The following is a 72,089-nucleotide window of genomic DNA, read 5'->3' on the forward strand; positions in this document are numbered from 1 at the left end:
AGTTAAAACTACTGTGAAGATGAGAGCATACTTCAATTTGCATGTAGCTTCAGAGATGGAGAGCTGGCTTTGTTTCTTTTGTGTTTTGTTTTTTTTTAATTCAACTTAATCTGAAATTAACATCTCCATTGAGATGAATGGGATAGCATTTCTAGATCTTTGTTGTTGTTACATGAAAGTATGTTAATTTCATGGCTAATTATATTTTCATTTACTCACTGCATAGATTCATTTTTTCTGCATTTAATCACATATCAGCTGTTGCCTTGTATTTAATTCCTATACTTCCTTTACAATACATGAGAATTGTGCTGTAGAGTTCAGTGTTTATTGGCAGAAAGCTATATTGGACTACACAATTTTTAAGCATAAGAAAAACAATATGTGGTGTCTTTTATTAATGACCTGCATGGTGGAGGAGACATAGGTGACAGTAAGCAAGGAAGGGTGCAAGCACACTGGAGGACAGGACTGGGTGTCAAAATGTTACTATATTCAAAAAAATAGTTTGAATAAAATGGGTTGCAGTTTAATAAGGACAAGTACAAGTAGAAATGATCAGAAACGTTTAAATGTACAAATCCCAGGTGTGGAGCTATTGACTAGCTAAGAGTGCTGCACAGAAGAGTTTCATGCGATCTGATGGATTAGAAACTGCTCGAGAATTAATACCATCCAAGCAAAAAGCAGGAAGCATGTAAGGATTGTTTATATAGGCCATCATCTGGAAGCCAAGTGGGGTGGTTGGTTGTTCTCTGTGTTAGTGAGGTCTTATCTAAGGAAAGTGGCCTAGGATTCGATGTCATGATCAAGGTGGATATAAAGCAACAGAAAGAGTCTAGAGATCAGTGAGAATAGTCAGAAATCTAGAAAACATGACTCACAAGCCAAAATTAAATTAACTGTGACTGTTATAATGTACTTGCTTAGGTTTTTCTTTGTACAGTGTAATGTCTTCAGATTCATTAAAATCTGTCACACGAATTCATCACTTAATCATGTTACTTTATGCCCTGGCATCTATAATATGTAGAAGTATCCGAATTCATAACTTTCTCTGTTAGCTCACTGTCTCTGTTAGGTTGCTTCATTTTTTGTATTTACAGCTGCTTCTCCTCTGGCATGTGGCTCCAGTCTGTCATGCTGCTGTTTTCTTGTCTTTTGTAAGTCAGCCAGCTTTGCTAATACTTTCAATATCAATGTCAAGCTGCATGGCTTTACAAACACAGAAAAGCCACAGGGATGTGACCATCTAAATGTTCAGCGGAGAGCCAAGACTTTTTTTTTTCCCCCTAAAACATGCTGAAAAGAACCCCACAGATCAAGCTGGAGAGCTGTTTCTTTATTCAGCTCCGCCTCACTCAACGTTTTGCTCTAGCTTTACACAATCTGGATATAAAGCTCCTAGATGTGTAGTTCCTGATCTTCACTAAAGTTAGTGAAACAAAAAAAGTTGTACTTTGAAGTATGACAGTGGAACCTGGTAATTTAGTCAGAATGGAGATTTTTCTCTGCCCTTCTTTGTGCAGAAGTCGATAAAGTAAATAAATGCATCCAAACCTACTAATAATTATTTAGTCTTTATTTATCTGAAATGTCTTTTGAAAATATATTAAGTCATTACATGTTTTATATTATTTACCTCCTAGTTGTTATGATCCCAGAAGTGCAGATGTCTCAAATTGAATAGTGTTTCCCCTTGAGCTCTTGTAAAATCTATTTTATAGTAGATTGTTTATTTCAGACACTAAATACTGTATTTTGAAGTTCAGCTTAAAATGTCCTTTTTCTTTCTTGGATGTTCTTTCTTTTTTATTTGTGTTACATAGGTCTTCAGTAATATTAAGTGGCAATGACAGTCCTAGATTAAGTGTGCATTGTTCAGAGCATAAAACTTTGTCAGTTTTAATTTTACTGCCTTTTTGTTTCACTGAAACATGTTTTTTGCTGAACTTGCAAGGGGATGAGCAAGGGTTATCCTACTTCATTTACGTAATAGAGCAGTCAAAGTACAAACACCCGAGAAAGAAAAATACTTATTTTTATTATCTCCTTTTACTAACAAATCATTTGTGTTTGCCATCTTCTGTTGACAGCCACCTCTGAACTCTGTCTTTCGAGAGAGACTGACCAGAATGACATGTACTGTTCCTAGTCCCTCTGAACCATTGGTTTACCAAAAGATATTAAAATCGTACTGGCATTTTTTCTCACTGCATTTGCATCCTGACGGTGTGCTTGCCTTTGTCCACTACTGTGCATCAAGCTGGTTTTCATTGAGACTTTGGAGTGTTTCACAAAGAATCCTAAGGGTAGGTCTTTCCAAGAAGTCTGAGGGATCTAGGTATCCATCTCTAATTTGAAATTCAAATTTCAAACGAATTAGTAACTGAAGCTCTCTTAGGCTCTTTTGAAGCTCTCAGTCTCTGTCTTTTCCTGGAGAGATGCATGGTGCAAGGTTCTGAATTAACCACATGCTAAAGATTTACTGCACATTCCTAGCCTGAGCTTGTGTATTAATCCACATTGAATCTTTGTGTTTTACTCAGAAACTAGTAGTGAATACTTTGTCAAAAGGTCAAGTAAACTATGTTGACCGGTTCTTCTTCCTATGCTATTTAGCTTACGTGGTCAATGGAATCTAAAAGCCATGTAAAAATTTTTCTCAGAAAAAAAAGAATATGCATTGGATTACATGCGAGGGGAAGTGTAATCTAAATAAATTTATTTGATTTTATCACATCGTGGGTCCCTTCAATTTTCTTAATTTTTTCAACGTAATTTCTCCAATTTTATATCAATTACTATGACTTTTTTTAGTATTGTTCATAGCTTTAAAATAGTTGTTTTTCAACATGGGAGCTGATATTGCTTGATAGTTTGTCAACTCTATAATCTAAAATCCTTGCAAAACACCTGGATATATTTCTAAACATGCATGGTGATTTGACATTTCCTTTATGTTCAGCTGTAGCAATGCAACTCACCATTACAATCATGAGGAATCCGTTTTATGGTTACCTTCACCTTTGTGTCACCTGGGCATTCAAGGTATTTGGATTTGCCTTTGTAGTATCACTGCAAGGTGAGAAACACAATTCTGAAGAGCACAAGGTGAGAAAGAGAGGGGAATATTTCATAACTTTACTACACAGTAAATTATTGTATTACTGACTTCTATAGGACTAAAATTAGATCGTTGTAAATTCTCCTGAAAAATTTCACCCTCAAGGCTTGTGTTCAAGGGGAAGTTACTGTAAGAAGGCTGAGCTGTGTATTTTAGAACACATTGGCTGCTGAGCCCTGATTTCCCATGTGAATAATCTCAGAGTTTGAGGAGTTGCTCTACTTGGAGAACATGTAACCAACTGTAAATTCAAACTCCATCTCACTGTTATGGAATCACTATGCAAGGTATGTTTGCTCCAGCCTCCCACAGGTAGATGTGGAAACTGAATTCCAGTTCATTCAGTCTCTACACCAGTCACAATCACGATACCATCCTTACCACTTTTGCCTTCTGGCCAACCCACACCATAGTACAATTTAAGTTTTTTTGTAAAGTTTGATGTGTTGTATCAAATCTAAGTTTTTCTGTGCTTGAACAGCTGTTCATGTTTCCAGCATATACACTTGTATCTGTTTGAAATGAAGTTCTATAATCTACATTTATTAGCACCAGGTGCATAGCTCATGAACCCAAGTAATTTAAGTTCTTGAATCTGACTACATTATTTTCTATTACTGCCTGTTCTTTAATTCTCTGTGGGCTGTGTATGTGTGTGTATTTGCACAAGTATAGAACCTAACTCTGGTCATTAGAATGATTAATAATGTGGGTTTGCCCACAGATGCTTAGTTTTTTGCTTTTTTAACTTCCATTGCTCTCTCCACTCCTTTCCTCTTTCACTACCAGCTTTGTGGTGCTTTTAGTAGAAGTTGGTTACATGTTGTAATTTAAAATACTTCATGTCCAATTTTTCTTGCATACTTAAGAACATTGCAGATCCGTAATGTTTTATGAAATAGGTTGGACTTCATGATTTATTTCTCTTGCTACTTTTAAATATGACTGAAATTTCATTTCTGAAACCTTCTCAGACTGTGAATGACAATTATATGAGTATTTAAAAAAAAAAAAGTCAGGGGAAATGGCTTTATTTTATTAATGTTTTTGATGTGCTACTCTCTAATTTTTATATAGTTTGGTAAGCTCCATACTATAGGAATTGAGATTCTTTCGTGTTCAATAATTGAACCTCTTATTTCTCACACACTTGACACTTCAGTGTTGTTTGATTGTAACATCTTGATTCTGATCTCGAAAATTTGCTCTGAACTGTTTGTTATCTATAAAATCTGAGTTAGTGACTTTTTCTTTTGACTGCAATTCCCTTTAAGGCATCAGTAGGTGTGACAGCTTTCCAAGTACATCCATGTCAGACTTTCCCCCCTGGACAGAAAGGTTCTGGAAAAAATTTAACCTGCTCTTAATATTAACATTCTTTCTCTTTACTTGAAATGTATTTAAATTGATAGATGCAGTAAAGAATAAGTGGGTGGAAATATTTTAGCTAAGAAATGTCAAACTACAAATCTGAGATGAAAATTCAGCATTAAAAATACAAAATAATGTACACAATTTATAGTTTCTAGATGAAATACTGTCCTCCCTTGAGAGAAAAAGCTCTTATCATTGCTTTAAAACAGAGTTGGCATCAATAACCAGTAGCCTACATTGCTTACTTGCATTCCCCATTTTAGCATGCTATAAACAGAAATAACTATTCCATATTTTATAGTCACAAATTTAATTTAAAATCCAGATTTATTTTCCACTGTGGACACATATTTAAGGTAAGAGGACTAATCTTTTCATAATCAGAAAAAATGCTTTTTTGCCACAAAGTTAAACATGATGTTGCTTTAAACAGAAGTATACATTTTTCAAAAACTGGACTGGGAGGAAGTAGTTTAATGACTGTGCTTTCCAAACTACATAATTTTGCTCAGAAGAAAAAGAATATGCATTGGATTATATGGGAGGGGAAGTGTAATCTAAATAAATTTATTTGCTTTTATCACATCATGGTTCCCTTCAATTTTCTTAATTTTTTCAATGTAATTTCTCCAAATTTATATCAATCACTATGACTTTTTTTAGTATTGTTCATAGCTTTAAAATAGTTATTTTTCAACATGGGAGCTGATATTGCTTGATAGTTTGTCAATGTGTAGTACAATGACCAAAATGTGAAATACTAAAAGCTGAGGGCAGGAGGACGTAAATCTGGGATTTCAGCAGAGATCCTCTTTCCCTACCTAAATTTTATGTTAATCTTTTTTAATTCTTGTGTGTTTGTGAGGGGTTTTTTAAATTTAAAGTTCTTGTGAAATGGTGCAAGGTTTGGCCACATGTCATCAGCTGCAAATAGGTAGTCTGAAAATGTTTGCCAGAGAAATGTTTCCTCCATCTTGCTGAGTTGGAAAATGGTATCAGTGTCTGAGAGCAGGCAACCTTCAGTGAAGTTTTCAGCCATCCTAGAGATACAAAAGCTTCAGATGCTTAACATCTTTAACGCTACACCACCATTTACATAGGGAATTAAGATTTTCTAGTCTTACATTCAGCCCTATCCAACTCCATTTCGTTAATGGAGCAAAGTACTGTTCTTAGTGAGTGAATAAAAGCAGAATGTCTTTCTGATTTTTACGTGCTTTTCAGCAGTCTGATTTGAAAGTGCTGGTTTGGTTCTTCACTTTGTTTTTTTCTATGAATCCCACTAGACTTGCAAATTAACTGGTATTCAGGTGTTGACATTTGTTCTTCAAAAGGTTTAAAGTAACTTCTAATCTACTGCTGAAGGATGCCACAGAAAACCTGCTGAAAATACTTTGTTAACACTCTGGAAAAAACTCGGAATGCAGTAAAAATGGAAAAAAATTATGTACTCAAAAGTAAAATGTACAGTGAGATGATTATTTTTTTTTAATTGCACCAAGCATAGGGCCTGTTGAGTGTGCTTGTAGGGTCAGAGAAACAAGGATCAGGTTGTACAAGATGTGTATTTTACGTTTAAAACTGTCACATAAAAATACTTACATCCTTGCTTTATACAACAGCGCTCTCATGGTGATGGGGAACATGTGAAAGAGAACTGAGGACTGATCCTCAACTTTTTAAAATTGCCTGAGGAAAAAATTCAATGGACTAGAACAGTATTGAAAGTGTGCGTTGTAAGCTATATACTAAGGAAAAAAAATTATTGTGGCCAGACAATGGCAATCATTGATCACAAAATCAATCAGCTCCTCCTACAGAAAGTAAAGGTCTTTTGCCAGTCTGGAACTGAAAGAACAAAATGTTGTGCTTTATTTTTTTGGCTCTTTTATTTGGGAGGGAAGGAGACTGAAAGGGAGAGGGAGAATGCAAGATAATGGAAGTAGCTTTTGCCTTTATACCATGTTAAAGTGTTGGTCCTCGGAGAAATGTCCAGTTGTTGTGGCAATATAAGACCAGTATGCTGCCATACTGTATCTTTTGGAGTAGCTGAAATTAGGGGGGTTCACAGTCAAAGCACATGTGCTGTACAACCTACACATTGCTAATGGAATGACTCTGAACATTCTCACACTTTATTGCTTTAATAAATATGCAGTTATATATGAAAATATATCAGACCCCCTCCCTATCTCTGCCTCTTTCTCTTCTCTTACAGGAATTTCTAGCACTTTGCCAACTACCAAAATACTGATAACACCATTCAGACTTAAGGATAAAAATATTAAAAGGTTATTATAGGCTATCTGGCTACAACAGATGTTTTCCAAGTTGATGCTATAATTTTAAAAGTAATTTTTACCATCATAGCCAGGAAACACAATATTTAAATCTGGGAAGGAATCTTACCATGCTCTAGTTCAGTCTCTGACCACATCTATTGTGGCTCCTCCTAGTCAGAGTTTCTAACATGACAAGCCCTTACCATTTGTCACAAGTCTCACAGATTTGAAGTCTTAAAGTCCAGATCCTGAATGTATGTGATAGCTCCTAAATATGATTTTACCTTAAAGACCTAGGTGAAAATAGACAGACAGAGCTTGAAGGCTCCAAAGAATTGCTGTAGGCACTCTCAGCCATCAAAGAGCCTTTCTCAGCAGTTGGAACTGATTTGAAGTGAAGCAGCATTAAAGGAATAGTGCAGAAGGCTTATTTGGGTGCAAAGTAGCACTGAGCTATGGGGGAGAAGTGATGCTGTATGGCGGGGAACATGTTCTGCTTGAATTAACCATGCTTTTTGATGCAGCGGTACTGCAGGTATTTTTACCCTGGCTTTTCAGGTTTAGAGCACAACCGTGGTATTTTTGTGGGGAGACCTTAAGCTTGTAGATGCAGAGAGTTTTTGCATAGGGAAGATGTCATATAACTGTTTTGACTGGGGAAAGAAGAGAAGGAGTTGTTTTGTTTTCCAATGAAGTTTAAGAGACTTTGATATATGTTTGTAATCTTTAGAACTTTGACTTTGGTTGGACTACTAACATGCCTACAGGTTCAGGCTGTACATCCATTTGAAAGATTGAGACTGCAGAGAAGCTCTTCTAAGTTCTGCCTTTTCTAAGTGCAAAAGACAGTCAGATAGGATGCCTACTAAATCTCAGAAATCCTGGAGATAAACATAAGAAGTGTTTGGTATTAGCTGTCCGCTCTCTGGCTTTTCAGCGTGGTGAGTATTCTTTTACTGTATTTTAACACATCACTTTGGCAGTGGGAACAGGTCTCGTAAGGAGCAAAGGATTTGATTTCTACTTTTTCTCTGATATCCAGATAATCAATTTTTACTTCCTGTGTTTTCAGACTGTCATCTTTGACTCTCTGTTTTAGCCTGAGGAGCAGTGCTAAAGAGGCATGAGTTTGGCAAACTGGGCTGTTTTCTGTGTTGCACTCTGGTTAGTAGGCAGTTTCGACTGTGTCCTCAGTTGCTTTCATTGCTGTGTCTCTGCAGCTGCCTATTGGTTTGAACATGCGTGTAACCCAAATTGGCTATATGTTGAAGACATTGAGTTTTTGTTCAAATAGAGTATTACATATTTGTTTCTTTTCTAATGTGTTTGCCTGTTCTGTATTATGGTATTATATTTACCTTCTTTGTTAGCAAGGATTTACTCACCAGTCTGAGTTTTCCCTTTTTACTACTTTCTGTATTAACCAGATTTTAGGATTGCTAGGCAGTTGCTTCCATTGGTCTCTGACTTCAAGTTCTGCATGTTTATTTACTTTGAGGAAAGGTAGGCTATGAAGCTTTTTTGGTATAATTTTGAATTTTCTGATGCCCAAAATCTCTTAGCCTACCTAAACTCAGTGTGGACTGGATCTGTTTCTTAGTTTTTCAAAACCTATTATTTCATCAAATGTTCATACTCAGGTTTTTTTTGTCTCTGATCCTGATTTTGATCTTCTCTCTCATCAGGGCCTATGCCAATACCCACAATTTCAAAATTAGATTTTCAGCCTTAAATCAATTGTCTAGATAATTTATGTTTCCAGCTTTTGCATTCCCTTACATCATCTGTTTAATAGTCATTAAAAAAAAAATAAGCTCCTGAGCTGGTTTTTTGTTTTTCTCTGCAGTATTTTTCACAATCCTCAGTTAACTAAAAAAATATTTAAAATATCAAATACTTAAGAACAAGCTGTAATCAGAAAAATAAATATGTCCTTTGGTTGCATGCAGTAATGAAGTCCTTCTTAAACATTGTTCAATCATCCTTTAAAAGGCCAGAGCATTTCAATTCTGGTGGGCCTTCCAGATGCTTTGTTTTATTGTGGGTGAATTCTCAGCTCACTTCATGCCAGTGCTTTTCCGTATAATCCTAAACCAAGAAGTTGGCTCCTCCTCTTAGTGTCTGAATTTGACATTAGAAGGTCTCCAATCTCCTGACTGTTGGATAGTAGGACTTATTACCAAGGGAAAGATCAGTTTATTTTGTGCCTTGTATAATGGGGATATACAGCAACTATACGGGATCCAATACAGCAATTCTTATCAGTCAGCATCATATAACTACTTCCCAGAGTCTGATGCCAGAGCCATGGAAGGGTTCTCCAAAAAGATATTACAAACAGAGGGTAAGATACTAAGCTTGGCTCAGCAGTCTTGGATGAAGTGCCTAACTGTAGGAGAGCATTCAAGGTGGGGACAAAGGAGCCTCCTTGCCTGCAAGTCTTCTGCTTTGTGGCGTCTCTACCCGGTCAGCTCCTCACGTCCCTCCTGGCTGTCTTAGCTCCCCATGCAGCTGCCCATGTCTGCTGAGCTCTGCCTAGAGGGTTCTCACCTTGCCTTGGGGCAGTGCTGAAAACATAAGGTATAGTGTTGTCGAGTTCTGCCCAGAAGATCTCTCCCATTAGATCCTGTCTTCACTTTTTGGAGTACTGAAGTTGTAATGCTTTGGAATCCCCACCAGTTCAGATTAGCAGGTTGTGAGTTTTTTGTTGTTTGTGTTTGTTTGTGGGATTTTTTTTCGTTGTTGTTTTGGGGGGGTGGGGAGGATCTTTGTTTTGTTTTTAATATCAGGAAACTGAGCTCTTTACAAGAAAGCATAACAGGTTCTAGGGTCACCTGTTTGGCATGGATGTCCAGTAGGAATTTTAGGAATTTGCTATGGTTTACAACAGAGAGCTAACCTGTCCTCGTCCCTATCGAATACTTCTGCTGCCGTCTCAGACCCTCTGAGGAACCTTTTCCTTTGAAAGGCGGTTCTCTCATAAATTCTCTGCAGCAAATTCTAATTTTAGTTCCTAAACATCAGTGAGGATTAAGTTGTTCTTTGTGACAATGAGTGTAGGCAAATGAATAATATTCAATTAATTATAGCAGAGGTAGGTAGAGAGGTTGAAGGTTTGCCTTAGCAAGATCTGTAGAAATAAACACAAAAGCTAGTTATCAGGCACACATCGTTACATCTTGCACCTTTATAATTACAGTTACTGCTTATTTGACTGAAGACCTGGCATGGCGTCTTTGTTACTTCAAATTATATTAGTTCTGATGCATCATTAACAATTAGAGGTGTAAGTTTAATTCAACAAAATGATAATGCGATTCCATTTGAAATATGCCAATGTGATATATAGAGTGATTAGACATATGAAAATGGCCTTGTCATCTTTATTAGTCTGACAACTATCTATGCTTTATATCTTAATAGGAACTTTTTGTTTTTCAATGTCTATTTAGAGGTATACTTAGAATGTACCCAGCTTTATGGACTAAACATATTACGGGCCTTTATGAAATTGTTATTTAGTAACCTTTACGTGGATAGTTTGAGTATGGTATTTTTCAAGGTACCACAAAATATAAATATGTAGGTTATGGATGTAGAAGGTTTATTTAGCTCAGAAGTATATTAGTGTATTTATACCATATATATTACTGTATATTTGGTACTGTTACATATTTGCAGTCATATTATCATCAGGCAATTTTCTATCTTGAGTTATCAGAAAGGGGAATTAGAAAATAAAATGCTAGCCTTAGGGAAGCAAACTTTTTTCAAAACTCCTATCTGTTAATATCGCCTGCCAATGATTTAATGTGTTTATGCTAACCTTTCTTAGCTTTCCTTTTTATCCATTATAGTCTGTGTACCTGGTAGAAGGGAAGCCTGCAGCCAGTTGCCATTACTTTGCACCTCCTATCTTTACTCGCCAAATAGCTATTTTCTCTTTTATTTCATTTTATTCCTGTAAGGTAGTAACTGTTGGCTGTTATAAAACTGCAATCTCATTAGAAAAGGTTCATTCAAATAAATTCACTGCTGATATTAGGACTTCAAAATGTTAATGTGTTTGCCTTTCTTTGGAGTAACGTATGTTTTTATACTGATGCTTAAAGAGACACCTTTCATTTCCAGAAGAGTTGTTATGACAGCAAGACAGCATTTTGGGACAGTTTGTGGGATCATGTGTTTCTCGGTAGTGCCTCATTTAAGAATTCTTCGTATGTCTCCCTATTAAAAATATGTCCACAGCTTGAGTAAAATGAAAGTGAACAGAATTCTTAAGTGCATAAAGAATGTTAATGTTCTTTATCAGCAATATGAACTGCTGTGACGCTTGCTTAACTCTGGGATCTGTGGTCCTTTTGTACTTTCTTAGTCCTCTACTCCTTGTATAACCAGAGACCAGCAGAGCTGTGTTGATGCTCTGTTACAAAACTCTGTTTTATTCACACTCAGTCTTTCTTGCTTTCTCCAGTTTGCATCAGACATTTTCCACCATTACATGTGGGAGGTATTAAATAATCTCCATGTCCAATCTGTGCATAGTCTTGCAAACAGAGTAACCTCTCCTAACAGATTTTTACAAAGCCCAGTAATGACATAATGGGAATGTTGTTTAGTTATTTAGTATTTAGTTATTACACTTAATCTGGCAATGGAGTGTAGAGCAAATGCATAGCAGATAGGTCTGAAGATAAAGGGTTATCATGTGCTGGGATAACTGTCATTTCACACACAGTCTTTAATTTCATGGAATAGTTAATTTGGGATTCCTCAGAATCAGACCTCACTGAAACTTTTTAGGACACAGGTCTAAACGTATTCAATTCCACCTATCTCTAATTAACCTAATGCTAGCATAAACGTAATTTCACTGCTTGTAATAAAACTAAGGTCTACTCATAATTGTTTCTATGTAGCAAACTTTAAAAAAATACTTTTCACACTCAGAAATGTGCTCTCATTGTCTTCTGAACTCAGTCTAGGCATATCTGACCTGTGTGGATAGAAGTAGTGGAATTCTGTTTCCTTTCACTTCATATGAAAGACGATACTTTTTTGTTCAACCCTTGGATATGTGCCATTATTTCATTAACGACTCTATAAAGCAGAATTAAGGTGTTATGAAGAGGACTTTTGATGGTTGTATTACTTCTAATATTTAATGCTTAGAATTAATAGAATTAGTCATTGCTTTGTTGGATTTGAATATAGATATTGGATGTTATTAAGCAATGTGTCCCACATGCACTGGCTTATTCATTTGCCCGTTTTTCAAAAATGTATAAGCCATACTGAGAGCAGATTTGCATTTATTATACTATGTAAGTAGTTCGACTTTTGCCAAAGAAAAAAAAAAAAACAGCCTAATTTCAGATCTTTGAAAACTTCTAGAACTGTGTTGTTGTTGTTACTTAGAATTATTTATTTGTACATAGATACTTTACACTGGCATAACTGTCACCACAATATGATTTTCTTTTAAAAAAACTACTGAAACAGTTTACCTTATATAGCCTTTGCTTGTGAATACAGTTTGGCTGCTATAGCCTTTTTATATTGTCAGCATTAGAGGTGTTCCTAAGTGTAGAGATATAATTGAACTGTTTATATGCCAGCAAGCTTTGACATGCTTAAATTGTACTCTTCATGGCTAATCTTAGTGTTGAGTTCATATCTAATAGGAATAAACAGGAAAAGCAGTACACTTTTAAAATCCAAATATATTTTTAAAAATCAAGACAAATATTGATGTTTTGTTATACTAGTTCTGACCACCTCCCCTTGTTGTAGTTTTTAGTAGCGAACAGGAATATTTCTGCACAAATACTTTGAAACAACAAAATCGTGGGTTTGTTCTTTGTTTCCATTTGGGGGGCAGGCGAGGAGGAAGAAAGTGCCTTATTCCACAAAATACTTGAATCTTATGCTCAAGCGTTGAGGAATCAGTTCAGCATGTAACCCAAGTGTAAGTTACCATAACAGATGAAATGGCACAAAGTTGTAATTGGAAGGGGAATTGGAAACCCTGAGGTTTTTATTCTTTCTTGGACTACTAACCTCTTATATGACCTTAAGCAGATCACATAAACCCTGACTTTCCAAAGCATTTGCCCTCCTGAACTGGATGTATAGGTTGGTCAGTTGCAATTTCCTGTAAGGTGAAAATGGTGCCTTAATAGGGTGTGGACAGTACATTAACACAAAGTGCTCTGAAATTCTCCAATGAAAAGCATTACAGGCAGTGGAAAATATTATTATGAATTAATAATATTATAAATCAGTAATAATAATATAGTTAGGTTTGCCCTATGATCTTGTGTTTACCCCAAAGCAAGATAAATCATAAGCCGCTTAGAAGTTTTTTTTACAATAGAGTGCAGCCATTAAGGGTCTTTAGAACATTTCTGCAATATTAAAATGACTTTTCAGCCACCATATTAGTTTCTTCGGTGTAGTCTAAGGTTTTAGAAAAGTAAAACAAACAGGCAAAGATATTATTTACTTAATTAGTCCTCTCTGCAGCATGAATTTCTTTCTGAGCTTCATTTCTGCTTACTAAGTATCATATCTGTTGCTGTTCCTTGTGTTACTAAGCAACACCAACACTGCCAAATAATAGGGAAAAAAAAACATGTAATAAGACACTATAATTCTGTTCATGTATCATGGGGTTAATTTCTTAGGAATACCCTGAGAGTGTGCAGTGCGGAAATGTAAAATATACTGTTTTCATTATAAAAAGCACTTCACATATTCTAAAAATGTGCATTTAATTGCATAAAGGCAGAAAAGCAACACAAAAATTATTCAAATAACATTCCAATTATATTCGATAAATCATCTTTAAAGCCTTTACATTTATATAGCAATTATAACCTAACCACAGGATCTAACATCTTAGAGCTTCATCAAAATCAATCAAATATCTTAGACTGACACTGGAATGTTGTTCTGATGGAATTGCTCCCAAAGGCAATTTTGATCTGTTTAGGCACCAGTTTTACAGCACATTCTGAATTTGATTATTTCTGATAGTATTTCCTGGGTAAGGTTTTGTTCTAGCAGTGACTGTAAGAAATTTCTACTATATAAAGCAACTAATTAATTGCAAACTGGTTAAACTAACATATTTCTTTTTAAAAATGCTACTAACATTTTGGTCCATAAAAAATGCAGAATCTCTTCTGTTAATTGCTTTCTAAGTGTGTTTCAGAGAGAACTGGTGATTTCAGATGGTAAATCAAACAGACTGTCACTGACATCACATGTAAGCCTGAAAATCATTTGGAAGACCAATCTTTCCTTGGTTCTAAGTATGAATTACTCATTCAGCTTCCAGGCTTCTTTGAATAACAATATTCGCACCTGATTCTTCGGTGCATGAAACCAGATAACTATCAGTTAATTAGGGATAAAACAATATTAGTGTGTTGGGTTTTTTTTAAATAAAAGACAATTGTGAATCTGAGCATTTTGGGGTTAATACTTGCTATCTATCTGTGAGTGTAGAGCTCATTCAGGCTAACGAGTCGTTCCCTAGATATCCAAGAAGCTGGATTGGGTTTTAATAAGATTTGGAAAATAGATTTAATGAATCTGCTACATTGCCTAGACTGCTATTATCAAAAATGTTCTTATGTTAAATGTTTAAATCTGTAAAGTAAGCCTCAAAGTAAACAATTTTTAAATAGAAACATGACAAATGGGAAGTGGATGTGTTCTCTAAGGTTGTTTCTAAGAGGTGAAGTACTGTGACCAATATATTCAAAAAAAGAAAGAAACTGACAGTGGAACTGAAGAAGGAGCTAAAGTTGTAGTATTTCTGAGACTACTTGAAAATATGAAGCATAATTCAAATGGATTACAAAAATAGTTATTGTTTTTAAAATGACTGCTGCTTTACTGTATGAAATAGCTTGTTTCTGTACTCCGTGCTGAAAACGAGTTAAGGATATATCTATTCTACAAATCTTAAAAGATCAAAATTGCTCAGAAATAGGATGGAGTCAAATAATCCTCTAAATTAGGATTTTTCCTGTAAGATTTTCAGACACAGAAACAGGAAATCCAAACATAATAGTTCTAGTGCAGGTGTTAAATTGATGTGAATTTTTTTAGTCACTGCTGTTGTGGTGGCAGATCTGCTAGCAATCGTCTGTTTCATATAATGTATACAAGAATTACCCAAGAGATTTTGAATGCTAGCAGCCCAGTTACAGTGACATTTTCTTTCACTTACATGTGCACAGGCACATACGTGCAAGCCTAAAGATTTTTTTCAAATTTTTCAGGAGCCTAAAGATTTTTTTCAAATTTTTCAGAATTTTCAAGAGATTTAACATTCACCAATTGGTTAAAATGGTCATATGCTATGTGGATTAAGAAAATGATAGTATCAGGCTCCAAACAGGTTTGTCTCCCTGCAAAAGCTTTTAGGTGCCTAGAAAGCAGCTGGGTATGTCTGATAGGGATCTTTGGAGGCACTGCAGAATGTTATCTGAAGATTTGATCCTGCCAAGATTTTCCCAACACTTAAGTGATTATGCTTCACAACACCTGGATAGTTGCAAAAATTCCACCTTATTCATTATTTCCACACTGATCCAGCTCAGACACTTCATTCTTGCTTTGCCACAATATTGGTTTTCTGCTTTAAAGGTCTCAGATTACAAAATTTTGCCTATACCTGTGCTTTGTTTTCTGTGTCTAAGTAACTGGAGCTTTTTTGTATGGTACATAGCTCACTGGAAACCAAATGATTGCACCCCCATCCAGTGCTTTTAGATTAGGATATACTATTCTAGAAGAGAATTTGAGGAAAGGCATTTACATTCAAAAATGCTTTGGAATTATTATTAATACAATATTTTGTACTGTATATATGGCAAGAGAAGTATATGGTATATATGAAAAAGAACTAGGGAAATCAAAGCAAGCAAATAATGATCAGGAATTTAAAATCAGATAAACAATTATAAGGTTATGCTTAGGGGAAATAAAAGCTGTTGAAGGGTTAGTATCTATCATTGGTCACCTATGGTTAAGGAAATAAACGTGGGGGTTTTTTTGCTCTTCTGAAGTAAAGTCAGGGAAAACAAATAATTTTGTTGTGATCACAGATGAGATTTGCGAATTGAATTGTGAGCTGAATTTCCAACTTGTGATGTGTTTAGAAATACTGATTTGTCTTATTTTATTTTGTAGATGCTTCAGAAATTTGCTGTGTGTTTACCACAAGTCCTGCCAGCCAACTTGAGAGGGGACTTACCTGTTCTTTCATTAGTCGAGCATAACATTATCTTGAACTAATTATTCCTCTCCACATGGCCTTCCTACTAGTGTCAGCTTATCTTCTGCTGACTCATGCTCAGGGTGCTCCTGTTGAGAATGGGGCACTGTTGGAAACACTGAAGTCACAAGTAGGATTATTCAGCAATAAAAGTGAACACTACTCGGCACAGGTGAGACCTCCTGGCACAAACCGACAAATACCTCAGACAATCATCATAGGAGTTCGCAAAGGAGGGACAAGGGCTTTGCTGGAAATGTTGGATATTCACCCTAATATTGTGGTAGCAGCTACGGAAGTTCACTTCTTTGACTGGGATGAAAATTATGTGAAAGGAATAGACTGGTATAGAAGTCTGATGCCATTTTCTTATGGAAATCAAATTACAATTGAGAAAACACCAGGCTATTTTACATCACCACAGGCTCCAAAAAGAATTCATGACATGAATAGCTCCATTAAACTGCTGCTTATTCTAAGAGATCCCACTGAGAGAGTTATATCTGACTATACCCAAGTGTATTACAACAGAGTAGAAAACCACAAGCCTGTTCAGCTCTTTGAAGATATTGTTATTAAGAATGGAGCACTTAATACCAAATACAAAGCTATTCAGAGAAGTCTATATGATGTCCATATGGAAAAGTGGCTTAAGCATTTCAGTTTGGATCAGATTCACATAGTGGATGGCAATACTTTAATCAAGGACCCTCTTCCTGAATTACAGAAAGTTGAAAGATTTCTAAATCTTCCTTCACGAATTATGTCTTCTAATTTTTATTTTAACCAAACCAAGGGATTCTACTGCATTAGAAGTGATGGAAGGGAGAGATGTTTACATGAATCCAAAGGGCGTCCCCATCCTCTTGTTAACAACACTGTTTTAGAGCAACTGTATTCGTACTTCAGAGAGCACAATGCAAAATTTTACAGAATGGTTAATCATTCCTTCGACTGGCATTGATGCATTTGTAATCAATGATGTTTCTTAAAAAGGGCCTGAAACAAACTCTTTCAAACATGTATTTCTAAACTGTAGGGATTCATGTTATGAGAACATAACATACTGGTTATATGCTTCACTGGAATAACACATCTGTTACTTCACTGAAATGGTACCATTTCTGTTGGGAAAAAGAAGTTTCATGTATTTGAGTGATTACTATGAGTCATATTCTGATCTTCTTTCTCTCATCATGCAAATACATTAACTTTAGCGGACTTATTTCAGATATGTCTCTGTTACAAGATTTGTGCTGTTTTGAAAAAAATGACTGCTTCTAATAGTGTAAAAACTGTAAATATTTGAAATGGTGTTATTCTAACTGTTCTGTATTTTTTTGTTGTTAGTATTTTTTATATCACACACAATGATAGTGGCATTGATTTCTAGAATTTTTCATACAGTAAGTTAAATTGTATGTTAAAACAGGGGCTTACATAGTGGCTCCAATAAATAATTTATCCTCTGTTAATATGCCAAGGTTCTTAATTGATTAATAATAAAAAGAATCTATTTCACCTATGATTTTGAAAAGGTGAACTAGAAGCTCTGTGTATCATTAGTATTAAACCATGCTCTTACTATCTCGGGTTTACCAAAAAAATTTCTCCAAACAAAGTAAGAATATGAACTGTTTGAAGAAGCTTTAAGTCAGAGTTCTGAATGTAAAGAAATTAAAATATCCCAGGCTGTTCTTCTGTACAGTTAAAGGGGGAGTGGAGGGGAAAAAATTATTAATATCAGCAACTGTACAAATAGTTAATTAGTTGCTCTTGAATGGGCAAGCTCTTCATTAGTACTACCATGTTAGTCATGGTTGTATTCTGTGACTAGTTATTCTGTTGCTTTCCTGGCTTCAGTTTACATATCTCCATTGGCACATTGATTCTTGTTGAAAAAAAAAAAAAATTGCTTGTCCTCCAAAGCATGCAGTATTTTTATTTTGTTATTTCTAATGCAGACCATGGGATGTTCTCAACATTAAAATAACATCTTGTTATACTGTATATCTCAGAGACAGTGTTCAATATGTTAAGTATTTCATACTCAGATTATATATAAAAACATACCCATCTATACCCCTGCATTAGGAATTTTCTTGTTTGTTTTTTTGTTTGACAGTACTGTGCTGGTCTCTTCTCCTTTTTCATGTAAACATTTCATTATATATCAATACCAAAGAAGAAAATCAACTGAAAATGTTAAATATGGTGCTAGATGGAACTACAGGTACAGATGTCTTGTTTGACATTGTACGTTGCAATCCAGAAACTCTGGTGCAGCTGCTGGCAGGAGCATTCGTCCGCTGTGTTCCTCTTCGGGCTTCTCTGAATGCTGGTGAGCTGTAGTTGTGTGAGCCCACACTGAGCATCACAGCATCAAACTCCACCTAACCATGGTGAGGATCCTGAACCTGGCTCCTTCTGTCTAGGCTACTGTTCAGCCTACAGAAGTGTATGTTCCTAACGTGGGATTTGGTCTTCCACTTCACAGGCTAAAAGGTACGTATTACAGCACCAATTTCTAGGCTTCTAATACTTTATGGGGGGACTACTTAGATGTTAGGCAGGTAGCAGTATTCCACTGAAGCTGGACAGAATCAGACCCAGCCAGATTATGTGGAAATAGCCTTCATCAAATATTCCCTGTTAAAAATAATATAATTAATTTATTCTTTATCTCTTCAGCTACTTGCATGTGTATATATGAGAGAAATTTTTTTTGGTCATATAATTATCCTCTGAAATTATCTTTTTGATGTATGATTATTTACTACATCTCTGATTTCTACAGATTGTTATCTACTTCTTCCACCTTTTCTGAGATTGTGGGTTCTTAATTATTAACACTGATCAGATCTGGGCAGTACTCAGAAGTACAAAGTTGATCTAAATCAGGTGTGGAAACACGAATATATTTATTTCAAATTAGCCAAAACCCAGGATGTTTATGCTGGTCTTATACCATCTCTACAAGGACACTGGGTAGGCAAACTGTAATAATTACAGTTGTATAGCTTAACAATGCCGCCTTTGTTATTTGTCAAGTAAAAAGTTAACCCAGAAAAATTCTGAACTCTGAATCAGCAGGGTGATTTTCTGTTGGACCAACACTTTGTATTTTGTGGGCACACCATTTTTATCTGATAACAGAAACCCCACATCCAGATTCCCTGTACTATTTAACATAGCCTGTTCTTTCTGACCAATGCAGTCTCAGTGATGAACAAAACTCTAATTTCAGAAACACTAATTTCAGAAATACAATATTGCAGGTAGCAACATAGCAACAGTGTATATCATAGATTGTAGTTTTTCTTTCAGCATCACTTTCTGTTTCTTACACATTCCAAAACTTTCCATGTTCTTCTTGTTTTGCTTCTTTTCAATTATTATTCCATTTAATAGCATCAAATAAGAATAAGGTTGTTTTTTGTTATTGTTGTTTTCAATAAGCTAATTTGAAAACAATGTATATTTTAACAGAGGTTTCAGGTAGTTGCCAGTAATTGGAAAGCTCATGTCTATATGTCACATTTCATTTAATAGACTTAGAAGAAAAAAAAAATAATAATAAAATCTAATGTCTTTCTACATTTGTGCTTGCAGGCATCAAGTCTTTCTCTTTCTTCTGTGAAGTTTACAGCTAATCTTTAAATGAGTTGAACGCAGGAACAGTTGGCAGAAGCTGTATGCATCTTTGAAAATGCAGGTCCCTTTCTGGAATTTACATTTCAAGGAGAGCTGATCTGTATGGATTAGTGATGGATATATCTACTTGATTTGTTAGCAGTCTGTGTTCCTGCTCAGCATTTTTGGGAAGGACAGAGTTGATGGAATTAATTCAATTATTATTTTAGAGTTTACTAATACCGGAAGAAATATATTATTCATATTATAATTTGGGTGAGGGGTTGGATATTTTGGTTTTACATGAATGAAGATTCTCATCTGAAGTTTTGTTAAATGGTCTACAAAGATACAACTTTACCTCTGCATAACAGAATTCAGTAAATATAGTAGACTGTAATTTAAAATTACCAGCAGTTTCCGTCAGTTTCTCGTTTTGTGGTCTGAAAAATATTATCTCATGCAGCCCCGACCTCCATTCTTACTTTCTTCAAAAGATAACCCTCCTTCCCTCATCCTCAGGAGGGAGATCAGATCAACTAAGCCATACTTTAGTAATACTGAAATAAAAAATACTCAATTTTTGGCACTTGGAATTCAAAACTAGACAAATTGTGGAAAGAACTGGAGGCTCACAATCAGTTTAAAGATGTTATTAACTACACAGTTCTCAATTTAAGAAATTACAAGTATCTCTTATGAATTTCCACAATTGCTAGCAAACCATAAACTATTCTTCTCCAAATTGGCCATCAAAGGGCTTTCATCTCATTATGTAATACTCAAGAGGTGTTTACAGAAATAATTTCCATGTGGAAGGTTGTTTAAAGAGATCATGCAGTTATTTCAAAGGTTGTTGAGAGCATCTGAAACAGATGATATAGTCATATGTGTAAGACTAGCACAGAATTTATGATGATTTGAGGGGTTCTTTGATGGTGTTTTGCATTCCACAACTATTAAACTTTCACTTTAAACACGGTTTCTTTCCTTTTTTAGTTAAAATGCCACAGTTAAAGTTGCTTTGATCTTGTATCACTGAGAATTAGCAATATTAAGCAACTGCAGCTGTAGTTGGATCAGTTTAGCTTTTCCACAATAAGCATCATACTCATACTTAATACCTAGATGAGTCTATTATTAGTATATTTTTATATGGGCTATATATAACCTAGAATACATAAAGAAAAAGCGTTGGGAAACTCAAGAGCTAGGACTTTGCCCCAAAAAGCTCCTAGTACTTGACTAATAGAAAGGAAATAAAGAGGTTCCTTTATTGCACTCACCCACATTACTTTGCCAGGAAGAGGGCTGGATTTTTCATTGTATCTAGCTGTTCAAAGGCCTTGGGCTGACTTCTGGTCTTTTCTTTCACCGTTTAGCCTTGATAGAGAATTTACAGTTCTTCTTGAAGAATACCTGTTAAAGCAGAGACGTGTTTGGAGGATCTATAGGCAATATGGTGGAAAACTTTACAGAAGGCATACATTTAGTGCGCATCATTGTATGCTGCTACACAACTCCTGCAGTATCCTTTTGATAAAAGACAATAGATAATCCTATGAAGTGCATCTGAGAAATATTAGATTGGCTACTAATGGGAAGTGCATTCACATACAGAGTTTTCTGTCTTCATTCACTTTTGAAAAGTGCATCAAAAGGAAATGTAAAAATCGAGATGCTTCCAGCAAGTTTGACTGCTTATTGCCTGTGTCAATTCAGACGCTTTCATGAGTTGGAGAAAAAATTTTAAAGTGTAATAGTCCCTATAGTTTCTTGTTTAATCTATGTGGTTAAAAACAATAACACAGGTTATCACTTTGCCTTATAGGAGCACAGTTTAAAGAAAAAAAAAAGAGAGAGACAACCTCCAAAACCTTGGTTCATAGTAAGAGTTGCACAATAACAATACTCACAGTAACATTTCCTTGCAGAGAAAAGAACATTTAAATTATTTAAGGAAATATTTTACTCCTGTAGATTATTATTTTCCATACTTGTGGTTTTGATCCTTCATTTCCTTCAAAAGTTTGAATTTTATCATAGAAGTGAACAGACACACTGGAATTAAAATCAGTAATAATTTGCCTGGGACATTAATAATTACCAGCACTTAATGGCCAATATTTCATTACTGGCCAAACAATTTCCACTTTGATTATTTCAATTTTTAGTGTGACCTACAAAACTGTTTGGCTATTTTAAAAAACAAATTTAAAAGTTAGAACCATCTATGTATAAAAATACTCGGTAGTATCATTCTCTGATTACTGCGGAATTGGCATGTCTTTAAGGTTAATTAACAATTACATGATCTTAGCCCAACTCATGAAAAATTTTTGGAAGCCAGGATACTAACAGAACTGCAAATTAGAAATTAGTACTGGAAGTTGAATCTGCTACTTAGGGAAAATACAACAGGTTAAAAATCAGACTGACATGAATCACACTACCCCAGTAAAATAGATGTGATGTAAAATGTACAGTATCTCATGTATTAGCCCATGTAACAAACACTATGAAGTCTATTTTCTGATGCAAAATGGTCTTTCACTATTACATTGTATGTTATTTAGTTCAATTACAAAAACCTCTCAGTAGACGTTAAAACATCTTAATGTAAACTCTTTACCTGTTTTTCTCTCAGAGGACATTTCTCTGGTTCTGTATTGTTTCCTCTGAGGTAAAAATGTGGTTTGAGTCACACTGCAACAAAAGTAGAGAGATATCCTATCAGAATTAAGAATACTAATTTGGTTTATTACAGTTTTCAGTGAAGAACATTTTTATATATGTACTGATGATAGTTTAGCAATATCTTCCTATTTTCTCTTTATTAGATAACATAATTCTATTTTTTCTTACTCTGAAGAATGTTACTCTAAACTTTCACATTGTTACTCTAAAGCTCTGACTTACAGATTTAAATCAAATGACAGTAATAAAAGGGTAACACAAGTAATTAAGAATCCATTCCCTTTGCCACTCAGACTGGCCAAGATTTTCTTACTTTTCAACTCTTTTTATGTGAACATTTTGATCCATCCTAAACTGCCTATTAGGAAAGTATCAGCCAAACTTGCAGTACGAAAAAATAAGGCAAGGCCAACTAGAATGCAATAAAACCTGAGCTGAAGGCCCTCTGCTGCTAAATATCTGTTGGCATAATATGGCACAGTTACAAATGAAAATTATTATTTGCCTGATAAGACAATGAACAGGAGTAAGTAACATGCTACTCACTGCAGGGATCTGTCTAGGTATTCTACATGCCTGAATTATTTTTACAGTCGTTAGGCTGAGACATACGTGAATATACATTTTCAAGACACTATATTTCATTTTATTAGCGAATACTACAATACTGTAGGACAGGTTGAATATATGATGTCTATCCTTGGGTGAAATGCTGCAGTGTTACTAAGGCAAATCGGATGGGAAGTAACAGTTCTCTAAGTATTGGGCATTTTAAAATTCCTTATGGAAAATTAGCAGCATTAAATGCAGCAGATTTGTTGTTGATTTGACAAGGACTGTCAGCCTAGAAAAATGCTGTGCAACTGTCATGAGAAGATTGAAGATACCTTTTCTATACTCTGCCAAGATACAAATCTACAGCTCAAGACAAGTGACACAGATGGAACACCATAAACTGCAGGGAGTGCACTGCTGCCCTGAGTGAAGGAAGATTAAAGGCTTATAAACAACATATGCTATAGTTACACACGCAACGCAAACATCACACATAGCTTGCAAAATATACTCAGTCTAAAATAAAACCAAGCAGAATCTTCAGGTGTGCCCTCAAGTGATCCTAGTGAAGGCATACTGAACCAGGGACAACAGTTCCAGTACAAGCTATCTGTAACTTATTACTTGCATTAATAAACAGAAGTATGGGACGTGCTCTAGGCATCTTCTGTGAACTAGCACCATATACTGCTCTTAAATTTTTCACCTTGCAGACAATGGGTATTGTATTCAAAATAAGCTTTATCCATTATGTGCTTGCCAGACAACCCATGATTATGTGATTGAAGTTCTTTGTCAAGTGTACATATGACAAAAATGAATAAAATAGATGAACAGATTTTCTGGAAAAAAAATGGCTAATGGGTTGCATACTTAGGGCTTTTTAATGTAAAGTGAGCATAGCAAAAGAGCATTTCAGTAAACTATCTTTCATACTTTTCAAAAATAAACTTTCTCTGTGTTTTCATTTCCTTTAGGGAGGTAAAAGCCTTTACCTTGTTTAATAACAGACTTGGAATTTTAAAATCTGAATTCATCTGAGAAGTTTAAAATATTTTGTTGCAGTGTCTTAAATAAGAAATTACCCTTCAAAAGTTACTACAATTTTAGTATCAGTAGAAAAGTGTTCACTTTTTAGTTCTTTTATGCCTTGTGTCACACCCTCCTGCCTCTCCCTTGAAAAAATATTTTCATAGCAAATGCCCTTCTGCCAGCTGATTTCAATGGCATACAGGCAAATTTCACAATATTAATCATTTGCATTAAAAATACAAAAAATAGGTAGAATTATATGAGTGGAAAAAAGGGGATACAAAATAAAACTATGGTCACTTAAAATGTGTACCTGCTGAATCATGCTGAATATTGTGTGCTCCAGATCACATAGAGAGAGATCAGGGCTGCTTCAGCCATCCAGGTGACTGCTTGCAACATCTTTTGTGAGCTTGGGAAGAGCGGAGTGGTTTCCCACTTCCATCAAACAGACATTCAGGCTTCAATCTGAGAAACTCTTTTTCCAGTTATTGGGGTGCTTGTGTGGAAATGAACGATTAGGTGCCTTTTTTTCCCTTGAATTACCTGCAGGACAGATTATTGCAAATTGCAGTATGTATTCCATTGGTAACAGCAAACTAACTTTGGAAGCCCAGTTTAATTTATTTTACTAAGGGCTGGGTCCTCCATTATTGTTGTCCAAAACCCTAGTTGTCACAGGTGGTAATTATTCTACACAAATACAGTCCTCAGAAAAGTATGAATTAAATATAGTAATCCAGCTTTCTGTAGATACTATTATAGATAACAATAAGCCAGAAAATACAGAAGCTTGTTATCTTGTTAGGGTCCTTTGTCCATGACTCCTTTTTATCAAATAAGTATTGGGTACGGTGATATATACTTGTATGACTCCCTGATCATCTATATATTATGATCAAAGGGAACAGGATTATGTTACCTCACTTTAAATACTAAGACCCAGGATGTTTATTTCACATAAATGCAACTTTCCTCTCAGTCATCCACTACCCTTGATTTTCTTCTCTATCTATAAATACTTCTTTGTGGTTTTGGTTTTGTTTTTTCATCTATTAATGAATTCTGCCTTTTTCATGGAATAAATAGTTTTGATCTTAAATTGAGTTTTCCTGATTTGAGAAAATTAAAAGCTGAAACATATCCTATGGCTTTCAAAAATAAGTAAATTTTGTCTCTGTGCTGTGTTAGTACGTCAGAGGATCAGAGTACAGACTTGCAAGCAATTAAGACAAAATAGCTAATCCTAACACACATAGCAAGGATAATGATTGAGGCTGTGTTTTGGAGGACAGGAAAAAATTCACCTTCCATTTTTAGAAAGTATTTATTTTATATTTAACAGAAGCATTTGGATTCATGTGCTCCACTGATGTAAGGTAACACTGACTTCAGTCAGCTACAGTGACTGCAGTGAAAATACTCTAATTTGTAGCTAAGGATCTAGCCTGAAATGTATATATGTAGAGAATGTTACTTTGGTTTTAGCTGGCTGATAAGCAAAATGGAATAACTGTACTTTCTGAAACATAAATACTCTTATCACTTAACACACAAATTAAACATTTGATAGCAATGCTAACATAGAAGCGATTTCTCTTTTAAACTTAGCTAATGACAAACAATAAACTGTATTCTCTAACTTCATATATAAATGAGTATATTTACTGCAAAGAGAGAAGAGGGAAAATTCCTTTATTTGCATCCCTGGCCTCATTCTGTCAACATATCACCCAGATTGCTGGATACACACAGAGATGCATTCTGGCAATGCTAGGAAGGGACCTGCATTTCCTGCTGTCTATTTTAACTTATTAGTAATAGGATGATGCTTCTGGCATATCTAAAAGAAATTAATATTGGATTAATTCAATTCAAAAAGGTGTCAGGAAAACACATTGCAAATTCAGTCATCACAAACTTGAGACCAATATGTTTCAAAAAGAGTGCCATCATAATTATGTTTACGTATATAATTGCCTAAAGCTGAGCCAAATGATAGTATATATTCTAACACTTTCCAACATGCCTTCAGAGCTGCTTAAGCCACCAGTTCATAAAATAAAAATATAGTATTTTAAATACTAAGAGTAACACAAATAAATTACTTATAATGAGTTTTGTCTTACTTTAGAAAGAGTTTTATCTGAACTACCAAAAGATCTTTTTATTTTTGCTGATTCAAAGTTGTATTCATAGACCATTTCTTTGTTGTTCACAGATGATCATTTAGATTGTTTTGAATATCAAGGAATGACAGTGCAGCAACATTTTTTTAAGTGGTAATAGGCTGGGCAAGAACTGCCAGACTTTACATAATTGACTTAAATGTAGTACAGGTTGAAAAATGTTGTAAGACTATATCTGACCAATGCCGAAAGTAAGACCAATAGAAAAGTCTCAATAAACATTTTAGCATTTAGAGTACCTTTATGATAGGAAGATCAAAATAAACAAAACAAATGGGAGACTGATTCTGTAGCCTTTGACCAGAAAAAACCTCCTACCAGTAACAGACATGATGCTTGAGCTAAGGCCGCAGATCCGGACCATTGATTTCAATGTGCTGTATTCTGATATTTTATTCACACTACCTGTGTCTTCAATAGGAGCTCTAATACAGTTATATCCTACTCAAGGTAAGTAAACCTGTCAGAATTTCACTACATGTGAGGATGAAGTCGGATTTACTCATCTTGTAGTCATGACAGGTAGATGAAGTGCAGATAGACTAATAAAGATACCTTTAGCAAAAGAGTCTCAGCATGTTGAGTAGATTGGCCTTTGTGCATTTTACAAGAGAAGAGTGTAAAAATCATATCTCTCTTAAAGTATTTAATATCTTATGATTTAAAATAAGCAAGGCTATTAGCCTCTCAAAGATTGTCAAAAACACTTGGAAGTAAGCTGAAAAAGCCAAATTACTATTTTTTTTATAAGCAATGTCCAAGGCAAAGAATGATGACTCTTTAATAAGATTAGAACATTTCCACAGTCTTTCTTCCTTAGTGTGCTACTTTAAATCATAACCACTGACAGTGAAATAACTACAACTAAAAGTATTGTTGCACAAAGCTTTCCAGTTATAGGTAGAAAGCATATTTTTTAAATATACTAAATTTGTGACACATTTGAGCTCTGTAGAGAACACATTCTCCATACCCAGTACTCCAGAGGAAAAGGTGCTGTACACTCTCAGCTTACTCCATTTCAGAAAGCCCTCAAGCCTAAAATCTCTCTCTCCTAACCGTCAAGATTTAAATGGAATACAGGGCAACCAGAAGCTTAAAAATGCCCTTGGGATGCAATCCTCTTGGGACTTTACATATTAACATGAAAAATCTTAAAGCTCGGGCTACCAGGCAGCTGAGACAGATAGCAAAACACTGTGAAAGAGTCATGTTCCCTTCTCTATCTCTCCTTGCAACAATAACACACAACTACATAGGCACCAGCTTCAGGCAACAGATCATTTATGCAAGTTGCCCAATGTACTACATGTATTTCTTTAATCTGGCTGCCATTTCACAGAGATATGCATCATGATTATCATCAGGGAATTCAAACAGAGCTTGATCTCATTTACATCGCAATAAAGTTAACAGTGGCTTCAGGTCCTTGAATTGCAGCCTCTGGTCAATAACAGCATGTAGACTGCACAACCTGCTGCCCTGCAGGAATAGTAGTACCTCATCACAATTCAAAAGGCCTAGGGAAATAACACTTTCTTCAGACCTCCTGCCTGAACCACTCATAATAAATTAAATCTGCAGGGATACTGTCTTAACTAATCTCATCTTTTTATCATGTACTTCAGTCATGTAGATGGAAAACAATTGCATGTTTCAGTTGCAACTAGATATAGATTATGCTAATGATATCTCAGGCCATCTTGCTCTCAAACTCTTGATAATTCAGATTGTGCTTTTCACATAAGTTTAGGAGCCAAACCAGACCCTTGTGAAATACAATGCTAGGCAAAAACAGGCAATAAAATAACAAGGTTCAAAAGCATGTTGGCACCATCTGCTGTCCCAGGTGACTTTGAAAAATAAGCCAGTTCCAAAGAACTGCAAGACTGAAAGAGAAATCACAAATTTCTTTATACTATTCAGTTTAATTTTACCTTCCATTTTTAAGCCTTCAGGTGTTCTGATGTCATATATCCACACTTTTCTCTACAACCAGAACACATAGGCATTTTCTTTAATTAAAAATAATAAGCCAAGATATTCTCACTAATATATTCCCAAATTTCCAATAGCTGAAACTTTTGGAGAAAAAAGAGCAATTACCTTGAGACTTGCACTTCAAATATGGGAGCTGGCAAAGTTGGAGAGAGATTCATCACATGCTTCCTCATCTTAGCTAATTATCTGGAGAACTATCTGGATCCCCAGCACTATCTGGATCTGCAGCATCAGAGAGAAGATGGTGCAAAAATGTGGTAAGGTAAACAGTTATAAATCACAGGGGACAACCTCTGCTCATCAGATCCTCATTTAATTTTATGCTAAATGGCATAATTCAAAGCCAAAATCTTCTGCTACTTCAATCTGAATCTGGCACATAGTAGGAACTTGTAACATTTAGATCAATCTGTCTGAAAGAGTTTTGTTAATCTAGGGGATATATTTTTTGTTGATAATAATCAGTGATACATATTCTTTATATTTTTTTCCCTTATAATGAGACATGCTATTCTTTAAAAAGTTTTGTGCAACATGTTTTAAACAGAAACTCCAGATTTTTAATCTCTCCACTATAGTGTTTTTTAGATCACTTAGATTATCTACATTGTATTTGGATTTTGCTGTGACTCAGTCATTAAGCTTTCCTACATGTTTATGCAAAAAGCACTAAAATCAGAGTAGAGCTATATTCATGCTTCAATACTGTCGGGCATTCTACCTATGAGAATGAAATATAAATTACAAAATTGAACAAATGTCTGATTTGATAGCTAATATGATTGTGTTTTCTTGACGAACTATATCTAAAGGTTAGTAAGTCTGTCACAGATGGGAAATACATCAAGGGTGCATTTATAAACCCATTAACAAATGGAAGATTTATTTTTTTATAAGTGCTGGAAAGCAACTATTTTTCAATAATCTTTTAGTTTGTCCTCAACCAAATAGCTGTGCTCTGGCACTTTGTAAAAAATTACAATGTGAACTCTTCTTCTAGTCTTTGGAAGCCAGCAGTGTATATGCTGGTAGATCCTAATCTCCATCCAGTTCATGTCTATTTCAGTTTATCCATACCTCAATCACTGTGACCAAATAACTGAAAAGAAACTAAATTATTCCAAAGCTATTTATGAAGAAGGAGCAGTTTTCTCTTCAAAGCTCCATGACTACTGGCCAGCTATGAATTTACTATGCCTTCCTTCAGCAGTATCTAAGTTGGATGCATGTTTAACCAGGGAAAATTTTGCAAAAAGGCACGTGCTGTTGGGACAATTTGTGATGCTATAGAATTTTAAATGAAAATAAACCATAAAAAAGCCACACTCCCTTTGCCTCTATTGACATGAACCACTGTTAGCATCCTTTCCATACGTAATCTTGCACCAACCAATACATAGTCTCAAAGACTATATAATTCCCTAAGCAGTTCCCTGAACTGTTCAAATGGAGCACAGCCACACTGTGGCTACACATCTGCTGCAGGCAAAACATCCCCATGGACAGGTAGCCTGTTCTCTGTAGTGGTGTATCAGTGGTGGTTTATCAGTCTGGTCTACTGATAAACCTTGACAAAGAAAAATGGAATAGAAAATAAATTATCTTCAAACTTCTTAAAAGCAATACATTCATGTGTTTCAATTATAAGGGTGGGGGAACCAAACTATTGTGAACACCTGAGAAGGGAGATAAAAAAGGACATGCATATCTTTACTCCAAAAGCAGACGTTCAAGAGAGCTTCTGTACCGAGAGAATTTCAAACCGCACAGTAGAAGTCAACATTAAAAGCATTCCCATCATACATGGGGCATATAAAACAGTGCCCCTATTTCATGTGGAAAAAGTTAAAATGTATTGTGGCAAGATGCAGATCTACTTAGCTGCTGGGTGGGTATCAGCAAATGCTAAATAGATCTTTATTTCAGAAGAGAAAAGAAATAATATGTTAAACAGTAAAGAAAAATATTAGATATAAGGAGAACATAAATAAAGTGGGGTACTCTTTCTCATGTACTTTACGTAAATAATTTGAGTGTGCTGAATCTCATCCGCTACATTGTTATTTTTAGATATATCAGATGATTTTTTTCCTCTCAAGATTAATCCATGTTGTTTGAATACTCATTGTAGTGTAACTAGAATACTCATGGTTTTAGAAATATTCCATATTATTATAATTACCTCTCAATTAAACTTATTTTATATAATGTGCTTCTAATGATAGAAAATGACAATACGAACATTAACAAACCTGTTGAATGAGATGCTGAGCCAATTTTTCAGACAAACTAATGCCATGGTGGCTCTTCTTGGATTTTAAAGATACATCTTAGCTGTGTAAGTTTCACCCAGTTAATTGGAATGACTGGCAGCCTGAGCTGACAGCTACAATTACCTTTTTTTTGCAGCCACAGCAATAGTTTCTTATTTTTCTAGAAGTAGTTGCTTGTGTTTCTTGTGGGAAAACAAAAAAGAAAAAATAGCACTTCAGAATTAGTTTTTCTTAAAGAAATACTACCTGTTTGCTTTTGACTAAAGCTAAGTTTTAATCACAAATATCTAATTTATTCAAGTATTTTTGTGTCTATCTGTGTATTATCCTTACTCATCAGTGTCAAACAGGCATTCAGGATTTTCTGTGTGCCTGAAAAGAGCCTGGCACTAAACACAGATTTTTTTAGTTTGCGTAAGAGTGCAGTGTGTATTTCTAAATAAGTATTTTAAAATTTGTTATTTCTATGTACGTATAAGGAGAACTGGTACTGACTGTAGGCTCAGTAGATTTTTCAGATGCTATTTAAAATTCAAGTGTGTGCATACGTGAATATCAGAGTCTATGTCTATAAAAAGCCTCTTTAAATGTTCAAAATCCTAATTACTTTTTCAAAAGATTCCTGGGGATTCTTTCATTCAGATCACCTTTCAATTTTTAATTTACTTTATTAACATCTTGATAAATCATCGTATTGCCAACTTCTCTATCTGGAATTCATTAACATATCAGAAGACAATTTATCAGTCACATCTCATATATTGCTTCTCATACATCAATTTGTCATTTGTCTGCTTTTATTCTCCTTTGTATGAACTAAGAAAATCTTATCTCATTTCAAATTTTTGTTAATCCAGGACAACTCAACTGCAACTATTTAAAGTAAACTAAACGCTTAAATTAGCTAAGTTTACATATTCCAAATATTAAAACTTTTTTTGCTTGATAGATGGAAAGTATTCTGAACAACTGAAGTGCAGAAAAAGGTTAAATTTAAGATTCATCAATGCTGTCAAAATCTTGCAGTAAGAGATTAATAACTGTCTACACATAGCTAAGAACCATTTAGCTCTAACAGTACTAACAGTGTTGATATAGCAAGACTTCAGTTTTCTGTGCAGTCTTGGACAAGTCACTTAAGCCTCCCTGAATCCCAGAGCTTTTCTGTAGGACATCAATCAGAAGGACAGAATAGTGCCCTAAGTAAACACTCTCCTTCCAGCATGCATAAGGCACTATGGAACAACTACAGGTTGCCCCCCTTAGGAAATGCAATGTTCTTGTTTCATAGAAGTGTAGCGAAGATGAATCATTCAAGATTGTAAGGCAATCAGGCACACACAAGACCTAAAGTGAGCAGATAAGTAACCACACATGTCTGAACTGATATGATCAAAGTGATACTAAAAGAGGCAGCATAACACTACTGAATGATCCTGGAAGTAAAACCATAACTTAAGCTCCTACACATTTTTCATATAGCATCGATAGAGTATTTGGGCCAAATTAACGTAACTGTTGATATCAACCTAGTTACATGAGAGATATGTCTGAGTCACATTTTCTTGAAAAATTTGCAGCTATTTCAAGTCAAAGAAAAAAGAAGAGACTAAGCATTCCATCAGAAAGCTTCTTATAAAATTCTGCATGACTACAGGAAAGAAAAAAAAAATGTTTTCAGATAACTGAAAAAAACTTTAGGAATATAGATAAGCCAAGTTCACCAAAGCAATCATTCTCTTTCAATCAAAGGTTTTTAAATGTTTTTTTAGACAAATTTTGTAGCACCAGGATGACATCAAGTGGCTACTCAAGCCAATTACTCCACACTTGCTGGAAACAGTCATTATGACATCTTCTTAATAAGCTATTCCTACTGTGCAAACACAACTGTATTATGAACAAATGCCTTTATATTAAATTTTATTTTTGCATGTCTTAATTTCAAGTCCTCTGTGCTTTCCTCAAGCCTCTCTCTGGAATAACTAAACCTAGAAGCCTTCCAACTCATCAAATGAATCTCTTTTTCTGATTTCCAGAATTGAAAGGTATTAGATGAAATATAGATGCTTTTGGATTTATCAGGTTTATTAAACTTTTTAATAACTGGAATAATTAGGCTTAGCTAGTCAGACTTTAACTAGAGGGAAGGAATTCATCTAATACCCTGAAAGAGCTTCATGGTATGTAAGGCAGATTATTAATAATCAGAAGAAATTTCACAGGTTAATACAGTGAGAACAATAATTCACTGGAACAACTTCCTCAGTGACAGGGTAGATTCCCAATTGCTGGAGGTTTTCAAGATGCAAGTAGACAGGGTGCTAGATAATTTCATCTAGGCTCCCTTTTCCATTAAAGGTTGGACCAGATGATCTTTCAGGGTTCCGTCCAACCTGGGCTATTCTATGATTCTATATACTAGACAAATAACAGCTGTAGCTTCTGATAAGCTTGTATTAAGGCTATAAAAATATGATAACCTGTTTAGAACTAGTTAATGGATAAATATTTTGAGCATCTATTGACTTTATTCACTTGAGAATAGCTGTCATTTCAAATGTTATTATGGGTGCAATGACCAGATGAAGAGAAACAAAGAGAGACAGTATTACCAAGTGAGCCTTGTGTACTCAAGTAGCAAACAAACAAACAAACAAAACCAAAAACTCACCAACTATTGCCCTATCAATCAAAGTGTCTGTTTCCCTTATTTCTCTTGCTCTCCCAATGTCCTATATGAATTTTTTGAAGGCTAAAAGTCTTCCACATTCCTTTTGTTTTTTATTTTTCCCCCAGTCTAAATATATTTGAAAAAATTACCTACTGTGAAGATGGCCTTGCAAATATACCTACAAGAGTTTTGTCCAAACATTGTATTGGCAGCAGTTTCTACTCTGCTTGCATGTCAACCAGTATCTTCATTGAAATACTCAAATAACACCAAGCTGTCAAGTCCTGCCAAGAGTTCCTCTAAGTTATGTTGTCACGTTTTTATTTAAAAGCTCTGATTGACTCTTGAAAAGATGTTTTTATCTGCTGTGGAGCCCACAGTAAGCAGATCAGTGCTAATTCCTGGAAAAGTAGGCCTTAAGGAAGCTACTCGTCTAGAAGAACTAGGCTGCCCTTCAGAGTCTGATGATCATTCAAATGCCCTCAGGGACTCTTTTAACAAGACAGTCATCTTGTCCTGTCTGAGCTTTGGATTTCAGAACTGGACTTGATGAGGAATGACAGCTCTTAGTCACGGCAGACTCTGGAACTAATAAACTACTTTTAGATGACAGACAGAAAACCTGCTCTATTTAATCTGTGATTTATGGTACTGGGTATAATACATGTTTTTTAAAAGTATTTGTCCCTTAAATATTTATGCATTTTTTGCCTCTATCATCTATTCATATTGAAAGTAGTTTTAGAACAACATAAGCACTAGGATTGTAGGCATTGTCAGGATTAATTTAACCAGTGTTACAGTACTAGCAACTTAATAATCACCAGGGACAACATAAATGCTTGATATTGTTTTCACTGAATGTCACAGTAAAATGCATGAGTTTTAACAGGAATAGTCTTGCAGTCCTAACATTCTAAGTACTTTATATTTGAATTTTTAAAATATTTCCTTTTAGTAAAACACTGAAAATTCAGGCATCTGTAAAGCTCAGGCCATTATCCCTTTGAAGACTTCAAACTATTGCTAGCAGCTTAGTCTTACGAGTAACTGGCCAAGTGTTTGGCTGAAGTGGCTCAGTTGGCTTTTTCTAGTGGTATTTCCTTTCTATGTCCACCTTTGGTAGCTCTACCAATTATTTTTCCTTCCTTGCTGCAAGATCAAAAGAATGTTCATTCATGACTTCTTTGATTTTTCTTCAACTAGAATATTGTTGACCTTCACTTTTATGACAAACTAGAAAATGAACTGTAAGCTTTGAAAATATATTTGACTGTCATGATGCATGGACGAGAAATCATGCCCCTATTTCAGTCATAGACTGAAAATATAGAATATAGAATTAAGCCCTAACCAACAGACATAATTAAGTCATTGGCTGTAGAACACTGTTAGAGAATGGAAACATGGGGCATTCATCTAAAGCACTTTATACACATTACTTGAAGCAATATTTTATAAATAACTATACGCACTAAATCGTCACACCACAAAACCTAAAAATAGACAAGGCATCTTGTTTCTTAATACAGATATAATCAATTAGAAAACCCGTTCTTGTTGTCAGATGCATGTTCCAGTTTCTGTAATTTATTTTTCAGAGCTTTCATTTATTTTCTCTAAATTAAGGCTAATAGTGTGCGAGTATCAGGCAGAGAGCATGAGCAAACACAAGAACAAAGAAGAGCAAGATCATGTGTGCATGCAGAAACTGCTGAAATTCATTTCCTATAGACTGGAGCTACAATAATGGAAATTATCTCACAACAAACAACTGTAGCTACTTAAGAATCTCTATTTGGGTTCCTTTCTAAGAATAATTGAACATGTTTGCTGATACTGACATCATTGGGAAATTCAAACTTTTCCAAGTAAATGAAGCAAAGGAACAAAGGAATTGTAATGCAGCATTCAGCATAATGCCAGAGAGAGAGATGCCTTCTTTCCAAATTCCAAAATAATTTGCTTCCTCATTTTCTTTTGGCACAGAATACACTGAGGAATAAAATGTGGTCTGAGTATCAAACAGGATGTTTGGGTACCTTCGTTTTTAAGGATGGGAAAGGACTTTCACTGACAGACAAAAGGAAAAAAAATAATCAGAGAAGTTGAAACAATGGGGAAAAATCAAGTTACTGAAGCAATCTTATTGAATGCTAAGTGCTTTGTAAACATCAGAATTACTTTGTTTTGATTTAATTCTTTTAATGAGAAAATATCCAAAAGCCCAAATAAAAATATGTTAATGCATTATCACCTAGCAACTTCAGGCTTATTTTATGTTGATTTTTCTGAGGGTCAGATCCTCACCTGAATGAAATTCGCATAGTTCCACTAACTTAGCCGTAACCAGCTGAAGTTTCATGAGCTATGGCCTAGCATCAACAAGAAACATACAACTTTTATAACTGCAGTACCTGCCGCAATGATAACAAATGACTTTTTCCTCTCTGATGTAGAGTGCTATTACAACTTGAGGTATAATTAGTCCCAAAGGAGGAATAGGGAAGAGGAGAACTTTCAAAATCTATTTCTTGTCCTACTGACATACACAGAATTCAATATTGTCAATTAAAGCATGTTGTGAAACAACTAGATAAAATAATGTACTTATATGTGCTTAATTAATGCAATTCTGCATTGTAAATCTAACCATCAAGAATGCTTATGCCATGGCTTAGTCAACTGCAGGCATATGAAAAGCTTCACAAATAGCATAATAGAGGATTAGACTCTCTAATTGACAGATCTATGTTTTCCTTCTGTTACTGGCATACTGGTAGCTCCAGCTAAGCTTGGCCTTAGAGATCTCACACCTAAATGCTCAATCAATGCTTTTATAGCATCTTCCTTTGGCAGCTAGTCTTGTTTCCTCATCTTATATGCCATCTCTTCACATTAAGAAGCCATAGCTTGCTATCTAGTGTTGGCAATAGTCTGGTTTTAAGCAGGAGGTTGGACTAGATGACACTTAATAGTCTCTTTCAACCAATATTTCCAAGATTCTGTGAATACTTACTTGCACTAAGTATTGATTTCTAAACTGATAGTAAATGTTACATGAAAAACAGTACATATAATAATTGCTTTTTAGTGCAATTTACTCATCAGAATACAATCAATGTTAGTTTTGGAAGCCATAGGATACCACTCCCACTTAGTAATCAATGGTCATTGTCTCAGCAAAAGGTTATTTTGACAAAAATTTTGGTGCTTACACTGAACTGTCATTATTTAAATGAAAATATTTTATTTGAAGAACTGTTGCTTTGTTGCTTGTTAATATCTTAAGAAAGAAAAAGATGACAATTTGAGGCCCTAACTGTTGATTATTGGCTTGTATCATCTGGTGAAACATATAGATGTTTTAATCGTTATTAAGACAGGCAAAAGATGTTTTATATTTTCCATATCATGGGAAAGCAATCAGACCAAATCACTCAATTTGGCACACAGGATTAAATTCTCTACTCCTTTACATTTCATCATAATAATTTACACCTGTTCAAAGGGTATGCCAATAGTTCCCACACCAGACTGGTTTCATTTAACACCTAATTTCACTCTGCATATATGCAAATTAATACATGAGGTGCAAACCAGTGGAGAATTAGGATTCAAGGCAGAAAATTATTGTCTGGTGATTAAAATTTCATAATACACTTATAGAATGAGAGTTCATCTGAGGCAATTCCTAAGAGTACAACTAGGCATACATGAAGATATTTGAAACTCTTAGTTCTGTCACCTGTCAAGAGGACAGAGGTTTGTGTTAGCCCAAGGATGTAAACTAAATAGGAGTTATTCCCAGATGAGTGTCCAAGAAATAACTTTTACAGCTGTCTCCAACTCTATACCACTGGGATGCCCTAGGCAAACTAGGCAGCAAAAACAAAGTACAGCAGAACTTAGGAGCCCAAGTTTCCTTGTGGACTTTGCCTCCAGATCTGAAGAAATTAAGTACTGCCAGAGTCAAAGCGGTTGTAACACTCAGGGAATTTGGTTTTACTTAATTTAATTTATTGCCAGTTAATACAAACTTCTAATCACTGATTCAGGTACTTGGAAAAAAAAGAAAACATAAGTAATTAAACAAAAACTTACAGAAACATTTTTCTTCCCTCTTCCCCAGGCTCAGCTCAAGCCAAATTCCCCTTGCAAGTCTCAACTTCCTCTATTTTCACCATGGGATATGTTCTGTCCATCTCAATTACCTCAGGGATGTGATCAGCAGTGCAGGATGCTGGCATGAGGTGTGTAATGGTTTCTTTCTGCAACCTATTTCCTGGGCTAGGAGAATGAGGTACATAAACAATGAATGAAAGTAAAAGCTAGAAGAAATTTGTGTTACAGGAACATCCAGTCACCAGTAATTGTAAGGAATAAGGAAGCTTTCCCCTAGAAAGACTAAGTTGGCACAAGGTTTCTCTATTTTTTTTGGCCTTCTTTAAAGTACCAAAAGAAAAGGTAAAGTCCCTAGAAAAAAGCTGTCATGCAAATTTGCTGCAAGCACAGTATGAACCTCAGCAGGCAGATTCCAAGGTAAAGGTGAAAAAGGAGTTGGCTTCAAACTTAAAAGCTATAGGAAAAGCCTGTAGGATGCTGAATGAGAGCTAAAACACTGTCCTGCAGCTAAATGTGAAGAAATTTCAACCTCAGAAAAAGTGGAGGTCTTTTCATAAAGGAAAAGAACGTTTTACACAGTATAGAAAATACTGTAGAGAAACAGAACAGATAACAAATAGCTGGTGTAATCGTCAGGCCAGGAATAAGCTAAACAGTCATAAAATTAATTTGCAGTTTCCACACTAACAGGAGTGATTATATGCTCTAATAGGAAGCACTTAATTTGGGTGCTTAAACTAAGAAACCAAATTTCTATGCAGAAACACAGACGCTTCCTAGACTATAACACCCAAGCACTAGTTGTCTTTGTGCTGCCCTACAGAAAAAACATAAGGCTGTGCTTTTGACCCTACCTCTGCTTCAAAAGGCAGGCACCTGATATCACTTTATTCTTTCTCACTAACAAAATGAAACTGACATCTAGTGGCAACACCTCAACAGCAATGACCTCCAGGAATTTTTGCTACTGATTTCTTCATTCCCAGGATTTCACTCATTCATGGCAGAATAATGTGAAAAAAATTCAGGAATTGTATTTACATCAGAAGAGTCAGTCTACGTGGAAGAACACAAGATTGGGCTGATATATCCATGGTAACTCAGGTTCCAAATGCAATAGAGATGAATTACTGCATTATTCTGCCATGGACAACTTACTCTGTTTTATCAGCAAAGCAACCAGCCTAAGAAAACATTGATCTTGTAAAGCTATAGTGCTTTCGAGATCTAAGCAAGTACACAGTGCTGCATTGTGCCATGTCAACACTTGCCAACAGTTGAATTTATGTGAAAATAGGTAGGTCGTTCTAGGCTGACTTCTCTGGTTTGGACCAAAATATAAGTGAGAATTGACTGGTTGAACAGATACCAGAAATTACTGAGGAGAAAAAAGGACAAGAAACTGGAATATTACTACAACTAGTATGTCAGTTTAGTTATGTAAATATGCCTATGAATGGTTACAGCTGAGTGGCAATGGATGAGGAGATTTTACAGTCTCTCTGCTACTTCCTCATCAATTATCACAAGTTGCATGCTGTACAGGACTGAGCAAGGAGAAACACTGTACTGTCTAATTCATGCAGATGATACATTTTGAATGACCATTCCTGCTTATTTGTATTTTCAGTTTGTCTTCTATATCACTGTAAAAGATATGACTGTATCCAGGAAACAACTCTGGAGGAAGAGGTGAGTTATCTACTCTAAAATTCAGCACCCAGTCAATGTTAAATAGCCCATGTCTTTTGAAACCTGAAGTTCATTGCTACAGAGTTTTGGGTCTCTAAGCAATGAAGAAAGAAAATTACCAAAGCTGTAATCAATGGATGTAAAAAGTAAAGTCTCAATATGAAAATTTTCTTCTGACTGTATGTTAGATACTGGTTTTGTCTATTACTTTGGTTCAAGACCCAGTGCTTATAGTAAAACAATACATATTTCAGTTTTTCTAATTAATACACTATACAAATAACATCTAGCATAAATATAAAAAAGACACTATAAAAGATACTATTTTCTCTCTCTAGAAAATATAAATGGACAGTGTATGCATCGGCCATATCAGGCAAATATAAATTTATCATAGGCGTAGATCAGGGACTAAAACCACTCATGAAGCATTGATGGTGAAAATATTTATGAAAATATGCCATGTCACAATTTTTTCTACAGCTTCTCTGGAATTAATGCACATAGATACTGATAATTTTGACATAGGAGGTAATGCAGACTGGCTTCATCTTACTAACTACATTTTGCAGTATCAGACCCATGCTAGTGAGGAAATGAACTGTTGAATAAATAGTGCAAAACTCTTCATACTCTTGTCATGGGAAAGCAAAAGATAGTGCAACATATATATCAAATTAGGGTAGGCATGAAAGAGGCCATGGATCTTTAAGTATGAACCTTAAAATTTACAACAAAGATCGTGATAAAGAGCAAAAGACGTGAAGACCCTGTGGTGACAGAGGCAGTGTAAGATTATAATATTTAAATATAAAAAAAGGTCATAATATTTAAATATAAACAAAACTATATCATCCTCAAAGTAAACTGCAGCGTCAATGCAAATCACAGTGCAGGTTCTGGGGCTCAGACATCCTGTTTCTTGTGTAAGGAGAGTTCTGTTTATACATGTTAAATATCAAAACCAAATTAACTTCTCTTTCCAGTCCGTTTTTTATTCCCACTAATCTCTTGCTGTTCTGATTTACAGGACCTCGAGCTATCCTAAATTTGTCCTATTTTTTCAGTGTTTTAACTAAATTCACCTTAATGACAGCAAAAGGAATAGCAAAAGCTTTTTTTAAGCAAATCAACCCAGGACTTTGCTGAGCTGGCAGATTTTCCTGAGTTCTCATAGCTTAAATTTATCACTGAAAGGCTAATCAAGTTGCATTTTGAAACTCTGAAATGTTCCTGCTGGTAAATACATACTGGTTTTTATAGGGAAATGGAGGAATATTTGCTTAGAGCCTTCTTACCTAAACTTGGCAGAATGCCTTTCTGCTATTAAAAGTCCACTTAAAGGCTTACTTCTATTCACTTTCAATTTTGTTAAGGTCATTATGCTCAAATGAAAGCAGGTTCACTGCCCAACTTCAGCTCTTCTCAAGAAGTTCAGCTTGGATCTGGGAATATACACAAAGCAGACATCTAACAATAGAAGTATTTTTAAAAAATAGCATAATTTTCTGAAGACCCTACAGTAAACAGAAAAGCTCTGTACACTATAACATTAATGTGAAGCATGTTTAAGGAGCAAAAGCCAATTGAGTCACAAATATTACAATATTTGAATGAGACAGCTACTCAGATGTTCTAAATTAATTGATTCCCCTATATGCCAGGAAGCATGTGTTCTTTGACTTTCACATCCATAATGATCTATAATATGGACATAAAACACAGAAGACCTATCTGGTTTGATTATGAAATTCTCAGGAGGAGAACAACCAAACTAATGAATGTAATTATAAACACTTCTTGCATCCTCCCACTAATTTTATCCAAGAAAAAAATATAGTGGAACAATCTGAAATTTTATTTAATGTTACTAGGACATTTTCCAGCAGAACTACTTAGCATATTTCTGACTTCTTTAAATAAATAAGAAAAAAAAAAAGAAAAAGAAAAAACAAACAAACAAACAAAACCCACATAGATCTCTCAGCTCTGTGTATGTTGTTAACTGAAAACACAGAGAGCAGCCCAGAATTTGTCTTTGTTAATTCTAGGTTTACTTGGGACTGAATCTCAGTCTTGTCCTGCTTGGCTCTTACTTATCTGCTCCTGGTGCAGTCATTGGAGGCATCCTCTTAAGTTTGAGGACTGATTTTACTACCTGTACTCAGGATGATTAATACCTTTTGAATTGCTACTTGTGGAAGAAAGCAGTATTCAGATACAAGCAAGGCAGACAGAAGCTGAGTCTTATCTAATCTTTACAGCAATTAAAGTCTATTGAAAAGGGTAGTGGTAATATTCTTTTGTCCCTCAAACACAGAGATACTGTGCCTAACACCTGAGATAAGGGAAGAAAGGCTGCTGTGCCAGTGTTAATTCATTGTGAATAATACAAAAAGTGAGATGTTGATTGTGGCTGAACACACAGAGGATCTATTCTGTAGGAGATTGGATATGAAGTGTTTGCTTTAAAAATTCTCCAGCCTGCAAGCTACGCAATTAAAAGTTTATTACAAACCAGGATGTTGATATAGATTCAGTATCTTCTTGACTGCCTCAGAACAGCTAAAATAGTCTACTGTTTTCTCCTTTCCAAAACCAGATATGTAGCTGTTCTATTTTCTTCTACAAGTGGTACCATCTTTTCTCATTGGAAGAAAAATGAGTGTAGTGGACAAAGTAGGGAAGATAAGGAAAGCTTTTTGGGTGGCTAAGTGAGAACAAGAAGAGAGCAGAAGAGATCAAGGAACATTAGAAAAGAGACCCAGAATGTGTATGGGATAGCATCTTAACATACTGGAATTTGGAAACAAATAAACAAACTAAGTATGGCAAATCTTTAACAATATTAATGTTAAGTTCCAATAGATGCTCAGGAGGTTTCTAGACGAATCTCCAGTTCAAAGCAAGGGCAGCTTTGAATAGCTGAGGCTGTCCTACAAGGTTTCTCAGAGCTTATCCAGCTGGGCTCTTAAAACTTCCAAGAATGAAGCTGCACAATCTCACAGTTCCTGACAGTCGCCACAGTCAAAAGTTTTTCATTATATCAGATCAGAACCTCTTCTTTCAACTCATCCACCTACCATGGACTACTGTGAAGGGCTGGGATCCAGCTTGGAAACCTTGAACTGTGAAGCTGCTGTTAGGTCCCCATGAAGTCTTCTCCTAAGTGAAGAAACTGAGTTCTCTCAGCCTGTTCTCATAGGGAATGAGCTCCAACCCATACCTGACAATCTTAGTGGCCATCCACTGGACTTGCTTCAGTTTATCAATGTCTTCCTTGTATTGGAGAACCAAAAACTGGACACAATATTCTAGATGTGGTCTACTGAGTAGAGGGGGATAATCACTTCCTTTGAGGTACTGGCTCTGCGTCTGTACCTACATGCAACCAATATGCCCAATATGCAGAGTTGACCCTCATCTTAGGGAAGTTTGTAGTCTACCTGGAGCCCGGATCAAGGATATCGCTAGAGAGCTCCCCAAACTGGTGCATCCGACGGACTACTACCCGCTGCTGGTCTTCCAGACAGATGGGGAGGAAGCTGCTTCCCGTAGTCTGAGGGGGATGAAGAATGATTTCAAGGTCTTGGGAAGGATGGTGAAAGACTCAGGGGCTCAAGTGATCTTCTCTTCACTCCTTCCATCTTCAAGTGATGATGTGGGATGGAATAGGAAAATTCACTCTCTAAATGGTTGGCTCCAAGACTGGTGCTACAGGCAGGGCTTTGGATTTTTTGATAATGGTTGGTTTTATAAGACACCAGTCCGGACAGTGTCACATGGGAAAGGTTTATCTCGCAGGGGCAAAAGGATGCTGGGGCAGGAATTAGCTGGGCTCATTTGGAGAGCTTTAAACTAGGCTCGAAGGGGGATGGGGTTGTAGCTGGGCTTGTCCCAGTGGGGCTGCATTCTAAAACTGATGAGGACCAGGTGGCCTCCTATGCCCCTAGGGAGAAACTGGTGTGCTCTGCTCGCTCCCTGAAATGCCTGTATACCAATGCGCGCAGCATGGGGAATAAGCAGGAGGAGCTAGAATCCTACGTTCGGTCGGGAGATTATGATCTGGTGGCAATTACAGAAACATGGTGGGACAGTTCACATGACTGGAATGTGGTCATGGATGGCTATGCCCTTTTCAGGAAAGACAGGCCAGCCAGGCGAGGTGGTGGAGTTGCTCTCTATGTGAGAGAGCAACTACAATGTACTAAATTCTGCCCAGGAGCGGATGACGAGCGAGCTGAGAGTGTATGGGTCAGGATCAAGGGGCAGGCTGGCAGGGCTGACACTGTTGTGGGCGTCTGTTACAGGCCACCAGATCAGGCTGAGGAAGTTGATGAGGCCTTCTATGGGCAGCTGAGAGTGGCCTCACAGTCACAGGCCATGGTTGTTGTGGGGGATTTTAACTTCCCTGATGTTTGCTGGAAGGACCATTCAGCCAGCCAGCCACAGTCCAGGAGGTTCCTCCAGTGCATTGATGATAACTTCCTCATGCAGATGGTGGAGGAGCCGACTAGGAGAGGTGCACTGCTGGATCTCATCCTCACTAACAAGGAGGGTCTGGTCGAAGCAGTAAAGGTTGAGGGCTGCCTGGGTTGCAGTGACCACGAGATGGTGGAGTTCAGCATCTCGTGTGGCAGGAACAGAATAGCAAGTAGAATTGCAACCCTGGACTTCAGCAGGGCTAACTTTGGCCTTTTCAAGCAATTGCTGGGGGAAATCCCATGGGCAAGACTGCTTGAAGGAAAAGGGGCCCAAGATAGCTGGGTGGCATTCAGAGATTGCTTCTTCCACGCTCAGGATCAGAGCATCCCCACACGTAGGAAGTCAAGGAAGGGAGCCAGGAGCCCTAGGTGGTTGAATAGGGAGCTGTTGGGTATGCTCAAGCAGAAGAGGAGAGTTTACAGGTCATGGAAGCAGGGGCTGGCCACTTGGGAGGAATATAAGACTGCTGTTAGAGGATGTAGGAAGGCAGCTAGGATAGCCAAGGCCTCCTTAGAATTACAGCTGGCGAGAGGGGTCAAGGACAGCAAAAAGAACTTTTTCAAATACATAGCAGATAAAACTAATACCAGAGGCAATGTAGGCCCACTGATGAATGGGGTGGGTGCCCTGGTGGCAGAAGATACAGAGAAGGCAGAGTTACTGAATGCCTTCTTTGTCTCTGTCTACTCTGCCGGAGGCTGTCCTGGGGAGCCCCGTACCCCTGAGACCCCGGATGAAGCCAGGTCAATGGAGGAGTTTGCTTTAGTCGATGAGGACTGGGTTAGGGAGCAATTAAATAGTCTGGACATTCATAAATCCATGGGTCCCGATGGGATGCATCCGCAGGTGCTGAGGGAGCTGGCTGAAGTCATTGCTGGACCGCTCTCCATCATCTTTGCCAAGTCTTGGGAAACGGGAGAGGTGCCCGAGGATTGGAGGAAAGCAAATGTCACTCCAGTCTTCAAAAAGGGCAAGAAGGAGGACCCGGGTAATTATAGACCGGTCAGCCTCACCTCTGTCCCTGGGAAAGTAATGGAACAGCTTGTCCTTGGTGCCATCTCAAGGCATATCAAGGATAAGAGGGTTATTAGGGGCAGTCAGCATGGCTTTACCAAGGGTAGGTCATGCTTGACCAACCTCATAGCCTTTTATGAGAATGTAACAAGGTGGATGGATGATGGCAGAGCGGTGGGTGTTGTCTACCTTGACTTCAGTAAAGCCTTTGACACAGTCTCCCACAGCATCCTCACAGCTAAGTTGAGGAGGTGTGGTCTAGACAATAGAGTAGTGAGGTGGGTTGCAAACTGGCTTAGGGAGAGAAGCCAGAGAGTGGTAGTCAATGGTGCGGAGTCTAGTTGGAGGCCAGTATCTAGTGGAGTGCCTCAGGGGTCAGTGCTGGGGCCAATATTATTCAATATATTCATTAACGATTTGGACGAGGGAATTGAGTGTACTATCAGCAAGTTTGCTGATGACACCAAGCTGGGAGGAGTGGCTGACACGCCGGAGGGCTGTGCTGCCATCCAGCGGGACCTGGACAGGCTGGAGAGTTGGGCGGGGAATAATCTAATGAAATTTAACAAGGGCAAGTGTGGAGTCCTGCATCTGGGCAGGAACAACCCCAGGTTCCAGTATAGGTTGGGAGATTACATATTAGAGAGCAGTGTAGGGGAAAGGGACCTGGGGGTCCTGGTGGACAACAGGATGACCATGAGCCAGCACTGTGCCCTTGTGGCCAGGAAGGCCAATGGCATCCTGGGGTGTATTAGAAGGGGGGTGGTTAGTAGATCGAGGGAGGTCCTCCTTCCCCTCTACTCCACCCTGGTGAGACCACACCTGGAATATTGTGTCCAGTTCTGGGCCCCTCAGTTCAAGAAGGACAGGGAACTGCTGGAGAGGGTCCAGCGTAGGGCAACCAAGATGATTAAGGGAGTGGAGCACCTCCCTTATGAAGAAAGGCTGAGGGAGCTGGGTCTCTTTAGTTTGGAGAAGAGGAGACTAAGGGGGGACCTTATTAATGTTTATAAATATATAAAGGGTGAGTGCCATGGGGATGGAGCCAGGCTCTTCTCGGTGGCAAACAATGATAGGACAAGGGGTAATGGGATCAAGCTGGAACACAAGAGGTTCCACTTAAATTTGAGAAGAAACTTCTTCTCAGTGAGGGTGACAGAGCACTGGAACAGGCTGCCCAGGGAAGTTGTGGAGTCTCCTTCTCTGGAGACATTCAAAACCCGCCTGGACATGTTCCTGTGCGACCTCACCTAGGTGTTCCTGCTCCAGCAGGGGGATTGGACTAGATGATCTTCCGAGGTCCCTTCCAATCCCAAACATACTGTGATACTGTGATACTGTAACCAATGTTTTTTCTAACCCAGGGAACTCTGCTAGAAGTTGTGGCCAAATTATTTCTCCTTTTACAGTGTTGCAAAGGAGCTGTACAGTGTATTTGTGATGGATTATTTTCAGTTTCCAGTGACTAAATGTCATATCTGTGCCAGGTTACAGTAGTGACATAGTACAGTCATTGGTTAATATATATACAGAAAAAGAAGCTTGCTGTTAACTCAGCTAATGACTTGAATTGCTATATTGATTTAATAATTACTGTATTTGTTTCCTCCATGCCATCAAAACTTTTTCTACAATTTTTATGTTTTAAGCTTATTTGAATCCTACAAATATTTTAGATGTTTCAGTTTACATATTATCCAACAAGAATCTGGAACAGCATCTGCCTCCTGCTTATAACAGTTTGTATTCACTATTTCCTTTCCTGTCTTCTAGGCTCTGAGTTTTACTACATCAGAAACAGCCACTTTGGACATTGGTCATCTAACTTCCTGGCTGTTTACACCAGCCAGATAGAACAATGTGAATTTTCTAATAGGATCCTCAAAGCCCTAGAAAGCTTTGCAAATGGCCTTTTGTAGTATCTTACATCCTGTTAATAGATCTATGAATTATCATAATTTGTACCTGACTTGGATTTGGACATAGCAGAATGGCATGCCTAAGATTTATATTTAGATTTGATATTAAGAGGTTAAAAATAAAACCCTGAGATGCTTTAGATGGCTATTTCATTTCATTTGGCCATTACTGCCATCTAGTGATATAGTTTACAATCTTCAAAACTTTCCATTTGGAAATTACATTACATCAGATGTATGTGGAAAGACACAACCATATTATAAAATCTGTGCTTCATTTATTTGCTAATGTAATGCCCTATGCTGGCATGCAGTTATGTGTATATTCAGTTTTGAAAGTTAATGTTTTTCTGCCTTCCCTATACGCATGCACTTAAAGACCCACATACTCGCCTAAGAATAAAACTGTTCAGAGCCATAGTAGTAGTTTATAATGTATTCAGCTCCTTCTCTTCTGGCAAATTTCCCTTGAACAGGCCATATTATTTATGACTGCAATGGTTGCTAGTAAATTGTTCATAATGATCTATATTAATATAAATTATTAAAATAATAGCAGTCAAGTAAAGGGAGCCAATTTCTTCCTCTTTTCAGTGAACAGAAAGTGTCCCATTATTGTTTCAAAAGTAATAACTTCCCAGATCTCCTATGTACCTAACATGAAACCATGAAGTGAGAAAACACCTCAGAGTGAAAACTGACTCCTAGGATACTACCGGAGGCTGAAGTTCAGATGAGGCACACAATCTTAATCATGAGAGTAAATTGCCTATTAGAAACATCTATTATTTGTCTGTGATGTGATGTCTTTAAATTAAGATTAGACTTCCTAAAGAATTTGCTAGAGCTCAAATTGACAACTTAATTCATGTGAAAAGATGGGGTTTTATAAGCATCTGGTTTTAATGCCTAAGTAGCAAACTACTTAGTGATTTTCAGTATTATGTGCATTTATTTTTTTTTCTCAGTCAGATTATCTCACTTCCTTGCATGGTCACCCAATTCACAGTGCTCCTGAGTTTAAATCAATTTATACATTGAACAGAAAGAGATACAAAACCAAATAAAACAAAACCAATATCTAAGAATGTCAGACTTGACATAATCACATCAACCATAATTGAACAGCGCATGAAAAGCCTTTCCACATAGTTCTTCCATGGGACAGTTCAGACTTTGACTGTAGCTTATCACAAATGCCTGGAACACAGACCAAGCACTGAGGGTTCAGTCACAGTGAGCTCTGTTAACATTTTCTTCACAGGCTGGTCTTTGTGTTTCTCCATGTACTGCTACAGGCCTCTAGGGCACATTTATATACTCATTTTGGCGTCTCTCCTTCATATCTCCCCTAGCTCTGTCACAGAAAAACCTTTCTACAAGTATTGCTTCAGCTCAGCTGAACAAACTCTACGTGATCTGCTTCAAAGTCTGTGATATGGGGAGGTGAATAACAAGGCAACAGAATATATGCACTTTATTGAAGAACCTGTTCTCATCAGCATCAATTCAGAGGAGTATTTAGCCTACATACGTTAAGCATACGGTCTGTGGAATGTTGATGTTCTTTAAATTAAGTAATGCTTGGGTCCTTTATTCTAGCAGAAACTTGCATAATAAGCACCTTGACTATCACTATCATTGTGAGCTGACAAATATATTGTTTGAATATTTCCAAATAGCAAATATCTTCCTGTATTTTCCAGTTCTCAATGTTAAAATGAACATGTACATTTAATTCTGAGTTTGGACTTAATTCTCTGTACAAAATAAAACATAATAATCTTGCACAAAGTTAATCCTATTGTCACATATAGAAGAAACTTCCGTTCCAGCTCATTTAGTGCTAATCAGCTCCAAAATCTCAGAGAGTTTCATTCTGAGATTTTCAGCTTTTCTGAGATAAATCTCAATATAAAAACACAATCAGGAAAATGCACCTCTGATAATATTAACTATGCAAACTGGAAAGAAGAAAATGCGAGTTACACATTGTATTCTGTACAGTGGATGTCTATTGTCCCTGGAATCTCTACAGATTTAGATACTATTAATAAATATACACTCTACCATATTACAGTGAGATATTCAAAATACATATTTTCAGCCACTTGAGTAAAATGGAAGAAAATGCTGCTTCTGAAATCAGAGAAGTTTTGGCATTATTAATTAAATGCACAGATTATGCTGTTGAGCATATCTATGACTTCATCCCTTCTCTCGATGATTGTCAAAGTAACTAAGTTGATGGACCACTAGCAAGTAAGTTACACTATTTTGTGAGCCACTGAGTTAAACATCATATCTAAAGCAAGAGATGACTTCGGGGGATGGAAAAGTGGGCATTTGGAATTATCTTTTAAAGAAGCCATCACAGTATCACAGTATCACAGTATGCTTGGGATTGGAAGGGACCTCAAAAGATCATCTAGTCCAATCCCCCTGCTGGAGCAGGAACACCTAGGTGAGGTCGCACAGGAACATGTCCAGGCGGGTTTTGAATGTCTCCAGAGAAGGAGACTCCACAACTTCCCTGGGCAGCCTGTTCCAGTGCTCTGTCACCCTCACTGAGAAGAAGTTTCTTCTCAAATTTAAGTGGAACCTCTTGTGTTCCAGCTTGATCCCATTACCCCTTGTCCTATCATTGTTTGCCACCGAGAAGAGCCTGGCTCCATCCCCATGGCACTCACCCTTTATATATTTATAAACATTAATAAGGTCCCCCCTTAGTCTCCTCTTCTCCAAACTAAAGAGACCCAGCTCCCTCAGCCTTTCTTCATAAGGGAGGTGCTCCACTCCCTTAATCATCTTGGTTGCCCTACGCTGGACCCTCTCCAGCAGTTCCCTGTCCTTCTTGAACTGAGGGGCCCAGAACTGGACACAATATTCCAGGTGTGGTCTCACCAGGGTGGAGTAGAGGGGAAGGAGGACCTCCCTCGATCTACTAACCACCCCCCTTCTAATACACCCCAGGATGCCATTGGCCTTCCTGGCCACAAGGGCACAGTGCTGGCTCATGGTCATCCTGTTGTCCACCAGGACCCCCAGGTCCCTTTCCCCTACACTGCTCTCTAATATGTAATCTCCCAACCTATACTGGAACCTGGGGTTGTTCCTGCCCAGATGCAGGACTCTACACTTGCCCTTGTTAAATTTCATTAGGTTATTCCCCGCCCAACTCTCCAGCCTGTCCAGGTCCCGCTGGATGGCAGCACAGCCCTCCAGCGTGTCAGCCACTCCTCCCAGCTTGGTGTCATCAGCAAACTTGCTGATAGTACACTCAATTCCCTCGTCCAAGTCGTTAATGAATATATTGAATAATATTGGCCCCAGCACTGACCCTTGGGGCACTCCACTAGATACTGGCCTCCAACTAGACTCCGCACCATTGACTACCACTCTCTGGCTTCTCTCCCTAAGCCAGTTTGCAACCCACCTCACTACTCTATTGTCTAGACCACACCTCCTCAACTTAGCTGTGAGGATGCTGTGGGAGACTGTGTCAAAGGCTTTACTGAAGTCAAGGTAGACCACATCCACCGCTCTGCCATCATCCATCCACCTTGTTATATTCTCATAAAAGGCTATGAGGTTGGTCAAGCATGACCTACCCTTGGTAAAGCCATGCTGACTGCCACTAATAACCCTCTTATCCTTGATATGCCTTGAGATGGCACCAAGGACAAGCTGTTCCATTACTTTCCCAGGGACAGAGGTGAGGCTGACCGGTCTATAATTACCCGGGTCCTCCTTCTTGCCCTTTTTGAAGACTGGAGTGACATTTGCTTTCCTCCAATCCTCGGGCACCTCTCCCATTTCCCAAGACTTGGCAAAGATGATGGAGAGCGGTCCAGCAATGACTTCAGCCAGCTCCCTCAGCACCCGCGGATGCATCCCATCGGGACCCATGGATTTATGAATGTCCAGACTATTTAATTGCTCCCTAACCCAGTCCTCATCGACTAAAGCAAACTCCTCCATTGACCTGGCTTCATCCGGGGTCTCAGGGGTACGGGGCTCCCCAGGACAGCCTCCGGCAGAGTAGACAGAGACAAAGAAGGCATTCAGTAACTCTGCCTTCTCTGTATCTTCTGCCACCAGGGCACCCACCCCATTCATCAGTGGGCCTACATTGCCTCTGGTATTAGTTTTATCTGCTATGTATTTGAAAAAGTTCTTTTTGCTGTCCTTGACCCCTCTCGCCAGCTGTAATTCTAAGGAGGCCTTGGCTATCCTAGCTGCCTTCCTACATCCTCTAACAGCAGTCTTATATTCCTCCCAAGTGGCCAGCCCCTGCTTCCATGACCTGTAAACTCTCCTCTTCTGCTTGAGCATACCCAACAGCTCCCTATTCAACCACCTAGGGCTCCTGGCTCCCTTCCTTGACTCCCTACGTGTGGGGATGCTCTGATCCTGAGCGTGGAAGAAGCAATCTCTGAATGCCACCCAGCTATCTTGGGCCCCTTTTCCTTCAAGCAGTCTTGCCCATGGGATTTCCCCCAGCAATTGCTTGAAAAGGCCAAAGTTAGCCCTGCTGAAGTCCAGGGTTGCAATTCTACTTGCTATTCTGTTCCTGCCACACGAGATGCTGAACTCCACCATCTCGTGGTCACTGCAACCCAGGCAGCCCTCAACCTTTACTGCTTCGACCAGACCCTCCTTGTTAGTGAGGATGAGATCCAGCAGTGCACCTCTCCTAGTCGGCTCCTCCACCATCTGCATGAGGAAGTTATCATCAATGCACTGGAGGAACCTCCTGGACTGTGGCTGGCTGGCTGAATGGTCCTTCCAGCAAACATCAGGGAAGTTAAAATCCCCCACAACAACCATGGCCTGTGACTGTGAGGCCACTCTCAGCTGCCCATAGAAGGCCTCATCAACTTCCTCAGCCTGATCTGGTGGCCTGTAACAGACGCCCACAACAGTGTCAGCCCTGCCAGCCTGCCCCTTGATCCTGACCCATCTCTCACACAGAGAGCAACTCCACCACCATGCCTGGCTGGCCTGTCTTTCCTGAAAAGGGCATAGCCATCCATGACCACATTCCAGTCATGTGAACTGTCCCACCATGTTTCTGTAATTGCCACCAGATCATAATCTCCTGACTGAACATAGGATTCTAGCTCCTCCTGCTTATTCCCCATGCTGCGCGCATTGGTATACAGGCATTTCAGGGAGCGAGCAGAGCACACCAGTTTCTCCCTAGGGGCATAGGAGGCCACCTGGTCCTCATCAGTTTTAGAATGCAGCCCCACTGGGACAAGCCCAGCTACAACCCCATCTCCCTTCGAGCCTAGTTTAAAGCTCTCCAAATGAGCCCAGCCATCTGCTAGTGTCAGAAATCAAAGCAAGGATAGAAAGTGGTAACCATGCTCATACTGAGAATTTTTATTGTCAAATACTGTAACCTAACAGAACTAGGAAAGGGGATCAAACAGGTGCTTGCAAATCAGTGTGTTACTTAGAACTGGTCCAGCAAAAAGGAACATTCAGTATTTAAATATGAAATAAAATGACGATAGTAACTAAATTTAGTAACTAAATGTTAGACTATTGAAAAAAAAAAAAAAGAACAGCATCGGATTAAGTTAGATATAAGGTCCTGAATTGATCTACTAGTTTGTGTCTACCAAAAGGGGGGGATCTTGTTCCTCCTGCTTCTGACTACATATAGTGTTCTTTCTCCTTTCCACATTCTGCTTGTTCTGGCTCTCCCACACATCATACCCTGCATTGAGTTAATTCAACTTGTTGAACCAGAAGAAAACTAAGCTAACAAAGAAAGAAGAGTGAATAGTTTGTCTATCCTTTAAAGACTTGAATCAATTTATCACACTATCAGTTAAGTGCTAGAGCTGGTATGAGGGAAAAGGAGGCATCATGCAGCTAGGAAAAGCTGAGGAAGAATTTACCTGTTTTCAAAAGTGCAAACTGTTAAGTTACATCAGTCATGAAGTGTAACTTTATCCTCAAACTGTGCCTCCAAATCCTGCTTATTGCTGAGATTCAACTCCACTTCCAACCCATCTATACAGCCTTGCTCCCCACTGGGTTAGCATACTTAAAAAAAAAAAATCAAGTGAGCCATATTGGAACTGACATAATTACAGGAACAGGAATGTTTAATCAAGGCATTTGGAGAAACTAGGCTAGTCTACATAAATCACACTAGGTAAGTTTGCCACTAAATCACAGTTTCCCTCAAACACAGAAAATGCTCTAGTTTGGAAGTAATGCCCTCAAAAATAAAAGACAGGACAAATCATCCTGTTTTTTCATTTTGCTAAATACTTAGGAAGTTTTGAGCTGTCAGCATTAGAGGTGCAACTTGACTGTGCAGCTACAAAGTTCAGGACATGCAGCAATTGGCTGTTGTACTAGCCCACCAAAAACATCAGGTCTGCATCACGTATGACCATCTCTAAGTCAACTCACAATTAAGTTTCCTTCAAACTCTGTTGAAAATGGTTAGGCTAACTCAGGTGTGATCATTGTGGTGGAACAATCTCAAGATGTATCCCTTTTCTCCTACAGATATAGCTCAGTGTTACAGCCCTATCGTGTAAAAAAGATCAACTAATACCACTCCCAAAGATCAGCTTTCAGGTGGAACAGGTGTAAGGAGGTCTCTAGATCCAGCTTCCTGCTCAAAGCAGGGTCAGCTTTGAGATCAGATTAAATTGTTTGGGGCTTTATCCATTTAGCTATTGAAAACCTCCAAGGACAGAGACTGTACAAGTTCTTTGGGCAGCTTGATCCAAAGTTAGTGCAAATCTGTCCTGAAACAGGATGACTAAACTATTTCCTTTGCACGGTCAGACACTATTGGACAGTAACAACACTGAAAGACTATGCTGAATTTTGGTGTAGAAAAGATCATAAAGTCTGATTCCTACCAAAAGCAAAAATTAAATAAATTGAACAGTTAATATACATTCAGTAGAGAAGCCATGGGGGATACCAGAGAAAGTACCCCCTCATAAATAGTCTGAAATACTGATCATGTCTTTCACATTTTTGCCTTTATTCTTCATAGCCTGATTACCAAAAAAGCTTTTTTTTTTTTCTGCTTACCTTTTTTTTTTTTTCTCTGGCCTACTCATTGGTGAGAGGTGAACTGAGAAATTCTGGACAGGTGCTAGTTCATATAACATCCACAGGGCAGTTTTCTCTTAAAATTCAGATGGCCATACATCTGAGTAAAACAAGGCTGAAAATAGCAGGTCTTAATTATTTAGTTCAGTAATGTCATTTGGCAGACTGCATCTGAAAAAAAAAAAAAAAGTAAAAAATTAGCTGGTAGGATCAAAAATAGTTTGATCTTAGAGCACTCAACTGAATTATGAAACAGCTACGTTTGTATTTAACTATACACAAATGCTCCTCCTCAATATCAGAAATCAGGTTAAGGCCCAAATAAAAATCAAGACCAAGGCACTCAGAGAATGGTCAACCTATTTTTAAATGATTTCCCATCTAAATAACCGTTTGAAAAGAGCAAATCATGATGATATATTATCGCCTTCTGTAATTGCCCATTTCACTCTCTTGGGCAGTGATTAAGAGAAATTAATATTCAGAATTACCTCAATCTTTTCTGAATTCATCATTTCATTTTTATTACAAAATACTTTACATAAGACCACTGCCAGAAATAGACAATGGAATTTTAAATTATTTGAGTAGGATTAAATACTGAAATCTATGTGCTTTCAAGGAAAAGTGATATACTGTGAAAAGGGCAAAAAATTATACTGAAAAGTTTGGAAGTAAATATTGATATTGGTTTACGTTTCCAACTTTGCAGCCATCAGTGATCAACTGGAATGCATGTCTTATTTTTGCTCTAACTCAGCTGCAGAGGAGCTGCTTCAGCTTCAGTCATTTCAGAGCGATACAAAGTATCTTTATGGGGAGAAAATACTAGATAACAGGTAATTATCCAATTTCTAATGAATAGCTTAAAAAGAATCAATAATTAGAAGCTGAAAAAAGAGAAATGCAAATCAAGATCTTAAGGTGATAGATGGCAGCAGGGAGTAGGCCACATGGAAGAGGAATTACCAAGAAAAATAAGGGTCCCACCTTTTGATATTTCCATCAAAATTAGGTAATCTTTTGAAAAACAAACTACGATAAAACTAAATTACTAGGCTCAACAGCAGAGGTGACTCGGTAAAATTTAACAGCCTGTTAAATGATCAACTCATATTAAACCTTCTAAGGCTTCTTGTCACCTGGAGTTACATTTGCAATGTTTTGCATCAAAACAAAATCATACTTTATAAATTTCAGAGCACCTTCTAATATAATTGTAACTGGGTGGGAGGGGAACGTAATTAAACCAGATCATAACTCAGGGAGAAAAGCAGAATAATCCCAAGGGGGTTTTCTTTTCTAAGGCTTAACATCCTGAGAGGCAGTTCATTATAACAAGAAGTTTCAAATCATTTCACTACATTGTCTGATAAGATGCGTTGTCTGGCTATAAATTGGAAAGTGAAAATGTTGATGTTCCCATTCAGAAGACAGCAATTCTGGTCATTTTTATGTTATCCTGCATTTCACTTTTGTATTTCTGAGTCTGATTTGGGAAGTGGTATGCAATAGTTTGGGAGCAAGAGAATACCATAAATGGCTTTTGAGATTATTTATAGATTCCTTATCTAACAAGTCCCTTCTCCAAAAGAAAAGGATAACTTTTCGCCACAAAAAAATGTCAGTGTTATCAAAGCTCTGGTTTGAATACATCTTGACAAGCTTCAAATCCTTATTTTTATTGAATTATTTTTAAAGATATGTAGGTACTGAAAAAGCAATTTTATTTTCTGTGAATAAACCTTTTCAAAATAAATTCAGTGAAGACTCAGGCAAAAAAAACATTAAGGAAGATACAAAGTATTAAAAGGTCTTTAAACCCTGTACAGTGAAACTGACTGGAAAAAATAATCTATTTAGGAAAACATTTTTAATAGTTACTCTGCCTTAATTTTTTAGTCAAAACGATGTTGGATATTTTCGTGATGTGTTTATGACACACACAGATCACCCAGCATACTTCAGAATTAGGCATAAAGAGTTAAGATGTGAAACAACTTTTAAGGAGTGAATGCTTACTGCACAAAAAGGAAATATTTTTCTTTTTGCTGTTTATCAGTCTCTCTCTCTAAAAAAAAAAAAAAAAAGTTGGAGCAGATGGCACAGAGGCTTCTTAGAGATATTCTCAGCCATACATGGATTACATTTGTTCAGAAGCTGAGATAGTTTGCCTCTTTCTCTGCTTTAGAAGCTCACAACTCTGCTATGAAGGGGAAGAAGTCTGTCACAATACAACTAATGACAGAAGAATAGACCACTGTGCAATCCTGCACTGGATGAATCTTTTGGGACGGATAAGCCACTACCCAGTACTACTTATGGGAATCCCTCAAAGCAAAAGAAATAAATGTCTGTCTGTATAACTACGGAAATGTCAGAAGCATGAAAGACATTAAAAACAGGTCTGAACAAATCCATATGGACATATGTAGTGAAATCCTGGCCTAGTTATATCTATTTTAAAATATATATTCTTTACTTCAATAGAGCCATGACTTTTTCCTGATGTCCACCCATTTCTATCTGTCCTTAGTATATAACAACTTCCTTTCATATATCCTATATAAAGTGATCAAATTTATGCACATATGAAGCCAGCTTTCTGTCATGCCAAAAGGGCAAATCATCATATCACACTCTCATTAAAAGTGAGGAAAATTTTTACATGAGAGTATCTTTTTCTCTAATTCTTCAGCAGGCCAAGACTGAATCTTGAATGCCTAAGCAAGTAAATTTTGGACCTTATGCCACTGCATACTGATACAAAGGCAGAGAATATATATCTAAAAGCTTCAAAAAAGATAAAATCCTTCCAAAATGCATTTACTCTCACACAGTTATTCATGATAATTCTTCTTTAACTTCATATCTCAGTCCCCTTCACAGTGATATAAAGTAACTTCTAGCTAATCTAATATTCCCCTGGCTAAATATAAGATCTAGTCATTTTCACTTGTTCTTTATATTGTACTTTTCTCTCTTTCTATTTGCACACTCTTTATGATGCCTGTGTTTCATTAAGTGCTGGAATGCACCAGGAGAAATTTCTTTTTCATCAGAATGGCAAAACTGTTCACCATCATCAAATTGTGACGTATCAGTTTTTAGACTTCAGTCTTTAAAGCAAGTTCTGTGTCCCATGCAGCAGAGAAAAATATCACATTGTAATTAATTATTATTTTCTTTAAAGGCTCCTCAAGGAAAATAAATCAACTACAAACAATTGATTAAATCACAGATCTACAGAAAGAACATGTTTTTAGTGCAATACAATACAGCAGTTTCTCTATATGGCTTCTGCAAGCTATAAACACTTAATATTTTTAATAACTTTAATTAAAACAAAAAGGTTGACTTTTAAGAATAATATTTTTCCAGAATAGAAGAAAATACATTTGACCTTTTTCTACACATAGTACATGCTAATAAGTTGAACACGATATTTAAATGGCTCTGAAACTGTCACAGAATAAACACGATTACACAAAACACATAGTCATTCTGCTGAATATCTGCTACAGGGCCAGAATTGTTCCTACAGGGTTGAACAAGAGCCTTTTTTATCATAGTGAGTGAGCTTCTGAGTTAAGGTTCTCAGAAGTTACTAGGAACATAAGTGCTTCATTTCCACAAGTACCAAATTTCATGCTCCTGAAAATCAGATCTCATTAAAAAAATTCTGCACCAGACTGTTTCAAAAATGGGACCTCTTGGGGGCAGCTGCAGAGGAGACATTCGAAATTACTAGCAACTTCTTAGTACCTTGGCCTTGGTTGTTTGTTAATAGGTTGGTTGTAGGTCCCAAAAATGTTTGCCTCTAATTAGGTTACAGATTGCAACCTCAAAGGATCCTGCTGTCTGCTACATTTACAGTTATGTTATTAACGACTTGCTGAAAGAATATAAATTCACTATAAACATACTCAGTTCCTAATGGAAGAACTCTGTATGGTGAGAAAGGCTGAAAAATTAATATTTTTATTTAACTTTTTTATCAAGTGTAGATTTCACTTCTTACTGAATACGTTGCTGTTAGCAATGATCCTGGAATTGTCTGTTCTACACCAAACTTTGGGGGAGAGGTACCCCAAAAAATAAGCTGAAATATAAAAGAAAGCAGATAGCACCTCTATTTCCAAATACAAAAGAACAAGATTTAACATTCAATAGCAGAGGAGTTGGTTCAGCAGTCTTAAAGAAGCACACCTGAAGGATGCTGTTCCATGAGTTTGATATGCTCTAAATTTTCATTTCAAAACAGGTTGTGTCATTCAGGAGATTAAACTGGCAAAACCAAATACCTCTCATTGAAGGGTTTTCTGTTCTTCATCAACATTCGAGAGAATAAAGCTGCTGCTAAGCTGGGCAAGTACTTCATTTCTTTTTCTGATACAAAAGGTAACTTTCAAAGTAAGTACTTTCAAAATATTTATTGCGTCTAAAGACAGAAACTTTGGGAGAAAATTATTTTTTCTTCTTCACAGTTCAAAGTACCCTGTGTTATCTTGTCTCCAGGTACATTTATACTTGCACTTCCTACCATGAAGGTGATAATTTTTGTACATTTGTTATAAACTGGCTGACATGGCTAACATAGACAGTTATTTCCATTCTTCACACAAATTAGCAGGCTGATTTCACCCTAATGTTTACCTCAATAATTTACCTCAAATGACTAAACTTTAGGGAAAGTATGGATAATGAAATCTATTTAAGAATACTATGCATTAGTTACTGTGAGATAACCAGCAGATGATAAGAATATTAGTTGAATGACCCAATTTAGTTTACATTTAGCTAGTACTTGTTAAAATTCTCTATTCTCAAAGTAGAAATGCAATGCTTCATGGCTTATTTTAGTTTTGGTTTTAGTTTAAAAATTATCCTATAAGACTATATATCAATTATCTCGTTACCATATTTAAACTAAGATATCAAATCATATAAGGAAGGCACCAAAATTATACCCCAGAGCACACTATTTCTGAAGGAACAGATTTAACAAAAAAAATAATAATAAATAAAGGTGTTCTTAAAAATAGACTAGAAGACTGTTTATCACAACCACAAAATATTAGCAAGGAGTCTACAGCAAATATGTTCAAGTTAGTATGCCCTACCGACCTAAATATTAGATCAACAAAAACTCATGTCCTGAATTATAAACTCTAATCACGGAATATGGAATGTGTGGTTGACGGTTTTTCAGCAGGTTGCTACAAGTAGAAAAAAGATCCTCAAATATACCAAACAAGTGTGAATTTTAGTCTTATTTCACCTAATTATTTAATCTTGGGGACTATCTGAAACTGAGCCTGAGGCAGGAGCAGGAATTTTTAGTCTAACTAAGACTGGGAAGCTGCATTTTTGACATGTTCATATTAGAGAACTGAATTAAACTTCACTTTAAAGAAGAGGGGTGAACAATAATAATAATTGAACAAATCCTTTCATCGGGCTACAGAAAATGAGATGATACGGTATTTGCACTCAGAAATCTTAGCAAAAATAGGTCTGTTGTAACATTACTTGAAAAACACAGTAAACAAAATGTAACTGCCTGTAATCAGTTAAGAACTGTTGACCTCTTCATATCCATAACTTTAACATTGTGTCATACTGTTTTCACAAGAATGCTCTCCAAACAGTTTTCAAGGTTAACTTTGCTGTTACTCCCTCTGGCAGGGCAAGAAGATAATTCTGTCTCCTCGCTAATTTCTTTCCCAGCTTGTTTGATATCAGTAACTTGTACCAATGCTAAATGAAGTTTTCATCTTTTGTCAAGGCCACTGTTTGGTCTGTCTGTTATATTTCTAAAGCTAATATTGATACTTCAAAGGATGTAGAAAAAACACAGGATGCTTCTTGTTAGTGAGATTGCTGAGAATGTTCTATACCTCCAGTGACAACATTGTAGGGCAAACTGCTGCATTTTTCCGTTTCAATTTCAGAGTAATTAAAATTGAAGAGGATTTGTTTTAACCTGATCAAAAGTATTTGCCCCTGTGGCAAATTAAAAAAATCTGTTAGTGACTAGCTACAATGTCAGACACTGAGATATGCATTAACTGTATAAACCTTAAAGTTTTACTTTTCAAGTCATAACCACAAAAAAAGTGTCCCATTCCTTATATTACTCACATTAGTAATTCTACTGAAATAAGACTATGTAATTTCTTTTTAATTTAGGGGTTGTGATGCTTTTTGACACAGGCAGCTTAGTTGTTGAAAAAATAAACAGATCCAACCTTAAACTGAGGACCAGATGTAACAACATTTCAGAAATCCCTTTTACTGATGCACATCTTTCAAGTTTGAACAAGCTCCCATACACTGAAGTATGAACTTTTGTTCAAGGTACAGAACACAAAAGCTTTTCAGCTTGCTGCTGTAAACCAATATAATTGGAACCCACAAGTCTTTACTCATTTTCACTAGCTGAGGATCTAGTTTACAGGAAGGTGCATTACTTTACATTTGAGGCTAACAGATCGTACAGATGCACTACCATCATTTCCTAATCACTCAGGAAAATACCTGAAGTACTCAAAATCTTGTAAGCCAATCCACATATTTACAGGTGAAATAAACCCTCACATTTTATTAACATGTAGGTATTTTTCCACACACATCTGAAACGCATTCTTTTTCAAAAACGTTTCCAATGACAATAATAATGTGTAATCTATGTGGAACTATTGCATTAACTGTAATTTATTTGCCTGAGTTCTTATTACAGTGTAGCTGATCCACACTTGCTAATGTTTTATATAAACAAAAGACCTTCAGTTGGTAGACTGACATAAGGCTACAAAAACGATAGCGAAATAAAATAACAGACAGAACCCAGTCTGTGGGGATTGCACACAGCTACCAGTTACACCGTCCTGGGACAACACACAGAAAAATTTTTCTGGCTATTTATACTTTGAAGATGTGGTTCTGCAGTCAGGCCAGATGATCTTGCTTTTACTAAAATGAGGAGTCCTTATTTCCCCTTCTTTTTCCTACACCTCGCTAATCTGGCTGAAAGCTACTTTTTGTTGAATTAGTCTTTCATTGAAAACTAACTGGTCAGTTGAGCTGGGTTATGTAGAGGTACACCAAAAACCAGAGACAGCACAGAATAAGCAGCAGGAGCATGTGGCTGGGATTCAGAGAGAAAGCAGAGGTAGCAGTGAACTGTTAATTTTGTCTCAGCTGATATCAAGAAAATCTTAAGAAGGATTTCTAGCAGAACCAATTAAGGATTTGCTTCCACCAATATCTTCCTCTAGATTTCCACAAACATGAATAATGAGGTTTACATTTGAACATGCTAGATTCCCCAGTATTACACTGAATTCATTAGTACTTCAACTAGTGTACTAATGAAGCACAATAAATGAAGACAGCAGAGTCACCTGCAAACAAAGACAAATTGAGAAGAATTTTTAAAACTGTTCACACATGCTTCTTTTTAATGAAACACAAGGTGCCAACAGTTCAAAATCTTCTGTCAATGCTAAACTTTAAACATTTTTTTTTCCTTGAAGTCATTGAGTCTGCAGGGACTTAAAATGAAAATCATTGTAAGAGTATACCTACATTGCTGAACTAATTTGAGTGAATCACTCAGGTCATACAGAAAGACATACTTCAGACATGAGAACTAGTAATGCAAAGCCAATTTGTAGAGCACTCATTCCACTGAACATATTTTGTAGAGATACTGAGGCTTGCAGCAGCTTATCATCCCAGTCATAATATTACAATCAGCTCGACTGTTTTTTCCGGGGAACTGTAGAATGAGTTGTTTGTCCTACTGAGGGCACAGAGAATTGTCAGATACCGAACTGCTTAGCCTGTTTCTCACCAATACTCTGGGGAAGATACCTGCATGCAAAAGCATCTTGCAACCTATACAGATTACTTAACACAGAAATAATGGAGCACCACATTTTAATGCAGAGATACCACTTGTGAGGGAACGGCCAGCATCAACACTTTAGTAACAGTTCAAATTTAGCCTGCCCTAAAGTGCAGAATTGAAATAAATCATTTTTATTTTCCCTTTAAGAAAGCTGGACGGGTACCCTATTAGCCCAGAGCAATCTGCAGTTTAAGACAGGTCTGTACCACCTACGTGAGAAGTACAGCTGTCTACGTTCAAGTTCTACCAATAGATCACCCATACAAACATACAGCTAAGCAGGAGTTAGCAGTACTAGGAAGGAAAAAAAAAAAAAAAAAGACACACTTTCAGGGAAAAAAAAAAAAATCCAAATAAAATATTTAAAAGAACTAGAGCCTTTCTTCCTTAAAAAGAGCAGTATGGAGCAATTGAGGGGTAGAAAAACATTTATTTGGGTATTTTTGAAAAATATATATATCAAGAGGAATTTTAAAATAATCAGATGGGAAACTTTAGTTTTAAAAAAATCAAATAATTCTATTAGTTGCACTAAATTTCTAATGCATCTGTACTAGTTAAGCTGGGTTTCAGCTTTGATTTGTATAATACTGGTACTTCATATATTATTCAAGCAAGAAGGAAAAAAAATAATGAAGATTTTGAAGCTCCTCAAAAGTCCAGTGTTTTCACTAGGAATCTTTCACTGACTTCAGACAACACTGAATCAGATCTCTGAATATGAGCTTATCCTAGTTTAGTTTCATAAGTTGTTTCCTGCAGTTTGCATACAATCAACTTTGTTCATCCTACTTGGCCCAGAAAAAAGGTTTTGAAGGCCAACTACTGTATCTTGCATTCTTTTAGCAGTTAAGATGCTTGCCAGCTTCATTCTTTCAGACACAAAATATGCAAGCTTTCTTTCCATCATCTTTGACTATTACCATTCATGTCTGCAGCATAGCTTTAACTATCTGGGAACAGTTCATGTGTTTCATTTAAAAAGAGATTTAGTAAAAATATTATTATTTTTTTTAATAATAATAATAATAGAATAATGTATCTTGTTACACAATTAGAACATTTGCAAACAAGAATGCTTATATAAGTGGATTTTATGCAAATGAACATTTTTTGCAAAGATCACTCACCACCTGCTTTTATGCATTCAGAGTATTTTCCTGAAATGAACCTGCACAAGTCCTACTTTTAGCTAAACATCTAAGACTTCAGGTACTGAACAGTGAAATAATTTACATTCATTTTTTAAAACTGAACCTGGTCAGAACATTACTATTCAAAGCTTCCAAAGCAGCCTAACAGCATATAAATATTATGTATAACTTCAGTATTTTTAGTTATGTTTTCCATTATAAAATTTATCTCAAATACCACAAACAATAGTAATTTAATTACATGTTTGTCCAGGTAAGTATGCTGTGTTACAGAATACATTAAAAACTTGAAGCCTAACTGGGTCACAATTTAGATTCAGCAGTTTTGTCTGTAAAGCCCTTGGCAGCTCCCCTGATCACCTGTTAAGACGTTGTGTCTTCATTTTTGTTCAGCAAAACACACAGGGCAATGTAGGGCTATAGTTTCATTGAAAGAAGTTCATCATAAGAGAGAAAGACCCTGAATGGATTCTATTAAGCACATTACAGAACAAAAACTTTGAATTCTTGCTCCATACAGCTAAGTCCAAAACAGAGACAGGGAGCAGGTGAAAACAGTGAGACAATTACTCTCACAAATGGGTGCTGACAAATTAGTAAGCACACAGGGCAACATACTAAGCAGCATTAAAATTGTACCTAATGTTTAAGGAGGAAATAAAAATATTGATTACAGCAATAAAAATAAGTTATCTCATGCCTACATCACGAAGTCCTTATATATTACTCCTAAAAAAAAAATCCCAATTTAGGCCACTATAACCCAAAGCACTTTTAGAATATAGCAGCAACAATTCTTCAGAATGCTTTTGAAGCTACCTTCAGAATGAGCATTTTAGTTGCACTCATTTGTAGCTGCTTAGCATAAAGACAGAAACAAATGGACATCACACATACATACCTATACAAAAATACATGCACCAAACCTAGATTTATCAAGAATGTCAAATTCATTGTGGATATAAACATCCTTACATGTCAGCTGTCTGAAATTGTACCTATGATCATCATGTTGCTAATCAGAAAAGGTCCACTGGACCAAGAAAATAAACTTTTTTTTTTAAGTATGAAACTTAAGATAAAGAAGAAAACACATATTCAAGTGTGTGTCTGTGTGCATGTTCAGTTGTGAAAGCCACCACCATAGGCTGGCGGATCTCATTTTAGTTAGCATTTATCTTAAGCCTGTATTTAGTATTTAGATTATAAAGAGTAATTCACATTAAAAAAAAAAAAAAACAAAAACAAAAACAAGCAAAACAAGCAAACAAAACAAAAAAAATGAAACAAACAAACAAACCAACAAAACACCAAACACATATACAGGGTTTCATTTCTGATCTTTCTTCTTTTGGACATTAGACAGAATGTGCAATTATGAACATTCCAGTTGTAATTCAGGTGCTACAGTAGCAGGTCTAACAAATACCATTTCTACATTTTAAATGTATAGAAAACTAATTAGAAAAGGCCCAGCCCTGACATACCACAAGTTTTTTGAGAAATACTATTCTAAAAATTTGGGCTTAGTTTGATCATAAATAGTATCTTGAGCTAACCACTCAATCTGCTATTACATCTTCAACTTCTAAAAACTATGCTTCCAGCCTAATCATACTTCTCCAAGCTGCCACACAAGTCCAATGAACTCCATGCCAGGCTCTTTTGTTTCAAAGCTACAGTTCAAAAATTATGAATCATGTGGCTAATAGAAGATAAATCTAGGGCTTTTTCCCATGTCTGTGTGTTACAGACCAGTTAGCTTTCCCTTCTGGCTATGTCTACTCTGTAACAATCATTCATGGAAGGACAGGTTACAAGTGTTTGGTTTAGATGAGCAACCTAGAACAGCTTTTAACATTAGAAAGGTGCTGTTCGAACAGAACACTCAATGATTGGCAGCTAAATATGATTAAGAATGTTCTTTACTTAGACCATTAGATTTTAAAGAACAGTTTAAAAATGTCAAACTCTCCCTCTTCCCCAAGGCAACGATCAAGAAATTAATAATGCCAAGAACACAGGGATGGCTTTTTTCAGATTCATTAGCCTTGACACACACACACACACACACATATATATATTTTTATATTCCATAACCATAAGAACACCAAGCATTCTTTTAAAACATCACTTCTAGTGATTAAAGTGAATTGTTAGTTCCATTTGTAAAATAGCAAAAAATTCACCACATAGTATTACTGAGGTTTGAACGGAAAAAGTGCATAGATATATCCAAGCTATTGCCCAGTCAGTGTAGGAGTCAGTTTGAACATGTTTGCTCAACATGCACACACTGAAGCTTAAGGGAGGTTGATCACTGACTTTAATGTGAGTACTCTCAGTCCCACAATCACACACCTTTGGAGTTGTATAAGAATAGAGAAATGAGTCTGCCAAACATTTGAAATAACCAGCATTGCCCCACATGTACTGTCATCCAGGTTCATTGCTAAATATAACAAAACAGCAAGGTTCACAGACCAACCAAGTGATCACTGTTTTCCCCCCTCTGCCATTATTTACAGCATTAAACTATTCAAGAGATAATATTAGCATAATCATAATCCTGTCACTTTGAGGACAGTAAGTTAGTGAATCATCTCTTAATAACAGACAACTGATGTTTTCTTGCAGGTTTGGAAGGGTGGTTTTGGGGGTTGTAGGTCTTGTGGGGTTTTGCAGGTTTTTTATTGTTTTTTTTTTTTTAATTGGTTTGGAGGTGGGGGGGTGAGACAGGGGTTGGGTTTTTGCTGTTTTGGTGGGGGGTTTTGTTTGTTTGTTTTTAAGAAACTTTGATTTCTCCCTCCTGATCAAGTTTCAAATATTTGGGCTTTGTAGGGGAACTGAGTACTGGCAGGACAGAATTCACATACATGGAATGCATGAGCCAAATGTCCTATTATGTCCTGGAATATAGAACTCTTCCTATCAGTTGCTCAGTGTAACAGCAGAACTCTGCAAGATATCTTCTGACTACCTAATGCCATGTATCTTACAATTTTACTTAAAAATCAGCATGAAGGAAATTTTCCTAAGATGCTTTCTTCAGCCCTCTCTTGCATGTTCCACTGAGAGTTATGTTGCAAATAGAAACTCGTGCCAGCCCTTATCTATCACAAGGCATTGTACCTCCAAATATTCACATTAGAAGTTATGAATGGTCATAATAATATAGTACTTCCTTATTTTAGGGGGCTATAAACAGCAACTTAAAGCCAAATACCTTTGTATCCCTGCAGGCAGACTTGATCAACATAAAATTTTTTATTGAAAAAAAAAAAAAAGGTAGATTCAGCAATATCAAATAAAACTTTGTAACCAGCACCCCCCCCAACTTTGAATTTTCTTTCTTCTTAGGGGTGTCATGTGGTGTTTAAAGTGAGACTTTTTCCAATACACTGAGGTGTATTGGAACCTCTCTCCCACAAGTTACATGCTTTAATTTTGTGAGGCCTGAATGAGTCAGGCAGTTGGACTAGATGATTGCTCTAGGTCCTTTCCAACTGAAATAGTCTATTCTATTCTAAATTTATCACAAGGCAGAAACATCGAAAAATTGAAGTTCTATACAAAGTACATGTCATAATAAAAAAAAAGAAGTTGCCAGCAACTTGAGGTCACAAATAAGTTCTTGTAAAAACACACACAACTGCCCACAAATGAAGAAAAAAAACCCTTTTGCACTCTTTAAGACACCACCTGGGAGCTCTCATGTAAGCTGATGAAAAATTTGTTCCAGAGCTTGACAAACACTACGATCTCCCTTTTGAAAATACAAGACAGTTGGGATTTCTAGTCCCACTAATTCTAACTGCTCAGAGGGGGTTGAACCAATAAATATCCTCTAAGATATGTAGGTGCTTCATAATTCAATTGACTGTTTCTTTACTTTTTTGGTTGGTGTTTGTTTGGTTTTGTTTCAAACAACCATTATTGGCCATGGTCCACAGATCTACACATATGCATGAAGTTTGCATGGATCTTTTTATAGGAAAAGGTTGTTAAATATAAACAGTTATGATACCAAATTACACATACAATGTATACAATATTGGAGACAACAATCCTTGTATGCATTAAAATTTCAGGCTACTTATTTTACACTAGCTACCAACTCTATGTGACTTTCAGAGGAATGCCTGAATTTAATACATTTCGGAAAACATGCCTCAAGGTTTAAAAGGATCAGATCACCTCTGTATTTAACAAAGGCAAAAGATCGACTAATGTGTTCATTATTTTTTCTAAAATTTCAAAGTTGCCTGCTCCTTTTATATTTCTGAATAAAACATATAATAAAGGTTTAATTCTGCAATCCAAATAAAAACCTGTTTTGATTGTGTTATTAAGAGAGACTGATAAATTATAAATCAGCTGTACCAGGTATTTTTCCAACCCACAAATAAGTAATATCAATTATAAACCACAAAAATCAAGAAACTGCTCCTTCACACACAAGGGAGAAATCTTATTACTCTCAGTGAGAACACTTATCTGAATAGCCACTTCTGTTCATAAAGATGGAAGCCTCAGACTCCACTCCAGATTTCATTACAGTCTTCTGTGGACATAACCCTTAGCTAAGGCTTCACACACGATCTAATGTCAAAAACCAACATTCTCAAGTCTAACGATGCTTTCACCCTGCTTTAGATGGTCTATCTAGCACTCAAGCCTAAAGCATAACCAGTGCTTATATTTCAGCTGCTAATCCAGCAATTTAGTGTTCAGTCCCTAGGAAAACAACTCTCTTTCTCTCACTCTCTATTTATCGGAAGAACACATACAAAACCAAAACTGACAATTCCTCTAGCAGGCCTATTACATGAGAAGCTGTCTAGCACCATTCTGAACAGTCTCTGGGTTTGTGCAGGTTAGGTTTTCTCTTCCCAGGATGACAAAACTGTCCGATTGAAGGCAGAAAGCCCAACAGAGCTGGAATAAGCACTGCATATTATAAATCACAAAACATACAATACTTGCTTCAGGGTACAACTATGATGGCTTCAGGCCAGAAGCACAGAACCTCTCTGAAGAAAATCTGAAAAATTCAATTGTATCTTTGTAATATTCTAAGGAAATATAAATTCCAAACTAAAACCAGAAATCTTTTATTTCAATGCACGCTACACAGATCAGAATATAATGACTGTTTGTTATGACAGGAAGGAAAAAACTGGACCTGAGTTTACAAAATGAAAATTAGGAGACTTTGACAAATCATCTGATACTGAAAGAGCACACTTAAAGAATTTCAGGAGTATCCAAACTTATGAATAAACAACAGCATGTAACAATTAGTATTGTGGCTACTTGTGACACTGTAGTTCTCAGAGTTAATTTGAACCAACTCCAAACAATTTTAGCTGATTAATCCGGACTTCTAATATATAAAATAGATCATCTTTATAATAAGCATAATAAGGGTCCTAAAAGAAAGACAGCAACTTGAAAGTAAATGGTTAAAGAATTTGTTAGCAAATAGGATTAAATATGGTGAAAGATATTCCCAGCCTTGGCATCCATCAGGGAGCCTCATGGGTGCCTGGATAAGCAGAGGAAAGCCTTGTACACAGACCTTGATATCTCCCCAGTAAAGTCGTATTTGCAGCGAAGGACATTGATAGAGATTCTTTAAAAAAAGTGTGCTGGGGAAAGGGGGGGTTAGACAGAAAACACAGCACAGGCTTTGAGAACAAGAAGTCCTCTCCCAGATTTACATTGTCCAAACACCATTGACGTACGTGAGAGAAAACACAGACGATAAATTCTCATTCTCAGCGCACATTTCAAGCCATCACTTTAATTATTCCTATCAGTCCTGTTGTCCGTTGCACTCCCATTTCTACCTCCCCCAACATATGAGTGATACTTTCCATGTTTTCAGCAGTTTTACAAAGCAGCGCTTTTTGTGCACCCAATCTGCAGGTGCAGCAAAGACCTTGGCAAGGGGCAAACCGATTATCACTTATGAAAACAGATACACTGTATTGTTCATACTTCTCCAAGGTCTTCAGCAAAGCATAAATTCTCATGAAAATGAAGGCTTTGCAGTTCAAGCATCAGACAGCTAACCAGGTAAGTCTTTCTATTGTTTGTAGAGATGATTTTAGAATATTTTGTAACTTATAAACTTTCTCTCTCTCCCTCTCTTAGCATTTGTTTGGAAATTCAAACAGGTATTTTCACAGCTCTTAAATTAAAAAAGCTTCAAATGCTGTGCAGTAGTGCAATATACTGAAAACAGGATATTGTTATTGAGTTGTAATTCATTTTCAGGTCAATTCTACAGAGATGGCTCTTCAGGATTTCTAAGAACTCTACTTTTTTTTCCACATATTTCAAAAAATGAGATTGCACTGATGAATTTTAACATCCTAAATACTGTTAAGTCTCTGCTGAATCCTAAGCATTAATGTTCATTGTCTCATACTTGAATCTCTGTTCTAGCCTGCACTAGTTTTTAGCAGCCTTATAGTTCAAAAGAAAAGGTACTGGGTAAAGAATATAATTTATTTTTATTCTCCTTAATCTATACATTTCTATTCCAGGTTTACTACTGCCACAAGTGGAGTGGATCTTGATCTGACTCGTTGTTCCTTTTTCCTATGCATATACTTCTTTGAGAATTGGATCTAAAGAGGCATAGGGCATGGGAAAATGGGGCGACTGAGGTACTTCACCATTTATTTCAAACAGCATTGCCAAGATGACTGTGGAAGTGTATAAAGAAAACAGCCGTATGAAGAAATGAAAGGTTAATTTGTGAAACTCTCACTTAACCATCAAAAACTGCATTAAAATATACTGGTGTTATTTATGCTGGTATAATGGTTGTATGTTGGTTTCATACTAAAAACCCAATTTATCACAAGAATAATATTTTAAGCATTTATCCAGATACAGTATTTAATACATTGCTTGTTTTAATGTTCCATCTAAAATACATGCATTGCTAGAAAGGTACTTCTGTAGTCCTTATTCCCATAAACCTCCAATTGAAAAATAATGGGAATGTCGTCACACAAACTGCAAAAGTGGAACTCTTTGGACCTGTCTCACAGTTGCTGGGATTCAGTCTTCACCGAATTCGGTTAGTGCTGCCTCAGGTGTGTAAGGCCCAGTCACACAAATTTACCCAAATGGGCTGTTTCAAGGTACTATTTATTCTTAGGGCTTGATCCTTTAACATCCTAAGTACCTTTCACATGATGCCTGCATGTATGGAACTAGAAATTCCTCTCTTGGAAAAATCAGACAGTTAATAATAAATCAAATAATAAACATGCTAATTTTTTTTTATTCTTTCACCCACAGGTGTCTCGGAAGCGTAGCAGTTATCCTGGATTTTTTCATTCAGTAGAAAAATGGTCATTAAATACATTTGTAACATTTCTGTCCAATTAATTTTACTCTAAATAGCAATGTATCACATCAGTTCTGGGGGGAAAAAATACTATTTTTAAACTATGTACCTGTACATGCTGCATGTCAAATAAAAATCTAATGTTTCAGTCACAGATCAAAAGTTTGAGTTACCCTGCATCACAAATTCTAACAAGCCTTGTAAAGCTATGCACTTAGTAAAAGCAAAACTAGGTGCATTACAAGTTCTTTTACTCAGTGGTTATTATGCTACACTATTCAAGCCTAAATGAATATTTTAGAAGATACTGTTTCATTTATCTGTAACATAACAGTGTCAGAGGACTATTCTATTTACACATCACTTTTTTCCTTAAATTAAAAGTCAATAAAAACTTACACCCACAGCTAGCATCTTTATTCACTGTGGTAAATGGAAGTAAATAAAAAATACATTATTTAACTGACTTGTGAGAGAATGAAAAAAAATTTTGAATCTAAGAAATATTAAATCCAGTAACTATCATTAAAATCAAGAGGAACCTCCAGAATTATTGCATATAAAGGTGGAAAAAAGGCATACAAATCAAACAAAAATATAAATAAACAAATGCCAACCCCCAAAAAAACTTATAGTTTTTCAAATTCCACAGAGATTTCATGTTAATATACAATTTAAAAAATGTAATTGTATTTAAAAAGTGTGTATTTTACCATTAGTACATCTTTTGTATAACTTAGGCTCTAACAGTCCCCAGAGCCTTATGCAACAAGACTACAATTGATGGAGGTGGAGGAGGGTGTTGGCAGGTTTTTTTCAGACACAGAGTACAAAGTTTAAATTGAAAGCTAATAGGCAAAATAATGTCATCTCAGCTATTACCAAAAATCGAGGTAAACAAAGTGCTTTGGTTTGAAGAAAAATCAATAAAAATATCAGGCCAGAGACCAATCATATCAAACATGGTAGCAGTGAGACAAGCAGCAAGATTGAACTGAAGGAGTAAAATATGAATGTCAACAAGAAGATAATTTTAATATGTGGTATCTTTTGTCCTTTTAATCTAAAATTAGTGTATTTTTCAAAAAGAAATTTAGAATAATCGTATAAGCTACCTAAAAATCAAACAATAGGCACAATGTTTACATTCACTCACTATGTTATGGAAACCATTTCAGTTCATTTACAAAAATGGGGTGGGGGGGAGGGTGTGCATATGAACTTATAAACAAGCACCTCATTGATTTTTTTTTTTTCCCCTTTTTTATGCTTTTGGTTTGGTTGGGGTATTTTGTTTGTTTGTGGGTTTCGTTGGTTTGCTTTGTTTTTTTGATGTTTTTAAAATCCTTTGAGCTGAGTGAGCCTAGCTCTCACTCTTCTTAAATACCACTGGTTAGTGATACCAGCTTTCATGAGTAAAGTCAAAACTTTACAAACCATAACATACCTCTAAATGTTCTCAAACTCCACATTTTTTTAACTCTAAGACATCACTCTTTGTAAGCATATATAAATTGATGAAACAACAGGGCATGCAAATGATAAAACTCAGGACAGATATTGGGAGCAGAGCTAGCAAATCTGGAGAAGGGATGGGACAATGATGGGATAGTGAAGCACAGATTATCTACAGGCTTTTCCACCTCTAGCCAGTTTGTGCTAAATCTCTCAAACACAAACCATAACCCTATGCTTAAATACTTTCCTCAACAAGACTGAAGGGAAAGTAAAAGACATGGCTAAAATGCACATCTTTTTCCTCTTTCTTGGTGGCACAGTGTAAGATCCAAACTAATTATCACCACAAAAAAAAAAAAAAAAAAAAAAAAAAAAAAAAAAAGTATTTTAAGTAGGAGCAGTAAAATAGGAGGTCAGGAGTGCAGGATTCCATTCTCTAGCGCTTAAATAGCAAGACAGAACCCTAGCTATAAATATCCTTTTCACCTCCTAAAAACATCAGGTTAAGATGAATTGACAAAACAGTGTGATGAAAATAACAAATAGAAGTACATGCTACATTATTGTATAGTAAATACTCTGTGGAGTAAAATCAAGGGCTGGAAAAATGCAAGGAGCATTGCAATACAAAAAAAAAAAAAAAAATCAGTATTAAGGATTTTACTGTTCTACAACTGTATTATGGTTTGTACCACTGCCTGAGTTAAATGGGCAGTGAAAGCTTTAACAAAATT

General features: G+C 36.6%; 1 protein-coding gene across 1 annotated transcript; it reads left to right on the forward strand.

Annotated features, from left to right (window-relative positions):
• Positions 1–16,109: 16,109 nt before the first annotated feature.
• Positions 16,110–17,039, forward strand: LOC309439802 (heparan sulfate glucosamine 3-O-sulfotransferase 1-like; the record flags this gene model as incomplete). Its single annotated transcript, XM_082052860.1, has 1 exon — positions 16,110–17,039. One exon carries the CDS (start codon positions 16,110–16,112, stop codon positions 17,037–17,039), a length of 930 nt encoding a protein of 309 aa, XP_081908986.1.
• Between the last annotated feature and the right edge of the window lie 55,050 nt (positions 17,040–72,089).

Source organism: Streptopelia decaocto, assembly GCF_964273445.1.
Source record: "Streptopelia decaocto genome assembly, chromosome: 5".
Taxonomy (NCBI): domain Eukaryota; kingdom Metazoa; phylum Chordata; class Aves; order Columbiformes; family Columbidae; genus Streptopelia; species Streptopelia decaocto.